The sequence below is a fragment of the Ascaphus truei genome, chromosome 5, assembly GCF_040206685.1.
Source record: "Ascaphus truei isolate aAscTru1 chromosome 5, aAscTru1.hap1, whole genome shotgun sequence".
In the NCBI taxonomy this organism is placed as follows: Eukaryota; Metazoa; Chordata; class Amphibia; order Anura; family Ascaphidae; genus Ascaphus; species Ascaphus truei.
In genome coordinates this window covers 213,490,877-213,562,965 of record NC_134487.1, presented here as the reverse complement: position 1 = coordinate 213,562,965, position 72,089 = coordinate 213,490,877, and positions in this window count along the sequence as shown.

Sequence of the window (72,089 nt, the reverse complement as noted above, 5' to 3'; positions counted from 1 at the left end):
ACAGATGGCTTAATTAGTGGCTCAGTATGACTGAGCCATTAATTGAGGCAGGTGTGCAGAAGTAGTGATATCCTGAAAAACTGGCCTGTTTGCGGCCCTCCAGGACTGGAGTTGTGCAGGCCTGCCATACAGAATTACATCACACAACTGAAATGTATCTTAACCTACAGCCATGTAAAATATGTTTTCTATATATATATATATACACACACAGGTAAAACGAAGACAAGTCAAAAGTCTAAATTGTGGGCAACTATCTGCAGATCTGTGTCAGCATCAGGTGTGTTTAAAAGGACACCTGATACTTGTAAAAAACGCTTCGGCGACATCAAACTCTGACTGAAGAGGAAGATGGCAAATGCTGGCAGACATGCATGTGGGACAGGAGGGGGTCCTCCCGCCTCCTTGAATCTCCATTCCTATGAGGAAAAGATGTATTCTATCATGAATCCACGACTGATTTTTGGGATTGGAGGCAACAGAGATATTGGGCCAGCTCTCTCTCATCCGACACCTGGTGAGTCAGATGCAATTACATCAATCTTTCTCAGGCCTGCACAACTCCAGTCTTCGAGGGCTGCAAACAGGCCAGGTTTTCAGGTTATCACTACTTCAGCACAGCTGGCTCAATTAGTGGCTCAGTATGACAGAGCCACTAATTGAGCCAGCTGTGCAGAAGTAGGGATATCCAGAAAATCTGGCCTGTTTGCGGCCCTCGAGGACTGGAGTTATGCAGGCCTGCTTTAAGTCATCAATAGTGTTCAATGCAAGAACTTATACATACATTAAACTACAATCATCTGTTTTGATGATTTGATCATGTAATGTCAACATTACACCTCACTGTTGATTGTAGGAAAAGCATGCTTGTTATTTAACTGATGCACGGATAATTTACATAGAATCACAATATGTGCATTCACTATGTCTATACAGGCAAATAAAGAGTAGCACATAATAACTTAGCCATTATGTTGATTGTAACGTATTGTAATGTATTATATAGTTATTGCTGAGGACACAGAATCAGATGTGTCACCAACAGAACATGAAAATGTTAGAAGTGAGGATGATGAGATGGTACTGGATACACCACATATTGATGCCCCAGAACATGAAGATTCAGGCCCAGATTTCCGTTCACTACAGGAGACAACACATGATACAGATGAAGACCATGACCAGATACCAGCGGTACAGGGAGACCAGGTTGCTTCGGAGAGATTGGCGGGTTTAACAAATCTAGAATCCATTTATTTCAAACACCAACAAGATCACACAGACCGACAGTCTAAAATAAATGAAAACATCTATAATCACATGAAAAACATGACTGCAGTAATGACCCAACAGCAGGAGACTCTACAAAATATGGCCAATAGCCTAACTATCATAGCGACATTTATGGCGCAGGTTGTGGCACATGTGCAGACACAGCATCCGCAAGACCCACTGGCACAATCTGAGACACTATCTCAGAGGCAAAAAGACCCACATCCAGAGCTACCATCAGAGCCAGAAGCAGAGCTACCATCAGAGCCAGAAAGAGAGCCAGAAAGAGAGCCACAGCCACAGCAGGATCCGATGCCACAGGCTATTCACCTGGCACAAATCATGGCACTTGCACTGACACAGCCGCAGCAACATCAACTGGCATTGGCACTGTCCCAAGCTTTGGGACTGGCCCAACCTCAGGCACTGGCCCAACCTCGCCCACTGGCCCAACCTCACCCACTGGCCAAACCTCAGCCACTGGCCCAACCTCAGCCACTGGCCCAAGCTTGGGGACAGGCCCAACCTCAGCCACTGGCACAAGCTTGGGGACAGGCCCAACCTCAGCCACTGGCACAAGCTTGGAAACAGGCCCAACCTCAGCCACTGGCCCAAGCTTGGGGACAGGCCCAACCTCAGCCACTGGCCCAAGCTTGGGGACAGGCACAACCTCAGCCACTGGCCCAAGCTTGGGGACAGGCACAACCTCAGCCACTGGCCCAACCTCAGCCACTGGCCCAACCTCAGCCACTGGCCCAACCTCAGCCACTGGCCCACCCTCAGCCACTGGCCCACCCTCAGCCACTGGCCCACCCTCAGCCACTGGCCCAACCTCAGCCACTGGCCCAACCTCAGCCACTGGCCCAACCTCAGGCACTGGCCCAACCTCAGCCACTGGCCCAACCTCAGGCACTGGCCCAACCTCAGCCCCTGGCCCAACCACCAACTGTTCAAAGAAGGCAACGTGCACATCAACGTGCACCTGTTCCCACATCAAGGCCTACCACACGGTCATCGCAACGAAATAGTCAAAACAAGTAGTCCTTTTCTGTTTTATAATGTTTTTTTGTTTTTTTTGTTTGTGGCATATTACAGTACCGACACACTTTATTCTCGCTCGGCTAGTCCCGCGAATTCGGGTATACCCGGGTGTATTCAGGTTTCAGATCGTTTTCTGCCGGAATGCATTGCGTTATTTTCCCGGCAGGGATTTAAGCATTTTATTCCGGCTGGCTGAAATACTGCAATGCCGTGTAAATACACATGGGGGCGCTTGCGAGCTGTTCTCTTTGAAGCCGTCCCCTATAATGAATTGTAATGCAGTATATATACTGTATATATATATACTGTATAACAACAACCCCTATAAGCCCTAACATACAGTACTGTACACATACAGTACTGTATATGCACATACATAAATGATACTACTGTATGGGCGGTGGGGGCGAGATGTGTTTGCAGCAGAGAGAGATCCGCTGCTCTCTCTCTGCGCAAACATCCGCACATTAAAAATTATTTTAAATACATTTTATTGATAGTGTAGATGTGCAGGGGGTCTCCGGAGCTGAACCGCGTTGGTTTCAGGTCTGGGGACCCCCTGCTCCCCGAGATACAGCCCCCTTTAGGGGGTGCCGGTATCCCTCTGCTTGGTTTAAAGGGCCCGACCACGTGATCGCGGCCTGTAAACCAAGCAGAGCAGAGGGATACCGGCACCCCCTAAAGGGGCCTGTATCTCGGGGAGCAGGGGGTCCCCAGACCTGAAACCAGTGCGGTTCTGCTCTGGAGACCCTCTGCACATGTACAGTATCAATAAAACACATACAGTATACAGTATAAATAAACACTCGTTCTTTACCTTAGCGGCTATGCGCTATGGTAAAGAAGCAGCATTTCTGTATTTTAATAATATTGTACAGTGAGCAGGGGGTTCCCTGAGCCAGAAATTAATGCTCAGGGACCCCCCCTGCTCCTGCTCAATATTATTAAAAATACAGAAATGCTACTGTCAACTATTTTAACAAATCAAGTAAACAAAAATCAATATATACTGTAAGTACCAACCAGAAAACACAATTTAAAACCAAAGCTAACCCTTACAATACCAAGGATTACATCTATCTAATTGTAAACAACCTTATACTTTATACACAGCATTGCAATAAACAAAATACATGATGAACAATACAGTACATTCCCTGTATCTCCCGGCCTTCAGTGTAATCTGTTTAAAGCCCCCTCCCCCCTAATGTTTCTGTTAAACAGATTACACTGAAGGCAGAGAGATGTAAAGGCCTAAAGGCCTAAAGCCCCCTCCCCCCATATGTTTCTGTTAAACAGATTACACTGAAGGGAGAGAGATGTAAAGGCCTAAAGCCCCCTCCCCCCTAATGTTTCTGTTAAACAGATTACACTGAAGGGAGAGAGATTTTACAGAAACACACATTAGGGGGGAGGGGGCTTTAAACAGATTACACTGAAGGCAGAGAGATGTTTCTGTTACCAGTAAATCTCCCTCCCTGCTGTCAGTGCAGTGTATGTAAATGTGGGGAGGGGGGGGACCCAATGTGCATACTGTGAGGTCTAACCACCCTCACCCCCTACCCACATACCGTTACCCCCCCCCCCATCCTGGCCATGGCCCCTCCGCTTCTGCAAAACAGACACAAAAATTAAAACATACAAAGTAATGTCCCGTAACCTCTTAATCACCATAGCGGTTATTAACCGCTACAGTCATGAAGGGGTTAACCCACCCTCACCCACCACTCAGGATGCCTACATACCCTCCCACACTAACCCCCCCCCTGTGAGGCCTAACCACCCAGTCAGTACCTACAAGGGAGGCCTACCCACATACCGTTGGGGAAACACCCCACCCCCAGTACCCACAATAAAAACAGTACAATGACCCACAATAAACAGCATTATATTTATTAAGTATATTACCCACCCCCTGTGCCCCCCCATAAATACAAGATTTATCCTTTTACATACAGGGTTCATAACGCAGTCCCACGCTAGTCCCCGGTGGGCTGGCAGGGCACCTGGACAGACCTACAGTTTACCAGCAGCCCTTTTTACACAGGTTCTGGAGGCCTGCTGGTGGATCCTGCCAGCACCATGGCACCCAGGTGGTCTCCTTGGGTCACCGTGGGCCACAATTGGGTCTCCACGGTAGGCCCAAGGATGTCTGGGAGCCCCGGGTCAAACCCACAGGTGTCTGCGGGGCCTCGGGTGGTTCCCTCGGGGGTCTGGGGAACTCACGGGTGCTCACTACGGGTCCGCGGTGCCCCCACAGAAGTGGGACCACACATCATCATCCCCGCACCTACGGGTCGGCGGTGCCCCCACAGAAGTGGGACCACACATCGTCATCCCCGCAGACTACGGGTCCGCGGTGCCCGCACAGAAGTGGGACCACACATCATCATCCCTGCATGTGTCACCCGTGGAACCACCAGCCTGATACCCTTGGGATAACCGAGGATACCCACAGGTGGTCTCCAGAGGCCCCACGCAAAACCACGGAATCAAACCCTGAATGTAAAAAAAATAAACCTGGCCTATACATTCAATACATACACCCTCCCCCCCAAACTCTACAGTACAATAATGTGCAAAATAACTATTATCCAGATATGGATAATAGATTAATTGCCCAATATTAAAAACATTAACTAGCATATACAAATAAATAAAGTACTACTGACCTCATCAATACGAAGTCTCCGTTGCCAGCAAAATCCTTGTCTTGTCCACAACATACATAGCAAATACAAAGCCAATACATTGCAATTACATTCAGATATCAATTAACCCCTTAAACACCTTATCAGATAATAACCGCAAAGGTGATTAAGGGGTTAAGCCGCACAGGCCCGATACCCACCCTTCACCCATGAATTTGTACTGTGGCTTCATCATGCAACTATATATATATATACTGTATATATATACAGAGAGACAGAGAGAAAGAGAGAGAGAGAGATATATATATACAGTATATATATATATATATATATATATATATATATATATATATATATATATACACACGTTATATACACACCCATGATAAACCAATATACAGTACAAATAAATGTAGAAGGGTTATCAAAAGCACTGTCCTACAACCAAACACTTCTCCATACATACACACTAAATTAAAATCAATTTCCTTTAATATTCATAACTGATCTCTCAATCTAAATCATCACTAAACCTCTGAAAAGCCATTTAAACAACTTACATTCCAATATAAATGATGCCTAAATATCTATGCACCATATACATTCTGCAAATTAATCAACCAAGTAAACAAAACTCAATTAGCAATCATTATTTACATCCCTAAACAATTCACACTAGATCCCGAACAATAAAACCATTAACAAATTCACGCCTAGAGCAGAACAATTAAGCCTTTGAAAAAATATAAGTACCGACAAAAATACAACCTTTACAAACCAAGCCTATCCATGACCTTCCTCAAACACACAATACAATACCAAGGAATACATCTATCTAATTTTAAAATACTTTAAACTCACAATAAAGCATACTGTAGCAGCATACACAAAATAATTTAAAACACATCTAATCCAGCTTTTAAAACAACATCATTTCTTACCCTGTACTGTACTGTATGTATATATCTCTCTAGACATATATACATACATACATACAGTGGCAAGAAATGATATACCACAAAAAAAAAAAATACACATGTTAAAAAAACCTTTTGAAAAAATTAACAAGTTAAATAAAATACATTTCTTTACTGTAGTTCACTTACCATTACTTGCCCCCACCGACTCCCGTTGCGCAGCTTACTCACGAACCAATCCACGATCAGGAACCCATAAAATAATAAACCAGAAAATAATAAACATTAAACTAAAAATCCAAATCAATCCACGGGTCTTCTATCTGTAATCCATCTTCATCTGTGTTCTTCTTTCTTCTATCTCCTTCCAGCGGGGCAGGGCGGGGTCTTCTCCCCGTCTGCGGCCACGCCCTGGTCTTCTTTCTTTCCCGGAGGTCCTTCCTCCGCGGCGTCTGGCTTCAAAATGAGACAACATAGGCTTTTAAAGGCCTATGACGTCACATTTTGCGTCATGGTTCCCACGGTCCTGATTGGACCGTGAAAACCATGTGTTTTGGCCGACAAAAAAAAAATGATGACGTCACTTAAAGGGAATGAAAGCACAGCCAATCAGAATGGCTTTGCTTCAATTGCCTTTAATATGACGTCATGAAAAGGCACATGGCCGCCCTCACATGGTATGGTAGCCAATCAGAGCGTGGGAACTCCATCCCTACTCTGATTGGCTACCATACCATGTGAGGGCGGCCATGTGCCTTTTCATGACGTCATCTTAAAGGCAATTGAAGCAAAGCCATTCTGATTGGCTGTGCTTTCATTCCCTTTAAGTGACGTCATCATTTTTTTTTGTCTGCCAAAACACATGGTTTTCACGGTCCAATCAGGACCGTGGGAACCATGACGCAAAATGTGACGTCATAGGCCTTTAAAAGCCTATGTCGTCTCATTTTGAAGCCAGACGCCGCGGAGGAAGGACCCCCGGGAAAGAAAGAAGACCAGGGCGTGGCCGCAGATGGGGAGAAGACCCCGCCCCGCCCCGCTGGAAGGAGATAGAAGAAAGAAGAACACAGATGAAGATGGATTACAGATAGAAGACCCGTGGATTGGTTTGGATTTTTAGTTTAATTTTTATTATTTTCTGGTTTATTATTTTATGGGTTCCTGATCGTGGATTGGTTCGTGAGTAAGCTGCGCAACGGGAGTCGGTGGGGGCAAGTAATGGTAAGTGAACTACAGTAAAGAAATGTATTTTATTTAACTTGTTAATTTTTTCAAAAGGTTTTTTAACAAACATGTGTATTTTTTTTTTTGTGGTATATCATTTCTTGCCACTGTATGTATGTATGTATATATGTCTAGAGAGATATATACATACAGTACAGTACAGGGTAAGAAATGATGTTGTTTTAAAAGCTGGATTAGATGTGTTTTAAATTATTTTGTGTATGCTGCTACAGTATGCTTTATTGTGAGTTTAAAGTATTTTAAAATTAGATAGATGTATTCCTTGGTATTGTATTGTGTGTTTGAGGAAGGTCAGGGATAGGCTTGGTTTGTAAAGGTTGTATTTTTGTCGGTACTTATATTTTTTCAAAGGCTTAATTGTTCTGCTCTAGGCGTGAATTTGTTAATGGTTTTATTGTTCGGGATCTAGTGTGAATTGTTTAGGGATGTAAATAATGATTGCTAATTGAGTTTTGTTTACTTGCAGAATGTATATGGTGCATAGATATTTAGGCATCATTTATATTGGAATGTAAGTTGTTTAATGGCTTTTCAGAGGTTTAGTGATGATTTAGATTGAGAGATCAGTTATGAATATTAAAGGAAATTGATTTTAATTTAGTGTGTATGTATGGAGAAGTGTTTGGTTGTAGGACAGTGCTTTTGATAACCCTTCTACATTTATTTGTACTGTATATTGGTTTATCATGGGTGTGTATATAACGTGTATATATATATATATATATATATATATATATATATATATATACTGTATATATCTCTCTCTCTTTCTCTCTGTCTCTCTGTATATATATACAGTATATATATATATATAGTTGCATGATGAAGCCACAGTACAAATTTATGGGTGAGGGTGGGTATCGGGCCTGTGTGGCTTAACCCCTTAATCACCTTTGCGGTTATTATCTGATAAGGTGTTTAAGGGGTTAATTGATATCTGAATGTAATTGCAATGTATTGGCTTTTGATTTTTGTTTACTTGGTTGTAGGGCAGTATGCTTTTGATAACTCTTCTACATTTATTTGTACTGTATATTGGTTTATCATGGGTGTGTATATAACGTGTGTATATATATATATATATATATATATATATATATATATATATATATATATATATATATATACTGTATATCTCTCTCTCTCTCTCTCTCTCTCTCTCTCTCTTTCTCTCTGTCTCTCTGTATATATATACAGTATATATATATAGTTGCATGATGAAGCCACAGTACAAATTCATGGGTGAAGGGTGGGTATCGGGCCTGTGTGGCTTAACCCCTTAATCACCTTTGCGGTTATTATCTGATAAGGTGTTTAAGGGGTTAATTGATATCTGAATGTAATTGCAATGTATTGGCTTTGTATTTGCTATGTATGTTGTGGACAAGACAAGGATTTTGCTGGCAACGGAGACTTCGTATTGATGAGGTCAGTAGTACTTTATTTATTTGTATATGCTAGTTATTGTTTTTAATATTGGGCAATTAATCTATTATCCATATCTGGATAATAGTTATTTTGCACATTATTGTACTGTAGGTGTTGGGGGGGAGGGTGTATGTATTGAATGTATAGGCAAGGTTTATTTTTTTTACATTCAGGGTTTGATTCCGTGGTTTTGCGTGGGGCCTCTGGAGACCACCTGTGGGTATCCTCGGGTATCCCAAGGGTATCAGGCTGGTGGTTCCATGGGTGACACATGCGGGGATGATGATGTGTGGTTCCACTTCTGTGGGGGCACCGCGGACCCGTAGTCTGCGGGGATGACGATGTGTGGTCCCACTTCTGTGGGGGCACCGCCGACCCGTAGGTGCGGGGATGATGATGTGTGGTCCCACTTCTGTGGGGGCACCGCGGACCCGTAGTGAGCACCCGTGAGTTCCCCAGACCCCCGAGGGAACCACCCGTGGCCCCGCAGACACCTGTGGGTTTGACCCGGGGCTCCCAGACATCCTTGGACCTACCGTGGAGACCCAATTGTGGCTCACGGTGACCCAAGGAGACCACCTGGGTGCCATGGTGCTGGCAGGATCCACCAGCAGGCCTCCAGAACCTGTGTAAAAAGGGCTGCTGGTAAACTGTAGGTCTGTCCAGGTGCCCTGCCAGCCCACCGGGGACTAGCGTGGGACTGCGTTATGAACCCTGTATGTAAAAGGATAAATCTTGTATTTATGGGGGGGCACAGGGGGTGGGTAATGTATTTAATAAATATAATGCTGTTTATTGTGGGTCATTGTACTGTTTTTATTGTGGGTACTGGGGGTGGGGTGTTTCCCCAACGGTATGTGGGTAGGCCTCCCTTGTGGGTACTGACTGGGTGGTTAGGCCTCACGGGGGGGGGGTTAGTGTGGGAGGGTATGTAGGCATCCCGAGTGGTGGGTGAGGGTGGGTTAACCCCTTCATGACTGTAGCGGTTAATAACCGCTATGGTGATTAAGGGGTTAGGGGACATTATTTTGTATGTTTTAATTTTTGTGTCTGTTTTGCAGAAGCGGAGGGGCCATGGCCAGGATGGGGGGGGGGTAACGGTATGTGGGTAGGGGGTGAGGGTGGTTAGACCTCACAGTATGCACATTGGGTCCCCCCCCCCCTCCCCACATTTACATACACTGCACTGACAGCAGGGAGGGAGATTTACTGGTAACAGAAATATCTCTCTGCCTTCAGTGTAATCTGTTTAAAGCCCCCTCCCCCCTAATGTGTGTTTCTGTAAAATCTCTCTCCCTTCAATGTAATCTGTTTAACAGAAACATTAGGGGGAGGGGGCTTTAGGCCTTTAGGCCTTTACATCACTCTGCCTTCAGTGTAATCTGTTTAACAGAAACATTAGGGGGGAGGGGGCTTTAAACAGATTACACTGAAGGCAGGGAGATACAGGGAATGTACTGTATTGTTCATCATGTATTTTGTTTATTGCAATGCTGTGTATAAAGTATAAGGTTTTTTACAATTAGATAGATGTAATCCTTGGTATTGTAAGGGTTAGCTTTGGTTTTAAATTGTGTTTTCTGGTTGGTACTTACAGTATATATTGATTTTTGTTTACTTGATTGGTTAAAATAGTTGACTTGTTTGGAAGTGTTTGTATTTACTGGTAGAGTAGCTTGCAATTATATTGTTAACATTCATTTGCAGAATGTATATGGTGCATAGATTTTATGCATCATTTATACAATGTAAATGCAATGTACTGTGTGGATTGGAATGTTATGTTTTATATTGTAAAATCAGTTAGGATTATTAAATGGATTATTATTATTGTCTGTATAGAGAAGCGTTATTTGTAGGACTGTATGATTTTGATAACCATTCTACATGTATTTGTATATTGGTTCATCATCTGTGTGTATATATACTGTATACTGTATATATCTATATATATATATATATATATATATAGATGTATACAGTGTATATATACACCGTATATACTGTATATGTATAGGGATTGTTATTATATATATATACTGTATATATATCCAGTATATATATCCAGTATATATTTATTTCTCTTCATGTATTTATTTAGATTTATTTATTAATTGTGGGGCTGCTGTGCGTGTTTTTTTTTTATTGGGGGTGAGGGGGGTGTTTGGCCCTTGGTGTGAGTTTAGGACTTGCAGCAGCAGCACAATTAATAAATAAATCTAAATAAATAAATAAATAAATGAATATAAATAAATACATTTAAAATACATTTTTATTGATAGTGTAGATGTGCAGAGGGTCTCCAGAGCAGAACCACACTGGTTTCAGGTCTGGGGACCCCCTGCTCCCCGAGATACAGGCCCCTTTAGGGGGTGCCGGTATCCCTCTGCTCTGCTTGGTTTACAGGCCGCGATCACGTGGTCGGGCCCTTTAAACCAAGCAGAGGGATACCGGCACCCCCTAAAGGGGGCTGTATCTCGGGGAGCAGGGGGTCCCCAGACCTGAAACCAACGCGGTTCATCTCCGGAGACCCCCTGCACATCTACACTATCAATACAAATGTATTTCAAATGTATTTATTGTCATTTATTTATTTAGATTTGTTTATTTATGTTTTGGCGGCTGCTGTGTGTGTGTATTTTTTTTATTGTGGGTAGCGGGGTGGGTGAATGGGGTATTAGCCCCAACGGTGCTTGTTTAGGGCTTGCGGGGGGGTAGCGTGAGGGCTTAACCCCTTCATGACCATAGCGGTATTAACTGCTACGGTCGTGAAGGGGTTAAGTGCACCCGCAACCCCCCCGCAAGTCCCAAACTCACACCAAGGGACAAATACCCCCCTCACCCATCCCCACTACGCACAATAAAGCGGGCACGGTGGGTTAACCCCTTCATTGCCTTAGCGGCTATCCGCTATGGTAATGAAGCAGCATTTCTGTATTTTTAATAATATTGAGCAGGAGCAGGGGGGGTCCCTGAGCATTAATTTCTGGCTCAGGGAACCCCCTGCTCACTGTACAATATTATTAAAATACAGAAATGCTGCTTCTTTACCATAGCGCATAGCCGCTAAGGTAAAGAACGAGTGTTTATTTATACTGTATACTGTATGTGTTGTATTGATACTGTACATGTGCAGAGGGTCTCCAGAGCAGAACCGCACTGGTTTCAGGTCTGGGGACCCCCTGCTCCCCGAGATACAGGCCCCTTTAGGGGGTGCCGGTATCCCTCTGCTCTGCTTGGTTTACAGGCCGCGATCACGTGGTCGGGCCCTTTAAACCAAGCAGAGGGATACCGGCACCCCCTAAAGGGGGCTGTATCTCGGGGAGCAGGGGGTCCCCAGGCCTGAAACCAACGCGGTTTAGCGCCGGAGACCCCCTGCACATCTACACTATCAATAAAAATGTATTTCAAATAATTTTTAATGTGCCGATGTTTGCGCAGAGAGAGAGCAGCGGATCTCTCTCTGCTGCAAACACATCTTGCCCCCGCCACCCATACAGTAGTATCATTTATGTATGTGCATATACAGTACTATATGTGTACAGTACTGTATGTTAGGGCTTATAGGGGTTGTTGTTATACAGTATATATATATATATATACTGTGTATATACAGTACTGTATATATATATACTGCATTACAATTCATGAATTTATGCCATCTGGTGGACACGCGAAGCATTGCAGCCTATTAAATCCTGATCATTATCATTTAACAGATCAGGCCCACGTCAGCCAGTACATTAAAGTGCCCTTTTAATCATTTTTTTGTCCTGGGTTCTTCCTGCTCCGTTTGTGCTGGTGCGCTTTTTGGTCTCCCTTTTCCCCGTCAGCCAGGCATGAACCGTGGCTGGGAAGGCAAACGCAACGGGGCTTGTCAGAGGTGAGGAGCGGCGCATTCCAGGTATCTGCCAGGTACAAACTGGGCATTTGCTCGAATAAAGTGTGTCGATGCTGTAAATGCTTTCCATTCACTAATGTTCCTGAAACATGCTGAACAATCTGCAATAATCAAGTGTGTATAATACCATATTTCATGTGCATACATGTGAACTACACATCATATGAATTTTCATTTGTGAATAATCTATATGATGCTAACATCACTAATAGATATAGTTATTTAGTATTAACAGTGTAAAATAGTCACTCATTTTTGCACACTTTCACATGTTGTTTGCAAACAAGATTCGTTCACTTTTGCTAATTTTTTTTAATGCGTTTTGCCACTGAATCATGTATAATACGCAAGGCAGCCAATATAATTCTACTGGCCACCTGTATGTGGGAGAATAATACGTGGACACTTCTTCCTTTGTATAATGACCTTGGACAATGTTCTGCACAGAATGAAACTTTTGATACTTTGTAAGAAGAATTATGTAAGTGATAGTTTCGGCTAGTGTATGACATTGAGATGTGTTCTTACAAAAGGCCTCCGTTGTCTTACGCTAATCTAATATATAGTGCTATTCAAAACAGGATCCAGAAAGAAGCTACTGTCTCACATATATATGAATATATAACGGATACCCACCCTTATTATCAATTTCATCCAAAACCTAAAGTATGGAGGAATTCGATACGCCGCACTTTATCAACCAATCCTTCTTTTATTCGAAACCCACCGTCTCTCGGAAACAGGGGTGGCTGTTGGTCAGTTTATGAATCCGGTATGCGTATGTCTGTGAATGCAAATATCAGAAGACAGACAATTGTCGGCCACAACTACCAGGATATAGGTGGCCGCTGCGGTGACTTTAATGTTCTGCCAAATTGCTATTCTTTTCAACCGGAGTTGCCCAACCAATACCAGCAACCTAACGGAGCAAGTTATTACGAAAACATGCATAATACAGAGTTTGCACCACCACCTGAAATGGCACAAATATACCATCTGTATCCGCCTCAGTACATTCAACAGCATTCCAACTGGTATGGAGTCAGCTACAGCCCTACCCAGCTGAACACATGGAACAAGGAATTGATTGACTGCAGCGGAAACCTCGCAAACACCCCTTCTATGCCTGTGCCGAATCTGACTGCAATATAATGCAGGTAACTAACTGTAGTCCTTTCTAAAATCTGTGAATTGCTTATTCCCGAATGACACGCATATGCGTTCCATTCAGGGCGCATGCGCGTACCATACGGGAAAACTATTTTTTTTAAAAATACATTAAAGTGTTTCTTTTACCTTTTTCGCCTTCTGATTTTCTAAACATATCACGGTGTGAAGATCACAATATGCCGGAACAAATTTCCAAAACAAGGTAAGCTTTACTGAATGATATACGTGACAAACGTTAGAAAGTGCTGTGCAATGGCGGGTGAAATAACAGATATTCATGCGCAGCCCTTAAATGTAAGGCCACTACGGGTCCGCCCCCTTTGTGTAAAAAGAATCCATTAGCACCATTTAATGTATGTTATGTGCATAATTGCACGACATAGATTACAAATGTGTATTTAGCATATCTCAACATTATAATGTTTGATCCTGCTTTAACACTTCTTTAAATATCATTAAAGGCAGCAGTTTAGTCGCCAACTTTTCTACTTATGCAGAATAGTTATTATTGTTTAGCATTCTGTATATAACATTTTTTGTGATAGCATGTGGCAAAACTGAAGCTTGTGTAATACATGCATTTGTGCCATGTTACGTGTCTTTGTCTAACAAAACCAACATACATTATATAGATCTCTCTATCATAAAAAAAAGAAACAAAACGTTTTTTTATTAAGGTGTACTGTACTATCACGTCATGATTCACGTGTAATACAGTTACAGTAGAAAAACACATGTTTAGATGAATCATTAATGTTTAATTTAAGCTGTACATTGCTGTAATTAATATTACATATCTATTTCTTTCACAGATGTGAACATCTCCGTTCCAGACAGACAGAAGATAATGTGAATGGATGTATCCAAACACTGACCAACTGCAACCTTTTATTTCATGTCTAAAACCAGCACATGGGCACTGATGCTATGACACAAATGAAAGTGCACATGAAAATGTATTTAGAAATAAAATAATCTTCCATGATATTAGATTATGTGAAATAATATAGAAATGTTTGCTTTTTCTAAATCTTTTAAATATGTGTAAACATTACAATAAAAATAATTAATACATTTAGTGTTATTGCAACATTTTTGTCAATGTCATGCTGATGACACTTTCACATGACTCTACTACAATATTTGTAATCTGTCGTGTTAAGGAATACACATTTATGGAGACTGTCACTTTAATGTATAGCTTAAATTACAATCTACACTACTGTCAAAACACACAACAATAAACAGCAAATCCTTACCCTAGGGGCTATCTGCTATGGTAATGAAGCTGCATTAATGTACATTTTAATAACAGTGTGCGAGAGCAGGGGGTCACGTGAGCTTCAACGCATTGATTTCTGCCTCAGAGACCCCCTGCTTCCCGAGTTACAGGCCCCGGTATGGGGCATCGAAGGCCAGTGTCGCCGACATCTTTATAGCGTCCAAGACGCGACGTGGGCTCTATAAAGATGGCGGCGACACTGGGCTCCGATGCCCCAAACCGGGGCCTGTAACTGTGGAAGCAGGGGGTCCCTGAGGCAGAAATCAATGCGGTTCAGCTCAGGGGACCCCCGGCTCCCGCACACTAGTAATACAAATACATCAAAGCAGCTTAATAACCATAAGGGTTATTAACCACTACAGTCATTAAGGGGTTAACCCCCCCTCACCCACCATTCTGGTGGCCTACATACCCTCCCACACTAACCCCCACCCCATGAGGCCTAACCACCCTCACCCACTACCCACAAGGGAGGCCTACCCACATACACTTGGGGCCAATACCCCACCCCCCACCCCCAGTACCCACAATAAAAACAATTCACAGCCCCACATTAAACATCATTCTATTTATTAAATACATTACCCACCCCCTGTGCCCCCCCATAAATACATGGTTTATCCTTTTACAAACAGGGTTCATAACACAGCCCCACGCGAGACCCCGGCGGGCTGGCGGGGCACCTGACAGACCTACAGGGTACCAGCAGCTCATTTCAAACAGGTTCTGGAGGCCTGTTGGTGGGTCCCGCCAAGCGCCATGGCCCCCAGATGGTCTCCTTGGGTCACCGTGGGCCACAATTGGGTCCCCACGGTAGGCCCGCGGATGTCTGGGAGCCCCGGGTCAGACCCACAGGTGTCTGCGGGGCCTCGGGTGGTTCCCACGGGGGTCTGTGGAACTCATGAGTGCTCAATATGGGTCCGCAGTGCCCCCACAGAAGTGGGACCACCGCTTCATTCCCGCACCTATGGGTCCGCGGTGCCCTCATGGATGTGGGACCACCGCTTCATCCCCGCAGACTACGGGTCCGAGGTGCCCCCACAGATGTGAGGCCACCGCTTCATCCCTGCAGGTGTCACCTGTGGAACCACCAGCCTGATACCCATGAGATACCCGAGGAGACCGCAGGTGGTCTCCAGAGGTCTCACGCAGAACCACGGAACAAACCCTGAATGTAAAAAAAATAAACCTGGCCTATACATTCAATACTTACATCCCCCCCCCCCCACCCCAACACCTACAGTACAATAATGTGCAAAATAACTATTATCCAGATTGGGATAATAGATTATTTGCCCATTATTAAACACATTAACTAGCATATTCAAATAAATAAAGTACTACTAACCTCATCAATAAGAAGCCCCTGTCACCAGCAACATCCTGGTCTTTCGTTGCCCACAAAATACATAGCCAATACAAAGCCAATATATTGCAATTACATTCAGATATCAATAAACTCCTTAAACACCTTATCGGATAATAACCGCACAGGTAATTAAGGGGTTAAGCCACCCTGGCCCGATACCCACCCTTCACCCATTCATTTGTACAGTGGCTTCATCATGCAACTATATATATATATATATATATATATATATATATATATATATATATATACATACACACACATACATGATGAACCAATATACAAATAAATGTAGAAGGGTTATCAAAAACATGCTGTACTACAAATAACACTTCTCCATACAGACACACTACAATAAAATCCATTTCCTTTAATAATCCTATCTGATCTTACAATCAAAATCCTCAAATGCCAATCAAAAACCTCAAATGACAATCAAAACATTGCATTTACATTGTATATATGATGCATACAATCTATGCACCATATACATTCTGCAAATGAATGTTAACAATAACATTCAAAACAAAATACTAATACCTCCAAACAAGTATACAATTTAAACCAATCCAGTAAACATAAATCAATTAGCATTCATTAATGACATCCCTAAACAATTTACATTCCATCCCTAACAATTACACAATTAACTAATTCAAGCGTTGAACAGAACAATTTATCCTGTGAAAAAATATAAGTACCAACAATAATACAATATAGAAAAGCAAGCCTGACCCTGACCTAAAGTACACCATACAATAGCAACAATTACATCTATCTAATTATAAAATACATTACACACACATTTATGCATAGCAGCATATCACAAAGCCTTTTCAACACAGCAATCCAAGCATTTCCTATCAAACCAATTCTTACCCTGTATGTATATATCGATCTAGACATACATACATACATACAGTGGCAAGAAAAATTTCCCCTCCAAAAAAATACACATGTCAAAAATCTAAAAAACATATGAACAAGTTAAATAAAATACCTTTCGTTTGTTCACTTACCATTACTTGACCCAATCACCGACTCCCGTTGAACAGATTACTTTCGAACCAATCCTCGCACAGGAACCCATAAAATAATAAACCATCACATCATAATCATTAAAATCAAATTCCAAAACAATCCAGGGGTCTTCTATTTGTAATCCATCTTCATCTGTATACTTGTTTCTTGTATCTTCTTCCGCTCTCTTCTTCGGCCACGCCCTGGTGTTCTTTCTTCTTCCGGAGCTGTTCTTTCTTTTTCCGGAGGTCCTTCCTCCTCGGCGTCTGGCTTCAAAATGAGGCGACATAGCCTTTTATAGGCCTATGACGTCACATTTGGGTCAAATGTTTCCCACGCTCCTGATTGGGCCGTGAAAAACATGTGATTTTGCCGAAAAATATCAATTAAAATGACGTCATTTAAAGGCAATGAAAGCACAGCCAATCAAAATGTCTGTGCTTCAATTGCCTTTAAGATGACGTCATGAAAAGAAAGATGTCCGGCGACACATGGTACGGTAGCCAATCAGAGCGTGGGAACTCTATCCCAACTCTGATTGGCTCTAGTAGACCAGGTACAAGGAGGCTTGGGGAGAACGGATGTGACATGATGTAAGCCTGTCACATGTTACTAGAGCCAATCAGAGTTGGGATGAAGTTCCTACGCTGTGATTGGCTACCGTACCATGTGTCGCCGGACATCTTTCTTTTCATGACGTCATCTTAAAGGCAATTGAAGCACAGACATTCTGATTGGCTGTGCTTTCATTGCCTTTAAATGACGTCATTTTAATTGATACTTTTCGGCCAAATCACATGTTTCTCACGGCCCAATCAGGAGCGTGGGAAACATTTGACCCAAATGTGACGTCATAGGCCTTTAAAAGGCTATGTCGCCTCATTTTTAAGCCAGTCGCAGAGGACGAATGACCTCCCCTCCTAAGAAGAAAAGAAGTGCGTGGCGGAAGAACACGGAAGAAGACGGAAAATGACGGAAAAGACCCCAAAGAAGAAAAGAAGACCCCAAGACACACGGGAACGATTAGAAATAGAAGAAAGAAGACACACACGTGGATTGTAAGGGTTTATTCTTTAACGGTTACCTGTGGATTGGTTCCAGTGATTCCGTGTCGCATGGATTTATGTGAGTGGGCATCTAATGGTAAGTCAACAAAATAAACATGTTTTTTGTGTCAATTTTACAGGTGTTTTTTATTTTGGATTCTTGTCTTGTCTTTTTTCAGTAGCATTTTATGGCTGTGAATGTATATATGTATATACATACATTCACGGACACTGAATGGGTGTATTGTATGTGATTTTCGAATGTAAATGCCTTGTTTTTTAATGCTCTATTATTGCCCCTGTATGTAATGTATATCTATCTATATGGATAGACATACAGGGCTAATAATTGATTTGTTAGCAAATGTTTAGGTTATTTACATGTATGGCTAATGTATTTTTCCGCTTCTTTTTGACATTGTTGTGAAGAATGTAATTTGTATTTAATTACAGGTTATTTGTAATGGCTTTTTTATGGTACTTACATTGGAATAATTGTGGTTACTTTAAATGAGAATTCTTTTGTCAATGGTTTGGCTTTAGGAATTGAATAGGGAATTGTATAATTGATTTGTATTGTATTGTAATTGGTTTAGGAAATTGATTAATTGATTGATGGTCATTGTATTGATGTTTCTTATTTTGGATTTAATTTTCATGATGGCATTTGTGCTTAGGAGACATTGGTCATAGTTTATTTTATTGTGACATATATTTAGCATTATGTTACATGATGCACAGATTAATTGCATCATGTACTGCTGCGACACACTTTATTCGAGCAAATACCCAGTATGTACCTGGCAGATACCTGGAATGCGCCGCTCCTCACCTCAGACAAGCCCCGTTGCGTTTGCCTTCCCAGCCATGGTTCATGCCTGGCTGACGGGCGGCTGATCTGTTAAATGATAATGATTAGGATTTAATAGGCTGCAATGCTTCGCGTGTCTACCAGATGGCATAAATTCATGAATTGTAATGCAGTATATATATATATATAATGTGCAGTATTGCAGCCAGCGGGAATAAAATGCTTCAATCCCTGCCTGGAAAATAACGCAATGCACTCGGGCAGAAAACAGTCACAAACCTCAATACACCCGAGTATACCCGAATTCGTGGGACTAGCCGAGCTCGAATAAAGTGTGTCGCCAGTGTAGACACTCAATGCAATTGTGTAACATTTTAGATACATTTGTGTAGCTGGTGGTTTGTTGCTTTATATTTACAATCAATGCTGGATTTATTGTAACATGCAATGTTGTGTTTTGAAGATTAAAAATGAATGTTTTGATTAATGCATGTTTTATGTGTTTAATAAAGGCCAAATAATCTATTATCCATATCTGGATAATAGTTATTTATCACATTATTGTACTGTATGTGTTGGGGGGAGGTGTATTGGCCCCAAGGGTATGTGGGTAGGTCTCCTTTGTGGGTAGTGAGTGAGGGTGGTAAGGCCTCACGGGGTGGGGGGTTAGTGTGGGAGGGTATGTAGGCCTCCCGAATGGTGGGTGAGGGTGTGTTAACCCCTTAATGACTGTAGAAGTTAATAACTGCTACGGTGATTAAGGGGTTAGGGGACATTACATTGTATGTTTTTATTCTTGTGTATGTCCTGCAGCATCGGAGGGGGCATGGCCAGGATGAAGATGAGGATGAAGACGGCCTTCATCGTGGATGCCTGTAAAAGGTAAGTGTAATATGTTTTGACTGTATTTATTGCATGTTATATGTATTTAAAATGGGCAAATGCATTATTATCCATATGTGGATAATAGTAATTTTGCACATTACTGTATTGTATGTGTTAGGGGGGTGTATTTATTTATAAATATTGTTTATTATTTTTGGAGGCGCAACATTGGTACTGCAGGCCCGCGGGTACCTCAGGACTCCTTCGGGGACCCCCGCTTGGTGAGCCGGGGACACCCGGACCCCCGCGGGGTCAGCCGGGGACACCCGCCGGCCTGTTGTATAGGTGTTGCGCATGCAAAAAGGTAAACAAAGATTTTTTTCTAAGTCCTGCTTTTTTATCACCAGCCTTTAGCTGGTGAGCTTTATTCAGCGCAACTTTCACGTACGATCAGTTTGCGTTGCTTAGTGAATCCCGCTGAAGGGCAGGATTCAGCGCAAACAGCTGATCGTATGATCAAAGTTGAACTTTGAAAATTTTTCTAGAAAAAGCCCGTTTTAGAGCGCAAAGTGCCCGTTTGTGCGGCTTAGTGCATAGCGCTCGGCGTAACTTCACGTTCTAAAAGCACTTTGCGCTCTTAAAACGACTTATCACTGCTTAGTGCATAGCCCCCTATGTTTCCTGTCTTAATCAGGGACACAAGATCCTACGCTGTGACGGAGACATCACAATATACACAAATACAAATACAAAACATAATATCCAAACTGCATTAACAAATATATATACATACATTTAACATATCGCCATATGCATAAATTCATACAAATAGCATGATCATATAAGACTGTATTTTCTACATACACACAAATATATAATATAATATCCAGTGTATTATACATACATATATATGCAACATATGCTTTTATGCATAAATTCATACAATAGTGCCCCCAAAACATATACATTATATTTTTGGTAGCAAATATTAAAGAATCACAGACTGAAAAGACAAAATATCCCTTTAGTACATTTATCATTTTTAAGAAGATTATTCACTTATAACTCTATATTCTATGCCCTCATATCCAGAAGGCATAATTCATCACTAGAATAGATATAGAAGAGAACGATGTGATGCATCAAAATTGGTTAGAAATCCTCCACAATATGTGCAAATATATATTTTCATCCAGTATTATTTGCACATACAGTATTGTGGAGGATTTCTAACCAATTTTGATGCATCACATCGTTCTCTTCTATAAATGTTCCTACAGTGATTGCTCATTGGACTGATTCCTGTTTATACTCTGAATGACACACTCCATACAGGTCATTCAATTATTGGTTACTGCATAAGTGGTGGTGCATGCATTGTTTCCCTTATCTATACACAATAGAAAGGGAATTACACAATTTAATGGAACCTATATAGGAACTCATTATATTAAAAGCTTACAAACTAAAAAAATAAATAAAAAAATTCTCCTATATACATACCTACTTAAGGTTTTTCCATTTTATTTGTAACTATGGACATAGAAGAAACTGAACAGGTTGACCCTGAGGATCCCACAAATTACATCTCTGGTTACTTTGATAACACACTTAGGCTTAAAAAAGCCAAAAAAGTTTTTGATCACCAAACAACTTTGGATTGTGAGGATCCATCAGATTTAGAAGACCATTTCCAGAAACTTCAAAAATGAATGATCAATGATACCAGAATATGGTGGGATATGATTTCACTGGAAATTTATTTGCTTGTTAAGAGGATTCCAAGAGGATTAAGAGTTAAAAAATCCCCCACGTTTGGGTTTGTAAGCCCACAATTTGAAAATGATTGGAAGAGCATTCTTAATGACTGTTTGTTCAAGTTGATGGAATTAATTGTCAAATTAAAAGCAAAAGAAAAATTGGTTCTCGAAAAAGAAATTAAGGACTTGCAAACATACCTGACTAAATTTTGCCGAATGAAAGGGTTTAAAGAATTAGATAAAAATCTGGAAAAAAGTATTAAGGATTTAGAAAAATCCATAATGGATAAAAAACAACAAAATTTTGAAAGGGACAAATTAGACTATGATCGCCATCAAGTTTATTCGTGGGAAAGAACAACACCCAACAAACGAAATAATAAAGATACACGTCCCTATCATTCAACACCAGATAATAAATCCAATAAATACAGAAAATCTATTCTAAAACCAAGAAGTCTTTCTAATACTGCATGTAGTGGAGATTCTGACACAGCAGACACAGATAATATGGCACACACAGTCTCATTTGTTAATACACATGAGGAAGATAATTCCCATTCAGATGTGGATGCCCCTAAAGTACAACGCCCCTTTTGGGAGAGGAAATATAAAGAGCGAGATTCAGAATATAGACCCCAACAAGGACATTCCACTGAGTCCTCTAGACCATCTGAGGTGTCAAAAAACCCAAAAGGACGAGACGGGGGACAAAAACAACACAATCCAAAAGGAGCACCAACAAAGAGAAAGAAAAACTTTTAAAACAAGAATGTGGCGTGATAAATATTTCCAATGTGGTACTCTCAGATGACGAACTATCACTACTCAACAAGGGCCTGGGGTATGTCCCTGACACTGACTTCAATTTATTTCAAACTGTTGTGGACCTAAATAAATTCATCAGGAAGTGTACTCTCAAAAAATTCTATCATGAGAAGAATAATCAGGAAGCTGTTGATAATGCTGTAATTAATGATGATGAGTGTATTTCTTCCAATGTCAATTATGATATTAACATTAATTCTACATAAAGGATTTTCATTTACCACTAAATATGATCTCAAATATAAAGATAATTTATCTGTAAATGAGAGACAAGCACTTAGAGATTTACAAACCAACAAATCACTGGTAATAAAAAAAGCTGATAAGGGGGGGGTGGTGGTGGTGCAGCATAGGGATGATTATCTCAAGGAGGCCTTGCGCCAACTTGGGGATCTGACTTCCTATGCTGCACTGCCCTCTGACCCCACTTTCAAATTTCAAAGAGATCTAAAACATCTACTGGATGTGGGCTCTATGTTAAAAGTATTAGATGAGAATGATGTTGATTTCCTGTTTAATTCCATGCCTACCACGCCCTTGTTTCACCATCTCCCAAAGATTCATAAGACGTTGGTGTCCCCTCCAGGGAGACCAATTGTCTCCAGTATTGATTCTTTGGGGGATGGTGTCTCAAGGTACGTGGACTTCTTCCTTCAGCCCCTTGTTCAACAATTGCCTTCATACATCCGCGACAGTAGTGATTTATTAACCACTCAGGACCGAGTTGTATGGAACCAAAATATGGTGTGGGTGACACTAGATGTCACGTCGTTATATACCATCATTTCCCATGAACATGGCTTGACAGCTGCACGTCACTTTCTCAATCAATCGGATTTAGCACAAGCACAAGTCACTTTTCTTTTGGACGCTATTCACTTTCTTCTCACTCACAACTTTTTTCTTTTTGATGGGGTTCATTATCTCCAGAGACGTGGAACGGCTATGGGCACGAGTTTTGCCCCATCATACGCCAACCTCTTTATGGGGTGGTGGGAGTCGTTCCACGTCTTTGGAGATAAGAACAAATTTAGGGAGCACATTATATATTATAGACGTTTCATTGATGATCTCCTGTTTATTTGGGAAGGAGACATCACCACACTTTTGGACTTTATTTCTGCACTTAATGATAATGAGTTTAATCTCTCTTTCACTTATTCTTATCACTTTCAACACATTTGTTATTTAGATTTATGTTTATATATTGACACATCACTTTCAATACAGACCACATTATACCGCAAACCGAATTCACGCAACACCTTCTTAAAACCTAGTAGTTGCCACCCTCAAGCCACGTTCATGGGGATACCGAAAAGCCAATTCATCAGAACCCGCCGCAATTGTTCCAATGATGACGAATTCAAAGTAAAATCAAATGAGTTATATGTTCGTTTTCTACAAAGAGGATATAAAAAAACTGATCTAGATAGAATACTTAATGAGGTGTTTAAAATGGACAGGAAAAGTCTCCTTAGGCAAACAACTATCAAAAACCCTAGATCTGACTATAGTCCATCTTTTATAACACCATTCAGTAAACAAGCACAATCCATTAAGGCTATTTTCAAAAAACATTGGAATATTCTGTCACTAGACACGGTGTTAAAACCATATGTGTCGCTAGGTCCAAACATCATATTCAAAAGGGCTAAAACAATAGCAAATACACTATCACCTAGCTTATTTACAACAAAGGAAGATGTAAAATCTCCACTACCTAAGGGAATGTATGCATGCACTAATTGCAAGGCATGCATCTCTATGAACCAAAACAAAACTTTTACATCCACAGTTACTAGAATGACTTATAACGTCCCATGTTTCATTAATTGCAACTCTACACACATAGTATATTTACTAAAATACGGTTGCGGACGTCAATATGTCGGGAGGACAACTAGAAAACTAAAGATCAGAGTTCTAGAACACCTCCGACTGATCCGCATTAAAGACCAAAATCACCCAGTACCTAAACATGTGTCGAATTGTCCTTTTGGCAACATAAATTTACTCTCGGTCCAAGGTATAGAACACATCCCTGTTCCCCTAAGAGGTGGAGACAGGGTAAAGATGTTAGACAGACGTGAATCCTACTGGATTTTTACTCTTAGAACCAGAGAACCTTTTGGCATGAATATTGATTGGGATATAAGTCATTTTTTAAATTAACTTGTAAATATTCATTATAAGTTTATTCATTAATAAATGATGAGTTCAATTCATTTTTTATACACACATTTATTTAGGCACTAATATTATAGACTAATATGATTGTATTATATAATTAATTAATAAATGTTTACCTTATTAGTTTCATTACACTTTACTATTATCTTGTTTCCCAATCTCTATTCATGCTCTCTTAACATCATATATATGTAATTAAAGACATTATATTTCATGATATATGGTGTTTATTCAAACGGGTGCTAATATGATAGCATTTAATCAGTAATTATCACCACCAGTTGAAGGGTCATTTCATAACAATTACTAGTATACAGAATACTTGAGTTATGCTGATTGTACTGATCAGATAAGATTTAATCTTTATCAATTTCCATCAATATTTAGATGTATATTTAAATAGGTTTATTACATTAATTTTTGTATCACTTGTTTTGTATTGTGAATATGTTCTTTTCACGAATAACAAATTCATTATCACTACCTGCACAGTTACATGCCAGGATATAACATAGATTCTGGCAGGGGTTATAAGTTATACCTAATACATATTGAAAGTATAGACACTTATCCCTCAGAATATTGTGTAAATTATAGACATCTTCTGTGCAGGATTGCTGCTAGTTCAGTATCCTAGTGTGTTTTTAACTAGTTTTTTATTGTGTGTTTATTTTTGTGTTAATAAAGTTTGTTTTAAGAAAAAAAAGAAAAAAAATGAAAGAAAGAGACAGTCAGCTAGTATTAGCATACCACCTGACTTGCCGAGCCAATGGCTGTGCACGCCACGTCACCGCGACCCTTTGCGACGCGGGATGATGACGTCACACCCAGCAGCGCGGGACAGAGTCTAGGTGAGTATAAATCATGCTGCATTATATGTATTTGTCACCTTGATAAAGTGCCTTGTGCATGAAACGCGTAGGTGCGTTCGTGTAGTCCTATTTTTGCTGCACCACCCTGCAATAAACCTGACCTGTTGCAAGATTGGAGTGTTCATCTGTATTATTCTTTCCGGTCTCATGCTGAGTTGGAATTCGTGGCTGTGCTTCACATCAACATCTCTCTTATCACTAGAATAGAATTAGAATATTTGTTTTAAAAATTAACGCAATTTCATATCAAATATAAAATTTCCTTATTTCAGAATCCTACCACATCTCAGGTCTCAGGATAGAGTTCCCATGCATTGATAATGGATCCTTCAATTGAGAATGTCCTTTTATTAAATTAATTTATGTATATGGTGATATGTTAAATGTCTGTATGTTAATGCACTTTGGAGAAGGATTTAGGAGTGCTTGTAGACAGCAGGCTTAGCAATAGTGTCCAATGTCATGCAGTAGCTGCAAAGGCAGACAAGATCTTATCTTGGATGGAAGGGAAGGGAAGGGAAGGGAAGTAAACATAATGATGCCCCTTTACAAAGCATTAGTAAGACCACACCTTGAATATGGAGTACAAATTGGGGCACCAATCCTAAGAAAAGACATTATAGAACTAGAGCGAGTGCAGAGAAGAGCCACCAAATTAATAAAGGGGATGGACATTCTAACTTATGAGGAGAGGCTAGCTAAATTAGATTTATTTACATAAGAAAAGAGGTGTCTAAGAGGGAATATGATAACTATATACAAATATATTTAGGGACAATACGATGAGCTTTCAAAAGAACTATTCATCCCACGGGCAGTACAAAGGACTCGGGGCCATCCCTTAAGGTTGGAGGAAAGGAAATTTCACCAGCAACAAAGGAAAGGGTTCTTTACAGTTAGGGCAGTTAAAATGTGGAATTCATTACCCATGGAGACTGAAATGGCAGATACAATAGATTTGTTCAAAAAAAGGTTGGACATCTTTTTAGATGGGAAAGGTATACAGGGATATACCAAATAAGTATACATGGGAAGGATGTTGATCCAGGGATTAATCCGATTGCCAATTCTTGGAGTCAGGAAGGAACAAATTTTTCCCCTTAATGGGGTTTTTTGTTTCCCTTCCTCTGGATCAATAAGTAAGAATAGTTATAGGATAAAGTATCTGTTGTCTAAATTTAGCATAGGTTGAACTTGATGGACCTATGTCTTTTTTCAACCTCATCTACTATGTAACTATGTAACTTTGGATATTATGTTATACATCTATATATCAGCCAAAGTAGCTGATTGGGCCATTTTTGGCTGAATCTCCCCATTGAATGTAATGCGAATTTTGGCCTAAAATGGCCCAATTGGCTGTTTGAGCTGATATGGAATTAACCCTTAAATGGTTCAGTGGTTTAATTATCAGGGGCTGAATTGCAAAGCAGATTTTAGAGAATCTAAAGCTTGCCACCTATGAGTTCCCTGCTTTTAGATCACTCTCTAACCAAATAGGCAAACTATGGATAATTGCACAATTAAGCAAGTGATTAGGAGGAAAAGTGGAAGCAGAGGTAATTTGCACATTGTTTTACTATATGAGCAAGTGGAGTCGTACACTTAAATAGGGTACTTGTTGTTTTAACTAAATAAAAGGTGGTGGTTTTTCAATTCCTTTGAGGCAAAAAAGATAAGCAAACGGTTGCTACCCCCAGAAGAGTGCCTCACACTAAAAAGAGAGGCAAAAAAATTCAGAAGATGTGTGACCAGGGAGGCGCGAGTATCCCCCCCTACCCCTTTACACTAATTACACGGTAATGACCGAATGATGAGAAGGACAACGTTTTTGAGATATAAAGGCCGCGGCTTTGTTTATTTACAATGACAACTGGAGATAGCTACTGTCCCGGTCCACGCCAGAAGTGCTCGGTGCTGGTAACGCAACGGGGGGGGGGGGGGGGGCACCCGGAAGTATGTCTTGGTTACCTGCCCCCTCGCTTCAACCCACTTTACCAGCCCCAAGCCCCTTCCGGCAGGACGAGCACCAACCACCCCCCCCCCAACTGCCGCCACCGACGGGCCTATTTAATTCCGTGGACCGCACTGCCGCCAAATCGTTACCCCCTGTGTGGATAACGATGATGTCTGGTGCCCTCCTGTCCCTGGCCCGTGAACTAAGCAGTCGGAACAGCTGTTCCCATCGCATCCCTCTCACCCCCCACCATGTTACCTCAGCCTGCTCTGTGCCCAACCACAGATTTCCCCCGTACGGTCGTGAGAATGCCCTTTTACCAGCAATACTCCGTCTAAAATCCTCGTCGTAAATCCACCAGCGAATGCCTGTGACCAGTTGGTAAAAGTGTGCGGGAACAAGCATTTTTCAACGTCCTCCTTCCAAACCTCCCCTTTCTTGTCTGATTTAGCTATTGCCTCGTTATACCCCGGAAGTAGAGACAGTATGTCAACGTAATCTCCCACCCAAATAGTTTCTTTGACCTCTGGTGATAAATGTGACCCCAGTGATCGCGAAACTGCAGTGTACGAGTCTCCGTATGCCGCATCCGGCAACCGTTTTGATGTTGCCCCAGTCCCCGCCCCTGTGGTTTCAGCCCCACTCCCCCCTTGCCCCAACAATATGTTTGTGGCTGAACCCACTCCTACTACGCCAACTGCCACCGCCTGGCCCTTTCCTTGTTCGTGCACGTGGCCTCGGAACCACCTTGCGTGCTTTCACGCCCGCTCGCCCCAGCTTCCCGCTGCCGTTGAAACCACCCCTCCTCGTGCTTATGTGCCTCTGCGAGGAGCTGCATGGTACTGGTCTGTAGGGCCATCCCTGCTAATGTTGTATGTGTACTGGTAGCTTAGCGTATATCCTTGCCTTAATGCGCTATCTTGTTAAACGCTATGTCTGCTTCTGGCCCTAGCGCGACCTCTCGCCTGACCAATCTGTCCGATAAAGCTGGGGTCCTCTGACTTGTTGCCAGACCGCTTTTTACAGCTGCAATAAGATAAAATGCAAGTTAATGAATGTCTTGACTGCCATGACCCATCCCCCCCAATTTTTTTTTTTTTAATATATCGGCATGCCGGTTTGCCATTTTCGGCCAGGCCGTAGATGATGCCCACTGCCGTCCCTGCATTCCCTTCATTAACCTGTGCAGTATTTCCCCGTGCAGCGTCTCCTTCCTACGTCTGCACTGTGCCCTGAGTTCTTCTTGTGTTACACCTTGATACCCGTTCCTAACTAAATAATTGTGTCCCTGCGCCTAATGCGTTGCCACCGCTGACCCGCGCTACCACCGTATTGGCCTATGTGTGCCCCATACCCGGTTGGGACCCTTGTCCCACACTTTTATTTATTTTTTGGCGGCCATATCCCTAAGCCCTGGGAAACTCCCAGGGTTGTTCCAATCTTCCAAAGTGGGAACAACGGGTACGGCCTCAAACTACGGGCCAAACTATCTTTCTCCCCATACTATACAAAGTCATGGGAAATTATGGCCGCTCCCAAATGAGCGTTCGCTGCACCAAGCCAGATTTCCCTGACCCATTCCCCTCTGGCTCTCGTCACAAACACTCCACGGTGAGTACCCTGCTAAGACATTGTCATGAATTCGATGTGACATGTAACAACTCACTGGCGCAATATTCCTAGCCTTTTTCAAGGCTTCTGATAATGCTGATCCGCTATCCTGCTTAACCCGCTCTCGAGCTCTGGGATAGGGAAGCCTGTTTTAAATTGGTTTCATTCTTACCCATCAGGTAGACCCCAACAAATGTTCATCCCATGCTCTAACTCCACCCCTCAGATGCCCCCTGTGGTGACCCGCAAGACTATGTTCTGGGGCCCCATTTCTACTTAGCGATCTTCCAGCTTGTAAAGGAAGCCTCAACGAACATGCCTGCAACTAACCCAATTTTATGAGTGACTCGCTCCCCGACCACGGACACCTACTGCCGTCTGACTGTGAGACTTGACAATTGTCTTTCCCAGCAGACTGACTATAACAATGGTAATTGTGACCAAGGCTAAATGTTAAAAGCTTACCAAGACTGAGCTCCAGATCAGACCACCGCTAAACCACCCTAACTCCTGTTTGTAGTTCCAATACTTGGGCGTATGGTTTGATTCCCATTCAACCTTCGGGATCCCCATTGCTACCCAGCCAACCAGAACCTATGCCAACCAAGTGTACTTTATAGGAACGATTCCTCTCCAACTCTGTTGATCAGAACGTGCATCGCACCGCGGATGCCAATGCCAAATTATCGACTATGGGAACATAATAAACGGCTCACCATAAGCCGAGTGGAGTGGGAGGGGCGGTCACATGGTGCACCTATTCGTATACATATCTGGATTCCAATGCCGAAATAGCTGCCTTGTTAATGTAACTTCCCCTTCTTAAACCCAAACACCCGTGCCTAGGGTGTCTAGGGACAGTATGTTCTTCCGGCTCTAATCCCCCCAATCATTTTATTCAGGTATCCCCCAATCAGTTTATTCAGGTATCCCTCTATCCTAGTAACAATCCCCCACCAACAGCACCAACTCCTACACTCCAAGAAAGTAACTTTAGGCACTGTTAAGGATTGGACTCGCTGTGCGAACCATTATTCTATATTAAGACTTCAGTCGTAATCTGCTTGTTCGTACGCCATTAACCACTGTGAAGTAATACATGGATTTTAACTATCTTGTGAGATTTATAAATACCTATTGTAACTACATATATAGTATTTATAAATATAATGCCAGTGCCACTCTGCTTCCGGCTCAAACGCTATGAGGCCAAACACCTGTGCCTAGGTCTTACCCAATTCTTTACCTACCCAAAGGAATAGGCACAGTTAAGGATTGGACTCACTGTGAGAACCATTCCTCTATTCCCTCCTAGCAGTTAAGACTTCAGCCGTAATATGCTTGCTAGTACGCCCTTAACCACTGTGAAGTAATACATGGATTTTAACAAATCTTGTGAGCTTTATAAATACATATTGTAAATACATATATACTATTCATAAATATAATGCCAGTACCACTCCGCTTCCGGCTCAAACATTATGAGGTCATACCCAATTCTTGATATACTCAAAGGAACCTTGCCCTCCGTGGAGGAGGGGTGTTGCTTGAGCCAAATGCTAGACAGGAAGTAGACTTCGGTATAATAGGATAAGTCGCCGCCCCCTTTTGAGGTGGAGGAGTTCCTTGACCCATGTGATGGAGAGGAAGTGGCTTCAGTATAACGAGGATGTCATACCCCTTTGGTATGATGACCCCTTTCTCCCTTTTAAAATTACACTCTTGCTGTCCAAGACTCAATGAGGAAGAATACCAGTCCACTATCCCCCTTAATGGTTGCCCCACCATAACGCAACGCAAGGCCAAGCATGCGTACTGCCTTGTTAACTGTAATTACTCATTCCCCCGGTGTGCCTTATACTGCCCAATGAACATCTACTACCTCACGCAGTTCCAGACTGATTTCGGATGCATACCAATACATCCTACCCTCTAAATTGTTGCCACACCTTACCGCAACCCAAGGCCAAGCATTTGCCCGCATTGCTAACTGTAGCTCCCCATACCCCTTGGTGCCTTGCCCGGCGAATAAATGTGTAAGCCGTACCACCGTTTCCAACCAAAGTTACCCACTCTCCCGTGTATAAAACCCCGTCGTACTATAAACCTGTACGCTATGCCACCTGTTGCCGTAAATGTCTCCCACTGCATACATGCACCAAAACCCCCTACCACATGGTGCACCCAAGCTAATCACCGCCTATGTGCCCAACACCCGTGGGCCACGTGGTGCCGCAATCGTAACAACCAACAGCGTGCACATGCGCCATATTGCGCTCTTCCCTGCCTAAACGACAACATTCCATAGTGTAGTGACCATGACCGCCTGTGAACCCGTATGCCCTGCCGCGTGTTGCAATAAAGTTCAGCACCGACTACATACACTGCCCCCCTAACGTATGGCCCCCTGGTGCCACCCATGGAACACATGCCTCGCCCCGTAACTCATGGGCTACCTGTGCAGCCGTAATGAACACCCACCCAGAATGGCCCCATTGTACATGATCCCCCAACCCAATATGTGTGCTTTGTACCACATGGTGCAACTTGCACCAACAACTGTAACTAAATAAATACCTGCATATATACACATGCACATATATACGTACACAACCATCCCACCCCGTGCAAAATGTACTATACACTGCAAGCATACCACCCGCTATGCAGCTGTACCCGTACTAATCCGTCACAAATTAAGCTATACAACTGTCCACATGCCGCTGTGTACCAAATCTGCTGTAAACATACCCCCGATGCCAATTAAAGCTACCCTATAAAAATTGTATGTTTTTTTTTTTAATACAGTATTGTTTTTACCAAACAGTTCTACTGCCCGACATCCAGCAGTGGGCAACCATGTGCATATCTGTGTTAAATGCAACTTTAATTTGGCTTTTCTGTAGATCAGTTTAATTTCACATAACATTTTTAGGAACAACACTCCGAGTAGACTACCCCATTCTTACTAATATCCCCTGCATGCTCTCTGATGTGGTGGGAGGGAGGCGAAGAGTAGCAGCGTGCCCTCCACCATGTGATGAAACAACGGACCCGCTCCTACCCCTGATCCCCCCACCTGCCGTGAGGCTCGTTCCGCTTGGAGCCCCCGAAGCGTGCCCGGGAACCCCTGCACCAGACCGGGCAGGGAAGGCAGGGCCTCCCCCGCAACCACCTTGTGCGCAGCTATACCCCGACACATGTGCACCCCCATTTACAACCAAACCCGCGTGGGATAAGGTTAAGCTTGCGCCAGGGCCCGGCCTTCTAGCGTGCCTGCCGCAGAGGTACCGCTTGCGCGCACTCCATCTCCGGCTGACAGGAAGGGTAAGCGGCGCCGCGCGGGGGCTCTGCACATCCACTCCCAATCTCCCCCTGGCGCCTTATCTCCCACCCACCCCGTGCCTAGCGGGCCCGCCCGGCAGGAGTTCCTAACCGGGGGTATGTGGGGGGAGCACCCGGGAAGACCCCACACCCGGGGAAGACCAGGCCCGGCCCACCAACCCCAACAAAATTAACCTGCTAGACCCACGGGAGAAGAGGCCAGCAAACCCCAACCGCTGCCGCCGTGACCCGCCCCCACGAGCATATCACACCGACCTCCTCCTGCCTGGCCAATTCCCATGCACCCACTCCCCCTGGTGCTGGGGCCACGCGGGAGACCCGCACAGGACGATTCCCCTGCCCACATGTTCCGGGGAGAACCGGCCCGGCGCAACAACCCTGCAAACTCCCCATTCTGTGCCGCAAACAGTGTGGCCGCATCCCGTGCTTGCCCCATGCAGGAGTCCCGTACATCTCCTGCCCGCCTGCCAACTGCTCCATGCTGCACTCCGGCCGCAGATGGAGGACGGGGGCGGCTGGACCGACGGCTTAACTCTGACCCCCTTCCCCGGCGGCATAACTTTGTCCACCCCCAGGGTGGAGCCGCGTGGGGGAACTGCACAGATCGCTCCATGCTGCGTGCCGCAGATGGAGGATGGGGTCAGCCAGCCGCACTATGGAGTCCCTCTCCTCCCTGCATCCCGCCTCCCAGGAAATTACCCCCCTTTTGGGGCCTTACCTTACCGTAAAAAATAAAGTTGTCTTCCAGCGCGTGGTCTTATTGCTCTTTTCTTCCTTATGTAGAAAAAAGACAACAACAAAAAACACCACACACAAGTGGTATAATAGGCGTCGACACTCAGTATCTTAATCTATAGAGAAGTAGAGAACTTGACACTTGCCTGTGTATTTGTTCCCGTAGTGCATACTCCTCTATTTTCCTTCTGCTGTTACTTTAAAAAGTGGAGAGAGGCATACAGTAGCATAATACTGTTTATTACAAAAATAAGGGAGGTGAGATAAAAATACACTTACAAACGACCAACCACATGGATTCTGGTGGTTTCTATTGCTGCAAGTGTCCATTAAAAACTTCCTTGCTGGAGCTGCTTTTCAGTCACTTTTTCTCAACTCCTGACTGGTCTGTCTGGGTCCACGGGGATGGGAGGCTTTCTCAGACTCGTGCACAGTCTGTTGTGCCTCTCCGTGTGCAGAGCTCCCTGCTGTTTGTCAGTGTTGGTTAGCTGATCCACAGACTCCACAGGTATGGTGGCTCCAAAAGACCAAAAAGGGGATGTCAACATGTGTATTTTTATCTCACCTCCCTTATTTTTGTAATAAACAGTATTATGCTATGCCTCTCTCCACTTTTTAAGGTAACAGCAGAAGGAAAATAGAGGAGTATGCACTACGGGAACAAATACACAGGCAAGTGTCAAGTTCTCTACTTCTCTATAGATTAAGATACTGAGTGTCGACGCCTATTATACCACTTGTGTGTGATGTTTTTTGTTGTCTTTTTTCTAGATAAGGAAGAAAAGAGCAATAAGACCACGCGCTGGAGGACAACTTTATTTTCTACCAATCTTATATAAGGAGGAGTTTGAATTACCTCCTGGGACACCAGCTGCGGGACTTTATTTATTGCACCTCATTAATAGGACTAGCGCCACTTTTATTTTTTCTTTACCTTACCGTAACTTGCAGGAGAGCAGAGGGACGTCTGATTCTGTTGTGAGCCAGGAGCAAGTGGCCAATCCTTGCTCCTGGCCGCAGGTATAACCCCTCTTCTGGCCCCTCCCCCGGCTTGCCCCTGGCCACTCCTGTGGCCCACCTGGTTCAGGAAGGCCGCGCCCCCCGGTCACTGGCTGTGCCGCCCAATTGGGCTGGCCCGCTCTATTCCCACAATGTACTCACGTCTTATTGAGCTTTATTGAAAGAATTGGATTTGACTTTGAATACAGTCAGGCTCGTATTTGTTGTCTTGAAAGAAGAGAGTGTAATACCAAAATAGTAACTAAAACTTGCAAACTGCTGCTGAAATGTAAGTAATATGCACTATTTCGTCATTTCATTTACTTCTATATCTCATAAAGATTTTTTGCTTGCCACTGCAAACCAATTGGCCTGAATTTCAGTAACAAAAGCTGTTTACTGTCTGAATCAAATGGCTCCATCAAGAACCATAAGAGCTATATAAATATATTGAGCCATAAATATATTGAAATATATGTTCAGTAAAATATTTGAATGGATTATTTTATCTGCAAATGTGTTAGATTGCAAAAAACAATCCCCAATTAAATCTATTTTAAAATATGACGGGAATTGATGTGGCATTTGGTAACATTTAACACAACAATTAAGAATATAACTGAAATATTTGCATTCTTTTCGATAATTTTCAAGTTAATTCATAATATTCCTGTGTGGTCAATAAAATACCAACTTTTCATTTTATTATACACAAATGGTGTTTAAAAATAATACAATTGGAAAAAAAGCAATTGTTACGGGAGCTAGCATGAATTTGAAACAATATCGGCCATTTGTGTATTATGAAAATCAGAACCGGCATGAACAGCAATAACCAGTTCACCCCTTAAGTGTTTATATATAAGCTATCCATTTTTACAATAATCTATATGCATGACTCACTTTCAGAACTGGTGAAATGTTTTATATGCATAGCAATTACATTTTCTAACATGCTCATGAGACGTATAAGTAATTCTATTAAAAGACAGAATACAGAGATAAATTATACACAAGCAGTGAGGATAATAGTGGTAAAAAAAATCACAAAGGTTTCTCAAATCTAAGGGTTAGTTAGTCATTTAGGAAAGTATAACTGTGTTAAAATATGAGTGCATCTTAATGGTCCAGTAGACAGATGCAGTGGCAAAACTAACATTTTTGGGTCCCCTGCAAAAATGTTTAAATGCCCCCCTAACAAAAATCGCAAAATAAATTTAATGTTCCCACTGGGCCCCCCGTGTCAGTAGCCTTTGCAAGCCCTCGTCTCTCTTACACTCCCTCACCTCCCATACAACTCCTCACACTCTCAGCCCATCTTTTTCTCTCCCACTTTTCACACTCACCCTCTCATCCTCTCTTCCACTCACTGTGTCCCCCTCTTTCTTCCTCTGTCTCTCACTCCACCTCTCACTCTTCCCCCCTCTCTCCCTCTCACTCTCACTCTCCCCCTCTCTCCTCAATATCTCTCTAACTCTTCCTCCTGCTCTTACATCCCCCCTCTCTCACTCAATCCCCCCTCACATTCATTCCCCACACAGACACAATCCACCCAACACTCAATTCACCCTCACACACAATCCCTCCTTCTCCTCATCTCCCCATTTTCACACTCAACCCCCCCTTCTAACACAATTACCCCCACATACACTCAATTTCCTACCCCTTTCCTACCCCCACACTCAATCCTACCTCCCTCATCCACCCACGCTCAATTCTCCCAATCCAACACTCAATTTTACACATGCATGGTCACATGCACGTATGCAAGCACGTTGGGGGTGCATAGGCCTGCCTGGAAGTTGGTGCTAACTGGGGAAACAGGCATATTTAGAGCCCTGCAGCAATCGGAGACCCCAGCACCAGCAGTAGATATGGAAGTTGGGCCCGACCTCTGGCTGCCACCAGGCCCAACTTCTCCCCTCCCTCCCACATTGCATGGCTTAGCGAGATGGTGGTTACGCCACTGAACAGAAGTCACACATCTTTAATAATTTCATATTACTTGACTTAGAATTATAGTAAGAAAATAAATGTTGTGGCACTCGTGTGGTCTTCAAAAGAAGTTTAATTTATCGTTTAGAGATTGATCTCTGATGCCACTACTTTTATTTTCTGGATTGTTGGCAGTTGATGTTTGAATATGTAGCCAGGTCCCCTTTGGCTCCCCGGTTCACCTGTGATAAGGCAGAGAGGCAGGAAGGCTCTCTAGAGGTCGCGCAGGCGCAGTTAAGCATAGCGGCGACCATTATAGCTTTGCACAGGCGCAGAAAGGATAGCGCACGCGGTCCCAATGCTACAGAGGTCCTGAGTGGACTACAATTCCCAGCAGCCTCTGGGGATTGCCCTTTCACCCACATCATGTGCAGCCAGCAAGCAAATAGGGTTTTGCAGCTTCTCCTGTGGAGGAAGGCTACAATGTTGCGAGGACCACGTTTGGCAGTTGGAGCTGGGAGCAGGAAGAGGGAGGAAGTGTGTAAGGAGCAAGGCTCTTACACTAGGCCAGGTTATCCCCAGGTCCCAGTTAGGTCCCACTCCCCACTAGGTTAGTGGGTAAGTTCTTAGGGAAGGCCCCTTAGATAGGGACCCTGCCCTTAGGTGTGTGTAAGTCTAGTCAGTGGCACAGCTGCCGTGCTGTGGGCTCTGACTAGAATATACAGTGTGGCTTTGCAGTGCAGCCACAGCAGTTATTTGGCTGTGTCAGTGAGAGGCCCCTCATAGGAAGAAGGGGGGTTACTTTCTAGTTGTTCAGTGTGTGTTATATCACCAGTGCCAGTTGCATGTGGTGAGCTGCCACAGTCTGGAATCAGACAGAAGCTACAGGGAGAGTTCTTCTGAGTGCAGGGACTAGGGTAGAGGTATACCCCAGGGCCCAGTTAGTCCCCTATGACACCAGAGGAAGCTGTATGGTATAGGGTCTGCCTTAGGACAGGGACTCCTTCACCATATTTAGAGAGCAAGAGGATTTCTGTCTGACAGTACCTAACTGTCAGTACAGCATGTACAGTATCAGAGACTGTGATAAAGGATCATCCCGGCTGGAGATTCCCTTCCTTGTGGAGTCATCGTATGCATCCATTCCTGCAGAGACCAGCGCAGCACGCCGTGGGTTCACTGTGCGGTGTTGCTGAGTTCCAAGGATTTTCCTGACCAGGACTGGTCAGGGAGGTAGTATACATTAAGTGCACCACCGGGCCCCCACACAGGGAAGCGCTATCCCTCACACTCACACTTTCTTTACTGTTGTGGACACTCAAGAGACTGAGGGGAATGTGATGATGGACATGTGGGTGAGGGGATGGAATGCTTTCAGAGTGATACACTGTTATTGATATATTGTTTTGATGTTTTGCAAAGAGAGTGTTATTGAAGTTACAGTTCATGTTCAGTAAATACTGTTTATTCACACGGTGTGTATTTACTGTATGTGGGTTCTGGTGAGGGCACACTCCCACCCTGTTGGGATCCCTCATTAGTGGAGGCGCTGCACCGAGTGTAAGTACATACCCCAGTTCCCCGTGGCGGAAGCTCAGCTCTCCTGGTTGCCAAACAGGTACTGCACCACACTGAGAAGTAGTCAGATACACCTACCCACCCCAATCTCACTTAGGGTGGGGGTATGAGGGCTACATTTGGAGGAGCTGCTGAGATCCAGACCTGGAGTGCCCGAATTCAGTATAAATTATGTTGTTCTCATTATCATTGCCATCCTGCCAAGAAGTGTACGAATTGGCATTAAAGGGGCAAGTACCGCCCTCACAAACCCTTGCTGTAGGACCAGTTCATGCTGACACTCCCTCCTTTGATATTTGCTTAATATTGGGTCAGAACCCAGGCTTATGGGGTGCAAAAGTCTTGGGCCACTGCGTGGATGCAGACGGAGTGTGGTGCTCAGTGTTGGTGAGGGCCGAACAAGATTTAATAAGAGAAGGAGGCCCATCCAAAATATTGCTCCATGGAACCCTTACTAAGGTATGGTGTCCTGTTATCTACCCTGAAATGCCAGGAAAAACAGAGGCCACACCAGAAGGTTACCCCCCTATCTATGCAGAGCATCATAGTGTAATTGATGAGACTGTGATTAAAATGGAGGCTCCCTCAAGCAGTGAATCACACCTAAGATGGTGGTTCCCGCCAAGTCAGGTGAGCACCAGGACTGTGCAAGAAATTGTTGCAGAGTATTGTCCGGGTTGGGCACGAAAACCAGAGCCCCGCCCCTGTGCTGTGAGTGGCTCAGCGCAGAGTCAGAATCACTCCTTGAAAGAAGGTGCTCCTCCTCTAGAGTCCACCAGGGGGAGCCAGCACAGTGAGTCTCAATCAGTAACTGCTGTCTCCACTGAGGAAAGTACAGGATGCAGTGAACCACATCCGCAGTTGTATGGTGTTTGGTCAGCAGAAGGACTGTATGTAACGTTTCTTTTGTGCCCGTGCTTACAGAAAGACCTTAAACTCTCCGGTGGTATGAACTTTGATCCCTATCAGTGACCAAGAGGGGTTCAGGTAGTGAAAATTGAAGGAAAAAGGTACGTCAGGTGTCTATGCCCCAAGTGTGACTTTCCAGATGGCGAATTGAGCTGGGGACCCAAGTGTGCCTGCTGCGAGGCACAGTTCCTAAAACCAGTGCTGCTGTGTGCTACGGAACCCGCAGAGGAAGATGCGGCTAACCAACCTATCTCAACTACGGAGGGCCCGTGCGCCCTAACCGCGGTTCCAGATTCGGTTCTAATGCTGGAACCACAGATGGAACCACTGATGGCAAGTGAAGCCGAGGACAAAGAGCCGTTTGCCTCGCCTGCTGTGGGCCTGTGTGCCCTACTACGGCCAGTCCGGCCTAAGATGATGGTACCGTCGGTCCTAGGCTTGGGATCAGTACCTAACGACGACAAGGGTGAGTTGACTGCCCCAGGGGTGTCGGGTGTGAGCTTCCAGGTGACCGCAGAGCACGGTTGCTCCTTAAGTCTGGCCACCAGGGCGATTGGCTCCACTCGGCACCGCGTCCTGGCAGAGGTGTACCCCTTAGAAGACCGCTGTTCAGTGGTGCGAGTGGACCAGTACCCACCGCCTATCGTCCAGGTGAAGAGGAAAGTCAGCAGCCAACCAGCCATGGTGATGCGCCAGCCGGCGGACCACCCACGTGAAGCTGAAGCATCTGCTGCGGACCCTGCTGTGGGCCCGCTGCACATCGACATCCCTCGGCAGCAAGCGCTGGTGCGGCCGGAGCCGCGGAAGAGTCCCACAGCCGTGGCGACTCCCAGTGTGTCGGAGGAAGAGGAACCCATCGCAAGCCAGCGGAGTGGTGAGGAACCTCCTTACTCCCCACAGGTCCAATGGAGGTGGCCGTGGAAAAGGCCCTAACTAAAGCTCATGCTGAGCAGCAGAACGTCGCTGGACATCCATGTGCCTGAGGTGAGACTGCTCATGACCTGACGGTGGGCCCATGTGTCACCCTAACTGAATGGAGTGTGAGTCCGTGCGTTCCAACCCACATGGTCCCAGGACTGGGATCCACCGCTCCCGAGTTTCCAGAAAGTGAGTGGACTGCCCCAGAAGTGCCGGGGACAGGTCCCAAGACAGCTGAGGTGGGAACTGACAGCATCCCCGAGTACCTGTTGGCCACCGTGAATCCCCGCAGTGGTAAGGTATCAACCCTTTACCCCCTGCAGGATTTAACAAAGACTTTGAGTAAGGAGACATTGCTAATCGCTTGCTTCCCAATGGAAGCCTCCAAAGTGCTTAGGGACAAGGACTGTGTTGTGAGTGATTCAGTGAAAATTGCCTCCTTTAAGCACAAAAAGGAGCACTCCATTCACCATGTGGTGGACCGCGGAAAAGGTCAAGATCTCCTGGCCTACTACAACCATGCCGCAGATGGCCGGGTAAAGGTCTGACCAAGAGACACTGTGCTATTCCTTCCACCAGGGGGAGGAAGCAGTATGGAACCAGTGACTGTTGCACCTGACAATGAGTTTGCGGAGGCTCACGTAAGTCAAAATGAGGTACCCCCACATTATCAGTTAGGGGCACCCCACAATTGGTCTCAGCAAACAGCAATCACTCAGCTGGCCTCGGGTATAACGGTTATGCTTAAGTTATGCACTGTTTATGGTAAAGCACCTGTGATAAGGTGTATATACTATGCCCTGCATTTTTATTATATAAATCTGTGCTGTGTGACGCTCTCCTCCAAGTGGGGACGTTGGTATTTCCACCAGGGGGAGAATGTAGCCAGGTCCCCTTTGGCTCCCCGGTTCACCTGTGATAAGGCAGAGAGGCAGTAAGGCTCTCTAGTGGTTGCGCAGGCACAGTTAAGCATAGCGGCGACCATTACAGCTTTGCACAGGCGCAGTAAGGATAGCGCACGCGGTCCCAATGCTACAGAGGTCCTGAGTGGACTACAATTCCCAGCAACCTCTCGGAATTGCCCTTTCACCCACATCACGTGCAGCCAGCCAGCAAATAGGGTTTTGCAGCTTCTCCTGTGGAGGAAAGCTACAATGTTGCGAGGACCACGTTTGGCAGTTGGAGCTGGGAGCAGGAAGGGGGAGGAAGTGTGTAAGGAGCAAGGCTCTTACACTAGGCCAGGTTACCCCCAGGTCCCAGGTAGGTCCCACTTCCCACTAGGTTAGTGGGTAAGTTCTTAGGGAAGGCCCCTTAGATAGGGACCCTGCCCTTAGGTGTGTGTAAGTCTAGTCAGTCTGGGATCAGACAGAAGCTACAGGGAGAGTTCTTCTGCATGCAGGGACTAGGGTAGAGGTATACCCCAGGGCCCAGTTAGTCCCCTATGACATCAGAGGAAGCAGTATGGTATAGGGTCGGCCTTAGGACACCATATTTAGAGAGCAAAAGGATTTCTGTCTGACAGTACCTGACTGTCAGTACAGCGTGTATCAGAGACTGTGATAAAGGATCATCCCAGCTGGAGATTCCCTTCCCTGAGGAGTCAGCATGTGCATCCATTCCTGCAGAGACCAGCGCAGCACGCCGTGGGTTCACTGTGCGGTGTTGCTGAGTTCCAAGGATTTTCCTGACCAGGATTGGTCAGGGAGGTAGTATACATTAAGTGCACCACCGGACCCCCACACAGGGAAGCGCTATCCTTCACACTCACACTTTCTTTACTGTTGTGGACACTCAAGAGACTGAGGGGAATGTGATGATGGACATGTGGGTGAGGGGATGGGATGCATTCAGAGTGATGCACTGTTATTGATATATTGTTTTGATGTTATGCAAAGATGGTGTTATTGAAGTTACAGTTCATGTTCAGTAAATACTGTTTATTCACACGGTGTGTATTTACTGTATGTGGGTTCTGGTGAGGGCACACACCCACCCCGTTGTGATCCCTCATCAGTGGAGGCGCTGCACCAAGTGTAAGTACATACCCCAGGTTCCCCGTGGCGAAAGCTCAGCTCTCCTGGTTGCCAAACAGGTACCGCACCACACTGAGAAGTAGTCAGATACACCTACCCACCCCAATCTCACTTAAAGTGGGGGTATGAGGGCTACAAATACATTACTGCTGTTGCTGAGCACTGGTGGCAGTTATACTGGGTACCTGTTACGGGTGCTCAATACAAACTGGACTGAACCGCGAGGCCGAGGTGGGGATATAGAAACACAGACCTGAAGCCGCGAAGTTGCATTGGGAATGCAGATGCGTAGTTGTGGGTAACCGGGTCAGGATTGGAGAGGGGAGAATAGTAGGGTCACGTAGCCGTGGTCGAGGGTAGTAGAAGTTAGCGTAGTAAGTATCCGAGTGAAGTCAAGGGTAGGAGATAGGAGGGTAATAGGTTAATCCGTGACAAGGGTCCAGGAGAAATGCAAGGAAAGATAAAGCACAGCAAGGCAAGGCAGGACAAGGGATAACTGAGTGCTGGCAACCAGCACAACATCACACGGTACAAACTGTTATGCTCAGCCAAATTGCAGAGGCAAAGACTGAGCATATAAAGGGCGAATCAGCCAATTGGTTAACTGCTGGTCAGCAGAGGCTGAAGCGAAACCAGAGTGTTGATTCATTGGTGTGCAGAGTGCACACAGCAGGAGCTAATGAGGAAAGCCTGCAGCAAGTCAGAATCAAACTCTGGAGCGGAGCTTGCGCCCGATCCTCACAGTACCATGAGTGCACCATTTTCTGAACATTAGCATTATAGTAAAACAGAAAATAATACAGATTTTAAATACCCCCTTGAAGATCATAGGAAATATAATGAGCAGCCTATGTCTAACTGTGACTCCATCAAAGGAACCATGCAAAAAAATAATAATCCTAAGGTGGTGTGTACCCACATGCACTTTTGGTGAATCTTCCATTGAAACATTGTGGACTGTAGACTGTACAAGATACCAAGTATAATTTTACATTGGGGTTATAGTAATGACATCATGGATACACACATTTCTAAGGTTGCGAGCTTTGATAGGGAACAACTCCTCGCCCCCAGTTTTAACACAAACAAATCCTGGATTCTCACTCTAATTCATTTTTAAGAATCTAGCCACGGATTTCAGATTCAATATGAAATCTGGGTTCGGGTTCTTAAATATCTGTTCAGATTTTACTCAATGGAGTATTTGGGGCCTATGCACTAAGCTCCGTTAATTAGCGCTGAAATGGGTTACATCGCTCGGCCGCAAAAGGCTGAATCCATAAGCTCTATTCACTAAGGCTGTTTGGTGCGTTTACGGCCTGCCTTGCCCAAAAGGGCCATATCGCGCGATCACCTTCTTCCCCCCCCTGATTTCGTGCTTAAAGTTAGATAGCACGATAAGTATTATAAATAAAGCAGCCTGTAAGAACTGCATGGAGACGCTGCGTCTCAATGCACGGCTCTTACAGGCGATCGTGCTGTCCAAATATGATTTTTAATACTAGTGTACATGAGCAGGGGGTCTCCTGAGCTGAACCGCATTGGGGTGCCGGTATCCCCTGCAAAATTTAAATGTCCCGGTCACGTGGCGTGGGAGCTTTAAAAGTGCAGGGGATACCGGCACCCCATAAAGGGGCCTGTGTCTCCTGAAGTAGGGGGTCCTCGGACCTGAAACCAATGCGATTCAGCTCAGGAGACCCCCTGCTCATGTACACTAGTATTAAAAATCATATTTGGACAGCACGAACGCCTGTAAGAGCCGTGCATTGAGACGCAGCACTACACTACACTAGTATTAAAACACACATAACAATAAATAATAATTCATTACCGTAGCGGATAGCCGCTATGGTAATGAAGCTGCATTAATGTACATTTTAATAATAGTGTGCGGGAGCAGGGGGTCCCCTGAGCTGAACCGCATTGATTAATGGCTCAGGGACCCCCTGCTTACCGAGTTACAGGCCCCATTATGGGGCATCAGTGCCAGTGTCGGCGCCATCTTTATAGTGTAAAAGACGCGACGTGGGCTCAATAAAGATGGCGTCGACATTGGCATCCGATGCCCCTTACTGGGGCCTGTAACTCGAGAAGCAGGGGGTCCCTGAGCCACAAATCAATGCGGTTCAGCTCAGGGGACCCCCTGCTCCCGCACACTATTAATAAAAATACATTAAAGCAGCTTCATTACCTTAGCGGCTATCTGCTAAGGCAATGAAGGGTTTAAGGCATAATAGCATGTTTATTGGGGACAATTGCTCCCAATAAACATTGCTATATACAACACACATCCCCCCCGCCCCCTAACACATATACACTACAGTAATGGGCAAAATTACTATTATCCACATATGGATAATAATGCATTTGCCCATTAAATATACACTATCACTATAAATACATTTTGTACTCACCCTTGTCCGGCACCCACGATGAAGGCCATCCTCATCGTCCTCACCTTCCATACACTGGGGTGCTGAGAAATATACACAATAAGAAAAAGTGCCAAACTAAGGGTCACCCTACCCCCTTAATGACCTTAGCGGTTATTAACCGCTACAGTCATTAAGGGGTTAAGCCACCCTGACCCGATACCCACCCTTCACCTATTTATTTGTACAGTGGCTTCATCATGTATATATATATATATATATATATATATATATATATATATATATATATATATACAGTGTTCGACAAACCTATACATTTGCACGCCACGGGCGAGTGGATTTAACATCGTGGCGAGCTCCTATTGGCCCAAGCAGCACACGTGTGGTACTAGGTGGCGAGTAGATTTTTTTGTTTGGCGAGTCGATTTTTTGGTGATTTGTCAACCACTGTATATATATATATTTTTTTTTTTTTATAATATAATTTGAGCAAATGCCAGCAACCAACCTCACACTGATGATACCCATCAAGGTTGAAACATGTCTGTGAGTGGGTTTACTGGCTTTGCATCTCCCAAGCCCTTGCTTAAAAGCTGTGTCTAAAGCAGCATGCATTGGCTAAGGGTTGCTCATGTAATGTGAGCTTGAAACAAAAGGTGGCACTGTGTGCTCATTTGCATGTCATTTCCCAGAATCCCTTGCTGCAGTGGAAGTGCTGTGTGCTGGGTGATAATGGTGAAAGACAGGGTTGCGGACCTGTCTAAGACAGGCAAATGAATATACAGGAATATTTACAGTTGCTTTATGCTTTACTGTGGAGGGTTTTTGTCACTTTTTTTACCCACCATAACCTTAATAAGTGTGGTGATTACTGACTCTTATCTCATTTGAGCAAATGCCAGCAACCAACCTCACACTGATGATACCCATCAAGGTTTAAACATGTCTGTGAGTGGGTTTACTGGCTTTGCATCTCCCAAGCTCTTGCTTAAAAGCTGTGTCAAAAGAAGCATGCATTGGCTAAGGGTTGCTCATGTAATGTGAGCTTGAGATAAAAGGTGGCACTGTGTGCTCATTTGTATGTCATTTCCCAGAATCCCTTGCTGCAGTGGAAGTGCTGTGTGCTGGGTGATAATGGTGAAAGGAGACAAAAGATGCTCCTAAAAAGATCCCCCTTTACTGCACAGCAAAACCGAAAATATTACACAGGTATAGTAACCCTCTAGAGTAATGGTATAGGCTATAAGGGTACAATTAAGTAACCGCTCCCAACACTTTGGAGGACAATTACCACTAAAATGACTAATGGCAAAAAAATAATAAATGATTTATTAATATTCAAGAATCGACGCAGTAACGCACACTCAAAATATCATAAAAACTATTAAAACATAAATCACGGGTGATGCAGGTTAAGGGGGTATAATTGAAGGGTAAGTTCCCAAATAATGGTTAATGTCCCCTTACCAGTCCCAGGTGGTAGTGTGAGAAACAATATGAATACAAGTGATAATCACTAAAAATTGCTAGAATCTCTTGTCTCAGTGTAGGGTGTGGTGGAGGTTGCACTGATCAGTATGTGCTGTGAATGGTATGCTCGGTATTAATAGTGAGTATCACACTGACAGCATGTTATAATGCATACAGAATAGTGGATGCAGATAAAGGTGCAACTAGCATATATCACATCACCTATGAAGGTACTAGGTCGCACGATCAGTGTATCAGTATCTGTGTATCAGGATTCACAGCAGATCAATAGTACACAATGTACCACAGTGTATGAATGAACCGCGGCATATGCATCAAAATTAGAACCTTTCAGAGATAATATAATTTTTTATCGTCGCTTTATTGACGACTTATTGTTTATTTGGAATGCGGACACAGACACCTTACACGATTTCTTTGAATATCTTGAAGCAAACACATACAATCTGAAATTCACACATTCATACAGTGACTCACAGATTGATTATTTAGATCTTCATTTGTACATAGATGTTGGACAACAAATTCAGACCAGCATCTATAGAAAAACGAATTCCAAAAACTCACTGCTCAGATCGAACAGCGCCCATCCGAGACCACTTATAAAGGCCATACCCAAAGGGCAATTTTTAAGATTAAGGAGGTTATGCTCTACAAATGAGTCCTTTATGGCACAGGCTGATGAACTCAAGCAAAGGTTCAGAGATCGTGGTTATGGAGAGAGGGACCTGGAGAGTGCCTATGAATATGCCTTACAAGCAGACCGGGAGTACCTGATAAAAAAGAGAAACCCCAAAAAATCTTCTTACAATAACGACACAAAACAGGGCCCACTCTTCATAACTACCTTCTCCAAACAATCAGAGCAGATACGGTATATTCTGCAAAAACATTGGGGAGTCCTCAAATTAGACTCAGAATTAGACCCCTATACCACACAAAAACCAAGAATGGTTTTCAAAAAAGCTAAGACCATTGGGAACTATGTATCCCCTAGTTTGTTTAGCTCTAGAAATAAAAACACCACACGCCTACCAAAAGGATTCTTTAAATGTGGCCAATGCAACCTTTGCAGATATGCGGAACCTCTTAAGTCTCTGAAGGATATCCATACCAGTCATGTTTATAGGATTGAATCATTTATGACATGTAATACCAACTTCGTAATTTATCTGTTGAAATGTGCGTGCGGCAGTGGCTACATAGGTAGGACTATTAGGGCATTGAAGGTGAGAATCACAGAGCATATACGCAGTATTAAAAACCAGGACGAACGTTTCCCTGTAGCGCGCCATTTTAATACATGTCCATCAGGATCTATTAAAACGCTCACATACAGCGCCATTGAGAACATATCAATACACCCTAGAGGGGGACACAGGGAGGCTTCCCTGAACCGCAGGGAAATATTCTGGATTTATGCCCTTGGGACTTTGGCACCCGGGGGCATGAATCAGGATTGGGAGTTGAAACACTTCCTCAACTATAAACAGCCAAGATAATATGCACCCTTGATGCATGTAGTGACCTATGTAGTTTTGATCTGCCCTATACACAAAGATCTGTAATAGAGGTATTGCATTCTTAATGGACCAAATTAACATTTAATATAGACATCAATCACCCTGGAGGGCCTTTTAGTCCATATTAAGGTTCTTCTTTATATGTCACACATATTCCAGTTTTTTATGCATAGCCTGCTTTCTCTGCCCATTTATTATGTAAAATATAACTCCAGCTATTTATCAAACAAGTTATGTGGGGTTAATATCAGTCTCCCCATTGAGTGTAATATATGAATATTCACAGACATGAATATATATGTTTCCACATAGAATACATTAAGGACAAATGATTTATGATTTATATTCTATGCCAAATGAATTGTTATTGTTATTGAAAATGTGTATATGGTTAAATAATGACAACACATTGTCCTTCATCTGACTCTATGAACTACCGTTGCAGTTCCAAGATTCGCTTTATAATGTTTAATAATGTGTAATTGTTTCTGTTTGTTATGTGTGTTTTTATGGTCGCTAGGCATGGTTCATCATGCGTATTTTATTCATATCTGTTTCCCTCCCCAAGTCTTTCCATCTTCTTTGCCATCCCCCCCTCTCCTTCCCCCCTCCCCCCCTCCCCCCTCCCCCCTCCCTCCCCTCCCCCCCACCGCTGATTCTTCAGTTCATATAGCCATGTACTTATTCCCATACACGATCGAGATGGGAAGTTCACTGCTATTTGTTATTGTTTTGGGGTTGCCCTAGCAACGTCGCGGCTGGTGTTGCAGGAGGGGGTGTACGTGCGGCTGCTTCGTATGCGCATCATTCCCCTGCTAGAAACACACCCGCGGCATCTTGCTCTCCATTGGCTATGAGCACCAACCAATGAGGGTGCATCTCGGCGATTTTCGCGCCAAATTCACGCAGCGCGATGACGCAGATGGGCGGGGCTTACTCCTTAAGACTGGGGAGAAGAACGGCGCGAGTCAGCTCTATGATTAAGGACTATGTTAGTCCGAAACGCGTCAGAGTGTGTCCCCCATACCATGATTTGTTAATAAAAACTTATTTTTAACCCACACTTTGCTGGTCTCCTACTCTACTCAGCTGTGCACCGCTGGAATCCCAGGATTTCTACCACTATCTTCTATATGGAGCGTGATGCATGCAACTCATGAAGCTGACACCAGTGAGTATTGTACCTCTCTCTCAATTGGAGAATTGATGACCGGTAACAGTGCTGCAGCACAAGGGTCCTGTACGGCGCAGTCCTACACATCCATGGTATGTTAACCCTTGCTTTTTCAATTTGACAGATGGACTATCTTATTGATTAGTGTCTGTTGTTATGCTGCATCAAGCTAGCACTGGGTCCAAGATCTCACTGTGTTCTTGCATCATAATTATGATATCATATTACTCATACTATTGAATGTTCAGAATTGGATTGAGCACTGTTATTGGGACGCATGCCCCAAAACCACAGATATTTTTCTTATTGTGTATATTTTTCAGCACCCCAGTGTATGGACGGGGAGGAAGATGCGGATGGCCTTCATCGTGGGTGCCGGACAAGGGTGAGTACAAAATGTATTTATTGTGATTAATGTATATTTAATAGGCAAATGCATTACTATCCATATGTGGATAATAGTAATTGTGCCCATTACTGTAGTGTATGTGTTAGGGGACGGGGGTATTTTTTTAGAGTATTGTTTATTTTTTGGGGGCACACCATTGGTACCGCAGGCCCGCGGACGCCCGCGGACGCCCGCGGGGACCCCGGACACCCCTGCGGGGACCTCCCGACACCCGCGGACCCACGGGGACCCCTGTAGTCCCTCGGGGATCACACAGGCACCCCTGTGGGCCTGTTGTATGGATGGTGTGCCTGCAAAAAGGTAAACAAAGACATTTTTTCTAAGTCCAGCTTATTTTGCGCCTGCCCATAGGTGGCGCGTTTGTTTGGCGTGTTTTTTAAGGCCGATTCACTTAGCGCTGCTTAGTGAATCTCTAGTACTGGCAAAAAGCAGCGCAATAGCCTGATCGTGCACATTTTGCACCGAGAGCTGAAAAAAGCCCTTTTAAGACCTTTTAAGCGCAGTTATCACTGCTTAGTGAATCTCACTGCAGACTTATCGGTCTTAAAGCCACTTAGTGGAGCTTAGTGAATCGGCCCCTTTGTATTCATCCGCTCAGCTTTTTTTAGTAACCAATCAAAAGAACGATTTGGTCAAACAATCCACGGAATTGTGAGAAACTAATATCTTTTAAAATGAACACATTTTACACTGGTAACTCATTTACCTCCTTGGTGCTCCTGCGGAAAATATATATGTGCAAAAGTTTATGTCCAATTAAGAAAAGGATCAGTAAACACAAATACAAGATCAGGAAAATCATCAAGGATTTAAGAGAGGACCCTAATGATTCACTTCTGAGAAGCCAGACATATTATGTGCCAGCTTAAGTTTCAGGTTATTGAGTCGGTAGGGCCACTTTGGAGGGGTGGAGACAGGAACACCCTACTACTACAAAAGGAATGTAAATAGATTCACACTTTACACTTCCTAACACCAAGAGGGAGGAATGAGGTTATTGATTTCAGATGTTTTTGTAAATACACAATCTTTGTACAATTTCAGAGTAATTCTTTTGGGTTTTACGTTACATTTGCAATGCTATCTGTTGTTTGGGGAGTAACATAAGGAGGTTAGCTTTATTCTGAATATGGTATTAACTATGTTTTGACTGTATAATTATGCATTATTTAATCCATCTGGCAGTATGGAAATAATTGTTAACAAAACCATAATTTTTTAATATCCCCTTATTTTCTGTTATGTAGTAAATTGGTTACACTGTTTGATTTTACATTGGGGTTCCTTTATCATTTTTAGAGGTAGATCCACGGAAAGACATCATTTTTGCACTAATAATGATCACTCCCAAAATCAGGAACAGACTATTTTTCTTTGTCTTTCTTTCTCATGCAAGAAAAACGACCGTTAGCAAAATGACCATCGTAATGTTACCAGTATGAACAGGGATTATTGTAGTGCTGAGATGCGTTAAACAGTACAATGCACATTGGTAAAAGTCTTAAGAGTGTACATCAGTTTGCGACACGTTGCGCATTTGCGTGACCTAACAAAATGCCCATGAGCATGTTTCAATTTAAAATTTTGAAACACATTTCAAACTGAAAAACTCAATATTAGCTAAACAGATTTTCTGTTGAGATGACTGAGTGGGCTTCCACCTCTTCTGCTAGGACTGCTCCTGTTTCTTAGGCTGGTAGGATCAGAAGCCTCAGATTTACAGACAATCAGCTTAAGATCTTAATAAATGAAGTGGTTGATAACCACTCCAAACTTTTAGGGTCTCTCTGCCCCAGTATCACGTAGAAGAAGCAGATGTAGGGGCCATTCTCCAGCACATTAATGCCCTGGGGAATATTGTTAAATTTGTGGACATACTTAAGAAGGGCTGGGCAAGAGAAAGGTCAAGAAGAAGCTGGCTGACCATGCTGCCCAAGCAAAGTAGACAGGAGGGGGACCACCTGTTCTCTTGCATTTGACCCCTATAGAGCAGCGGCTAAGCTCGGTTATTGTTACCTCACCGGTAGTGGGACTTCCATGCCTTGTGAACACGGATAATGAGGTGAAAACTGGTAAGTGAAAATATAGTACATATATGATACACTAGATATCAATCTCAGGTCTAAATGTAACTTTAGACACAACCTTGAACACCAGAACAAAGATTACTGTCTTATTTGCAGTGCACTCACACATACAGGTGGAGTACTTAGCTAAATAACATGTGACATGCTTACATGTGGGCTCTCATAAGATTAGAAAACACTACAGGCCATACCTTCCGCATAGCAGTAAGGGATCAAACTGTATAAAGTAATCCTTTGCCTATTTGAGGACCATATAACTGCTCACTTATCACAAAAACACAAGTTTAATTAACACTGAAAGAGTCTCAGTATCTCAAAGAGCTTCTGTAAAACCTGATTAATCTTCTTATGAAAGGTATCTAAACAACCACCGTATCCAGCAATTATCTCCTAAGATTCACCATCAACAACCGGCTACTTGTTTTAAGGTTTACTGAAGAATCTTGTTGTTCTTCCTTCTGCTAATGATCACCTCATGCATTAGCTATTAACTTGTGTCCTTCAAATCATCCTGTATACATGCATTTCAGACTTCTGATGTTAGCCATTGCAAACATGTTAGATATAGTCACTTTTAAAGTATTTAATATAACTTTGTGCTCAGGACATACTTGAAAATGAAAGGTCACTCTAAGGGGCCTATTCTAGTAGCCCTTAAAAAAATCACTGGTCCGGTTATGCCGCGATTTGTGTAGTTATCACAAATTTCAGAAAGCTCCGAATACCTGTGATAGCAAAATGACCAAAACTGGCGAGTAGCTAGCGATGTGATGTTTGCCTCTCTCAAAAAGGTTCACTCTGCGATCTGCAGGGATCTGGCCTGAGCATATCTTGCCAGCAATTGCAAGATTTAAAAATAATAATAATACTAGTGTACTTACGTGAGCAGGGGGTCTCTGGGGCAGAACCGCGTTGATTTGAGGTCCGGTGACCCCCTGCTTCCCGAGATATAGGCCACATTATGGGGTGCCAGTATCTCCTATGCATTTAAATGTCTTGCGTCATGTGACCGTGGGATTTAAATGCATAGAAGATACCGATACCCATAACGAGGCCTGTATCTCGGGAAGCAGCGGGTCCCCCCCCAGACCTCAAATCAACGCGGTTCTGCTTTGGAGATCCCCTGCTCACGTACACTAGTATTACATTTTGAACTAAAACAGCTTCATTACCTTAGCAGCTAGCCACTAAGGGAAGGAAGGGGTTCAACCTCAATAGCCTGTTTATTGGGGGCAGAGGGGGGGAGGGTGAAGGGGTTGTAGCCCCAGGGTGGGTGGTTAGGCCTGCCAGGAAGGTTACAGGAGGAGTTAACCCCCTCACTACCATAGTGGTGGGAACCGCTATGGTAATGAAGGGGTTAACCAGTCCAGCTATCCCCCTAGGCCTAGAGACCCACCCTTGGGGCAACTACACCCTTAACCCAATCCCTCTACTCCATGAAACAAAAATAAACACAACAACCTTACTACCCACCTCCTCTAACCCCAACAACTCCCCACCCCCCAACACATACAGTACAGTAATGGGCAAAATTAATATTACCCAGTTATGGATAAATAGTGCATTTGCTCAATCTAAAAGCAAACATTAGCCAGCCAGCATAAATAAAGTAAATTAATCTTTCTACTTACCCCTGCCATTATGAAGGGTGCCCTCGTAAGCATACTCCAGGTCCATGTCCTCTGTTGCCAGCAAGAGTATATGAAAAAATACAATCTAGTGGCCCACCTTAATCATTTTATCGATTAATAACCACTATAGTAATTAAGTGGGTAATGCACCCTCCCCTGCTACCCACTGGGAGTCCTAACCACCCACCCAGGGGCCACTATACCCACCTTATACCCATTGATTGACAGTGGTACATCATACCCATATAATTTGGACATGATTAACCACTATAGTAGTCAATGGCCAACCTATTTAAACAATCAAGCACAACAATACACAACAATTAAAGAAATAATCAAGCACCTAAACACCACAACAATAATAGAACTAAAAAGCCTCAACCACACATCAATTAAATTATTCTAACACCAAAACCAGTAAAGAATTAAAATTATGTTATACTAAGATAATAGAATACAATTAAAGAAACACCTAACCAACAAAACAAATTAAGAAATAAAACCGCTACCCAATCCATGAATGTACTGAAAACAAGCCATCCAAATACCAAACAATTTAGTGAAAACAATAAACAGAAATAGAAAAAATAACAATCAATTGTAAACAAGCATTTGCCAAAAAATGCATTGCCTATCACTGTATTTATCTGTACCTAAAGGGACACATATTAATACATTAGCAGTCAATGGGCAATGAAGAACATACAAATAAATAAATACAATCAAACCACCTGAAAAAAAGAGATTTACATACTTTCAATATTTATCTTACCTTTAGAAGTCTTCACCCTCCGAACGCCGGTGTATCAGGAAGCCCTCGACCCACGATGTCATCACCCGTAATCCGTCTCCATCCACCTTGAAGAACAGCATCAGGTACCAAAATCTTCATTCTTCCATCTTCTTTCTCCTTCTTCTATCTTCATCTGTCATTATTTTCTTCTTTTCTTTAATCCTCTATCTTTTTATTTTCAATCCAAAACCCCATGGTAAATCCAAAACGAATGTTGCCACGTCGAGATCTTGGACTTTAAACTCTCAGAGATGCCAAGGTTTTAGAGTGGGTGGAGTACCAGAGTTACACTCAAGTACCCACGTCCTGACATGAATAAGGGCTATCTGACAACGGGGGGTTCAAAATGCTAAGTGGCAGAGGTGACAGGTTGGCGCATACCACTTAGCAGAATTGAAATCAGAGTACCAGCTTCAGAGTACCGGCAAATCTGTGATAGGCTGGTAGAAATATTCCCACGTGCTGATTGGCTATAGCGTTTTGTGAATGGGACTGAAAATCCTATAAGAAACCTAGCAGCCAATTAGGTCGTAGATGTAACGCGTAGCTCACCACAAATGAAGCATGACCGCGGTGCTGAGGTAGGGAATTGGTTAACGCTGACCCACAGCCACGCGGGAGCGCCTAGGATGTAGAGTAGTCGTTCAAGCAGGTCAGGATTACAGATTGGAGAATAATCAAAGTACTTGCCAGGTTCAGGAGTGGAGAGTTGTGGATCGTCAGAGTGCATAGCCAAGTTCAGGATTGGAGAATATCGGATCATTGGAGTACTTAGCCAAGGTCAGGAGTGGAGACTGGAGAATGGTAGTTCATTGGCGGATCAGGAGAGGAGAGGTGCGGAATCCAAGATACAAGCAGGGTCAGGCAACAAGAAGTTAATCAGCAAGGCAAGGCAAGGTCACAGGAACTGAAATGCAGCAAGGCACGGCATCACACTAGGTTATGCTCAACAAAGAATGAATGCAACAGGAAGGTATATATAGGAGGAGCCTCCAATAACTAGCCAGGGTGGAACCAGGAAGAGTGTCTCAATAGGCTGCTGGTGCACGGAGACGTGCCCTAGAATACAGCCTGATTGGAGATGGGGGCGGAACCGATCGCGCGGTGACCCGTGCGTGTCACGGAGGTCAGAGTGCGGAGCCTGCGTCAAGTGTCACTCCCACGTCGGGCCTGGGTCTCCCTAGAGAGAATGGGGGTGGAGCCGATCACGTGTAGACCCACACGAAACGGAGGTCAGGGGCGGAACCCGAGGTGCCCGTCACTCCCACGTCAGTCCTGTCCATCACCGGAGTGGGGGCGGGACTTGGAGTGCGCGTCAGCTGGGAGGCTGCACGAACGCACCCATCGTGCGACAGAGTGGGGGCCGGAGACAGGATCCACAGATGGGGAGTTGGATCGCGCAAGATACGCGCGCGCACATAGTTGGGACCACGAGAGCACACATCCTGAGTGTCCATCACGGGAGGCTTGTTGAGGTGAGAAGACAGTCTGTGACCACCAGGATGAGTAGAGTAGAGTAGAGTAGAGATTCTAAACGCCAAGACTGAAGTGGCAGATTTGAACTGACCAAAAGATGCTCTGAGAGAAATAGATGCGAGCCAGCATCAGAAATCTCAAGACAAGAAATTCACACTTTTCAAGGGCCAAGTTCTGAAAAGAGACATAGCGGTCGTGGCTGGAAATACAAGCCGAAAAGAGTACCTGGACGTTTGGTACTCGCTCCCGGTCAAGGGATTTCAGCACCTCCACAGTGGAAAGAGCTGTGGTGTCAGGAACTGCATACCGAATTGAGCCAAGACTTTTGCGGGTACATCCCGGTTATTGAAAGGACTTGTAAAGACTTTGTTTTCTGAGCTATTTCTACTAGGAAAGATTAGTTTTGTAGCCCAGGCACCCAGTAAGTTTGTTTTCTTCTGCATATTGTAATTCATTGCGTGTATGTCTGTTTCTAAGGAATAAATGCAACTTATTTTACTCCTTGGTTTTGCTCAGTGATATGATCCCGGTATAAAGGTGTAAATTACCTGGTCTCTCATGACAGGCTTATATTTACTGGTGGCCACAGTGGGATCATTGAGCCAATGTTTTAAAATCCTGCAGGATCTTATAACATAGAGGGAGACTCGACAATTGCGAGCTCCCATACTGAGTGGTAACGTACATACGTTTTACAAAGCAGAGAAAGCACAGGTTCTCATTGTCACTTAGTTTAGTGCCCTCAGGCGAACATGGACAGATGTTCGGGTCGGTACTGATCGTGGTACCAAGCGAAAATTCTCACCCGATGTGAGAGCTATGGGTTACCGACGGATGGTCGGTACTTCCTAAATACATTTTTCAGCCAATTCTTTCGACATCTTGTACAAAATTCTGTCTGCTCAATCACGCGTTCCTGAGGGTCTGGAGGTGCCGGTGGGATGCGGAAAATCTCTTTGACAAAGACATCAGCCAGGGTAGCAGAATTAGGAAGGCCTTTGAGGGGTATGAAATGTGATTGCTTCGAAAAACGATCAACCACAATGAGTATCGTGTTCATGCCGCTAGAAACAGAGCTCAACGCTGAAATCCACTGAAAGATGGGTCCATGGACAGTCAGGAAGAGGCAAGGGATGAAGCAGTCCTGAAGGCTTGTTACGAGAGGATTTAATGCGGGCACAGACGGAATAGGATCTGATGAACTCATCAACATCCTTGAGTATGCTAGGCCACCAAAAGGTGCATTTGGGTTGTCTGTATGCTCCCCCACAATTCCGCAAAAAACATTCTTGAGTGGGGTCATTCCTCTAAATCGGCCGGTCATCCAGGTACGAAATTAACTTTGGACCAAAAGGTACACACTGACATTTTTCGTAAGGAGCATTCACGTAATATTTGATTGCATGCAAATAGCAGTCATAATCAAATGTTATTCAAAGGCATACCCTTTTGGCAATACATCCGACTATGGGGTTCATGCAGTAAGCAGCGAAAAAATGCATTCACCAGTTTAGCAATTAGCCATGTTTTTGGCGAGTTAAACTGTCTGTATGCTGTAACGGGCGAATCCCTGGCGAATGAATTAGCCACCACCATTTGATGAAATGGCTAGTAACTGGTGGCGGGACGGCTGCCTGGCGAGAAACTGCCGAGAAGCCGTCCCCTGCAGTGTTGTGTTTGCAGCCGAGAGAGATCCGCTGCTCTCTCGGCGCAAACATCAGCATAATTAAAATTATTTTTAAAACAACTTTTATTCATAGTGTACATGTGCAGGGGGTCTCCGGAGCTGAACCGCATTGATTTCAGGTCGGGGGACCCCCTGCTCCCCGAGATACAGACCCCTTTATGAGGTGCCGGTATCCCTCTGCATTTAAAGGTCCTGATCACGTGACCGCGGCATATAAACAAAGCAGAGGGATACCGGCACCCCATAAAGGGGCCAGTATCTCGGGGAGCAGGGTGTCCCCGGACCTAAAACAAAAACGTTTCTGCTCCGAAGACCCTCTGCACATCTACACTATGAATAAAACACACACATCAATAAAGACTCATTCCTTACCTTACAGGGTATCTGCTACGGTAGCGAAGCAGCATGAATATTTATTTAATAATACTGTACAGTGAGCAGGGGGTCCCCCGAGCTGAACCGCATCACTTTGTGGACCAGGGACCCCCTGCTTCCCGAGTTACAGGCCCCGGTATGTGTGATCGGATGGGCAGTGTAGCCGCCATATTTATAGCGTCCTATACGCTACGTGCCCGCAACAAACATGGCGTCCACACTGTAACCGATGCCCCAAACCGGGGCCTGTAACTCGGGAAGCAGGGGGTCTCTGAGCCACAAATAAATGCGGTTCAGCTCAGGGGGCCCCCTGCTCCCGCACAATATTATTAAAATACATTAATGTTGCTTCATTATCATAGCGCATAGCCGCTAAGGTAATGAAGGGGTTAACGCATAATAGCATTTTTATTGGGGACAAATGCCCCCAATAAACATAGCAGCAATTCACAACATACAATACAGTAATGGGCAACATTACTATTATCCACAAATGGATAATAGTGCAGTTGTCTATTTAAAATACATACACAACAATAAAGACATTAAATATATACACTGGCGACACACTTTATTCGAGCACGGCTAGTCCCGCGAATTCGGGTATACTCGGGTGTATTCAGGTTTCTGATATTTTTCAGCCAGAGTGCATTGCGTTATTTTCCGGCAGGAATTTAAGCTTTTTATTCCGGCTGGTTACAATACTGCAATGCCGTCAAAATACACATGGTGGCGCTTGCGAGCTATTCTCTGTGAAGCCGTCCCCTATAATGAATTGTAATGCAGTATATATATATATATATATATATATATATATATATATATATATATATATATACTGTATAACAACAACCCCTGTAAGCCCTAACATACAGTACTGTACTGTACTGTATATGCACATACATAAATGATACTACAGTACTGTATGGGCGGCGGGGGCGAGATGTGTTTGCAGCAGAGAGAGATCCGCTGCTCTCTCTCTGCGCAAACATCCACACATTAAAAATTATTTGAAATACATTTTTATTGATAGTGTAGATGTGCAGGGGGTCTCCGGAGCTGAACCGCGGTGGTTTTAGGTCTGGGGACCCCGTGCCCCCCGAGATACAGGCCCCTTTAGGGGGTGCCGGTATCCAGCTCTGCGTTAAAAGCCCCGATCACGTGACCGCGGCCTGTAAACCAAGCAGAGCAGAGGGATACCGGCACCCCCTAAAGGGGCCTGTATCTCGGGGGGCACGGGGTCCCCAGACCTGAAACCTGTGCGCTTCTGCTCTGGAGACCCCCTGCACATGTACACTATCAATAAAACACATACAATATACAGTATAAATAAACACTCGTTCTTTACCTTAGCGTCTATGCGCTATGGTAAAGAAGCATCATTTCTGTATTTTAATAATATTGTACAGTGAGCAGGGGGTTCCCTGAGCCAGAAATTAATGCTCAGGGAACCCCCCTGCTCCTGATCAATATTATTAAAAATACGGAAAATGCTGCGTCATTACCATAGCGGATAGCCGCTAAGGCAATGAAGGGGTTAACCCACCGTGCCCGCTTTATTGTGTGTAGTGGGGATGGGTGAGGGGGGTATTTGGCCCTTGGTGTGAGTTTAGGACTTGCGGGAGGGGGGGGGGGTTGCGGGTGCACTTAACCCCTTCACGATCGTAGCAGTTAATACCGCTACGGTCATGAAGGGGTTAAGCCCTCCCGCTACCCCACCCCCCCCCCCCCCCCCGCAAGCCCTCCCCAACCATCGTTGGGGCGAATACCCCATTCACCCACCCTCCCGCTACCCACAATAAAAAAATACACACACACAGCAGCCGCCAAAAAATAAATAAATAAATGACAATAAATACATTGGAAATACATTTTTATTGATAGTGTAGATGTGCAGGGGGTCTCCGGAGCTGAACCGCGGTGGTTTTAGGTCTGGGGACCCCGTGCCCCCCGAGATACAGGCCCCTTTAGGGGGTGCCGGTAGCCCTCTGCTTGGTTTAAAGGTCCCGATCACGTGATCGCGGCCTGTAAACCAAGCAGAGCAGAGGGATACCGGCACCCCCTAAAGGGGCCTGTATCTCGGGGGGCACGGGGTCCCCAGACCTAAAACCTGTGCGCTTCAGCTCCGGAGACCCCCTGCACATGTACACTATCAATAAAAATGTATTTCAAATGTATTTATTGTCATTTATTTATTTATTTATTTATATTTATTTATTAATTGTGCTGCTGCTGCTGCAAGTCGTAAACTCACACCAAGGGCCAAACACCCCCCTCACCCCCAATAAAAAAAATTCACGCACAGCAGCCCCACAATTAATAAATAAATCTAAATAAATAAATAAATAAAATCTATGTAAAACCCCCTCCCCCTATTCTCGCTTTTAAAACGCCCTGCCTTCTCTCTAATCTATGTAAAAAAAACCTCCCCCTATCCCCCTATCCCCCTATTGTGTGTGTGCGTTAAGCTTCCCTGCAAGCTATGTAAAAAAAACCTCCCCCTATTGTGTGTGTGTTTCAATCTGGCTGGCCTGTGTTTCTGAGTGCTGAGTGCTCTGCGTTTAACCAAGCAGAGCAGAGGGATACCGGCACCCCCTAAAGGGGCCTGTATCTCGGGGGGCACGGGGTCCCCAGACCTAAAACCTGTGCGCTTCAGCTCCGGAGACCCCCTGCACATGTACACTATCAATAAAAATGTATTTCAAATGTATTTATTGTCATTTATTTATTTATTTATTTATATTTATTTATTAATTGTGCTGCTGCTGCTGCAAGTCGTAAACTCACACCAAGGGCCAAACACCCCCCTCACCCCCAATAAAAAAAAATCACGCACAGCAGCCCCACAATTAATAAATAAATCTAAATAAATAAATAAATAAAATCTATGTAAAACCCCCTCCCCCTATTCTCGCTTTTAAAACGCCCTGCCTTCTCTCTAATCTATGTAAAAAAAACCTCCCCCTATCCCCCTATCCCCCTATTGTGTGTGTGCGTTAAGCTTCCCTGCAAGCTATGTAAAAAAAACCTCCCCCTATTGTGTGTGTGTTTCAATCTGGCTGGCCTGTGTTTCTGAGTGCTGAGTGCTCTGCGTTTAACCAAGCAGAGCAGAGGGATACCGGCACCCCCTAAAGGGGCCTGTATCTCGGGGGGCACGGGGTCCCCAGACCTAAAACCACCGCGGTTCAGCTCCGGAGACCCCCTGCACATGTACACTATCAATAAAAATGTATTTCAAATGTATTTATTGTCATTTATTTATTTATTTATTTATATTTATTTATTAATTGTGCTGCTGCTGCTGCAAGTCGTAAACTCACACCAAGGGCCAAACACCCCCCTCAACCCCAAATAAAAAAAATTCACGCACAGCAGCCCCACAATTAATAAATAAATCTAAATAAATAAATAAATAAATAAAGACATGAAGAGAAATAAATACTGTATATACTGTACAGTATATACACTGTATACATATATATATATATATATATATATATATATATATACAGTATACATATATACACTGTGTATATATACTGTATATATATATATATATATATATATATATATATATATATATATATATATATATATATATATATATATATACATACTGTATGTGAGTGAAAAGAGAAAAAAGTAACCCGTATGGGAGCACTCAGGTATGCAATTGATATATTTGTTTATTTATTTGACACAGTGCAAAAAGGGATGAATAAACAGTACATGATTTAAAAACACTTAAAAAAGAGGCATGGACCCTTAAACACTAATGAACAGCACTAGGGAACGACACACACTGTCAACCCTAAACATGAAAAGGATAGTGACTCAAAAAACACTAGGGAGAATCAAAGTGAATCACAATACAGTAGGTTACTGGGTTTAAAGGCACCTACAGTATACAACGCTAAGGATAATGCACACTACAATACCAAAAAGTATTTTAACCAAGCAAGTAAACCAAAATCAATATATACTGTAAGTAACAACCAGAAAAGACAATTTAAAACCAAACTAACCCTTACAATACCAAGGATTACATCTATCTAATTGTAAAAAACCTTATACAGTACATTATACACAGCATTGTTTAAAAACCCCTTCCCCCCTAATGTTTGTGTTAAGCAGATTACACTGAAGGGAGAGAGATATAAAGGCCTAAAGCCCCTTCCCCCCCTAATGTTTCTGTTAAGTAGATTACACTGAAGGGAGAGAGATATAAAGGCCTAAAGCCTTACCTGCATTGGTAAACCCTCCCTGCATTGGTAAACCCTCCCTGCATTGATGTCGTGTAGTGTACAGTACAGTATGTAAATGTGGGGAGGAGGGGGGCCCAATGTGCATAATGTACTGTGAGGTCTAACCACCCTCACCCCCTACCCACATACTGTACCGTTACCCCCCCCCCCCCCCCCATCCTGGCCATGGCCCCTCACGCACAGCAGCTCCACAATTAATAAATAAATCTAAATAAATACAGTACATGAAGAGAAATAAATATATACTTTATATATAAATGTGAGTTTATAACTAAAATAAAGAATATTATTTCTAGGGGCCCTAGAACAGAAGTTCCCACGCCAATTTCGCGCTCATTGCTCTTTTTTTTGCTCTTTTTTTACAATGTTGCTGGTCTTGCGGCTTTGCAGTATGCAAGCAAAAAGCGCAGTGTACTGTATGAAGTCTGGGTGAGCGCTTTCCACATTTGATGCCTACGGCACCTTCCCATTTCTACACACTTCAATACCTGCACAGTTGGTAGCGCTTTCCATCCCAGCTACCATTCTGGATTTTCACCTCTCACAGGCCATTCTTGCCCGAGTCTGTCCTATCAGACAGGGGCATTAACCTGTATCCACACCACCTGGACAATTTCTCTCTGTCAGAGACTTGTGCTATTTATTTTATATATTTTTGTGTAATTATTCATGCAAATTTATGCTCATTTCATATGTGGTTTTCAACATAAAGTGGCTGCTGGGCCTGATCCTAACTCATACAGTATACAGTAGCGCTTCCCTGTTTGTTTGTTTATTGCAAGCAAAAAGCAGTTTGTAGTACTGAGTGTGAGATAAATTACTGTACTGTATTTATCAGTGTTGATCAAAGAGAGTTGATCAGAAGGATTCCCCTTATATACAGTACGTAGAATTAATAAAATTGTATTATTTTCCGATATCCGCAGTGATTCTGGTCAACCTGACAGATTTTTAGTAATACAGTATACTGCAAGACCATGTGTTGTCTACCCTTTACTACAGTATACTGTACTGTATGAATGACAATAGAGTGCTGTATACTTTATAAGGGGAATCCTTCTGATCAACTCTCTTTGATCAATACTGATAAATACAGTATCATATTTACTGTATACCCCTTTAGCACCTGTCGTTCCATCCTATGCACCCATTTACTGTACAATGGTGATTGCGGTCGTATTCACGTACTTTATGTGAGATAAATTAACCAGTTCTTTTATTGCTGAAGTCGCCACAAAATACTTTTATTTACAAATACAGTACAATACAATGGTGAAACTTTTCAAGTTAACAGCAATTCAAAACATCAACACACAATAATACATACTTTACAGTACTGTACAGTATACTGTACTAGTATATTTGGGCCTTGTCTTTGGGGGTTTATTCATGCAATTATTAGGGTGACCTGGCGTTGGAAATACTGACACAGTACAATCCTACAGCTACACACCCACCCCCTCCCTTAGAGATTTTAATCCCTCCCTGGCCAAGCATCAATCGTCTGGCTAATCCAATCCAAGCCATTGTTTTGTTAATCTGGCCCTGGGCTGTTCAGAACAGCCACTGCTTCTAAATTACTGAAAATATACAGGATAAATATACAGTGATGTGAAATAATCCTTTCTGTGGGTCTGAGAGGGTTGAAAGTCACCAGGTCCTCATACAGTAGAGTACATTCTCGAATACCTTTAGAATAAAAATACAGTATATATAAATATACAGTATAAATATTGCACAGTATACTGTAATGTTAAATAACCCATCCTGTTCTTTTTCCCTTCATACTGTAACAGTATCCTCATTGTGTCTGCGGTACAGTAGTTCATTGAGAGAGGAGAGGTTTTGTGTACATCATTACTGCTGTTTATATACTGTACATTTGACTGCACAAGCAGATTTGACGAACACAAGGCCCCCCCTCCACCCTGGTGCACCCTTTTTCCTGGAACGACAAGAAAACAAAAACTTTGTTTAGTTACTGTACTGTACTGTATGTGCGTACTGTATTATGGTAGACCTACTGTACAGTAGGTGGCTGGTGCAGCTTTCTCTGGAAAGAAAAAATGGAGCAGTTAGTAGGCAGTTACTGTAGTATGTCAAACTAGTCTACTGTACTGTATACTGGAACTACTGTAAACTCTGACTATTGGGAAAGCTAAAATCTGTGCCATACTTACCTGTATCATAGTGTACCTACTGTACAATACTACAGCACTGTACTACTTTCCTGATGCTTGTCCATTGCGCGCGATGACAATGGGCAACACAGTGGCAATATGGTCTATATATTTATTGCATCGTTCCTCGGTGAGTACATCGTTCCAAAAACTCATTATGGCTGTATACAACTCGTCCTTCTTGGAGGGTTTCGCCACTTTACGGATGTGGTCCTTCAGCTGATGCCAGACCATTTCGATCGGATTGAAGTCTGGTGATCTGTGATTGGAAAGAAAGGACAATTAGTTTAAGAGATAGAGTACACAGTAAAAACAGTGGGGAACATATAAATGGGACACGGTCTACTACACTTACTCCGCTGGCGTCTTCACCCAGTTGATGCCGCGCTCAAGGATATGCGCCGTCGACGCGGTGTGCTTGGGATCATTGTCCTGGTAAAAGCGATGACCATTGGGAAAGTCTTGTGTGATGTATCGCACTATCACGGGCACAATGTTGTCTTGGAAGAAATCTTTATTCATGATTCCTATAGCAAGAAAAGAAAAGTGCTCAATAGTACAGTACAGTGCATACGGTAAGGCAACACTAGTCAAGTACAGTGCATTAGGCGGCATTATATTTGAGAAATTGTACCTTCAAAGACGACAATGCATCCCGGTCCACGCCTAGAGATGGCACCCCACACATGCAGCTTCACAGGGTGTTTTGGCCGTGGCTTCAAAGTTATGCGGCCTTTTTTGTGGAACGCAAATCTTGCAAATCTCTCCAGCGACACAGTAGACTCATCAGTGAAGATGCAATCCTGGAAAGTCTCACCGCTGTCGATCCATGCCTGGGCCTGGAGCACTCTTTTGATTTTGTTTGCGTCCCGTATCATGGGGTACGCTCTGTAATGACAATGAATAAAAAATGTTAGCGTCACAGCGCAGTACAGTTTGCAAAACAACATTTTTACTTTACAGTACAGTACCTCCTGTACTGTCCACTACTAACCTCACACGTCCATATTTCCATCCAATTCTGCGTCTCATCTTCTTTATGCTGCTCTCGGATACAGTCAGATTGTGGTTTTCCTGAAGAGTGTTTTTAACCCTTAATGCGCTCCTCTCATCATTCTCCTCACTTATTCTGTCCACCAGAAGAGTAGTCTCCCTACAATGCAAAGAAATTATATTGTGTTATTAATATGCAGCAATATAAAATGTATACTGTATACTGTACATGTAATGTTGTAATATACAGTAAATATAAATATACAAAAAATGTATACTGCTGTACTATAAATATAAATAGACAAAATATACAGTATACAGTACTGTTGTAATATAAATATACTATATAAATATTCCGTTGTCAGATGAATTGCAATATACCAAAAGTGTATACTGCTGCACAAAAAATATAAATTGACCACACATACAGTACACTACAGTATATACTGTTGTAATATAATAAATATACTATATAAATACGGTATACTGTTGTTATATCATAATAAATACACATCATATACTGTATATTCCGTTGTCAGATGAATTGCAATATACCAAAAGTGTATACTGCTGCACAAAAAATATAAATTGACCACACATACAGTACACTACAGTATATACTGTTGTAATATAATAAATATACTATATAAATACGGTATACTGTAGATGTACACTACAGTTTTCTATATTTTTTTTGGTTAAGTTTTATAAATACAGTATACTTACGCATTTGTTACCCTTGGTGCCTTTTTGCGGTCTCTGTTTTTTCCTTGTGCATGATAGCACACAGTGCTTGATGGCACAACGAGGCCAGAAGCAGTTAACCAGCGCTGGATATCTGCAATTCGTTGTCCGCTCGTGTACATCTCCTTCATTCTCATGCTGAGATCCTTTGAAATCTTCTTAACAGGCATTGCTGCGAGTACTGTAGAAAGAAATACAAACACAAGAATGTGTATTCGATGTTTAGTCGATGTGTATTCAATGTGCAGTGAATCCACAAAATGGATGGTGTATTTATATGTTAATGACTCACATAACAGACCACCCACTTTCAACACCTGTACCTGGCCACCATGCATAAAAGGTTGTACACGTTGCATAGCCCACCACTTGCTGATCTTTATCTGAGGCATTGTCCAGATACTGCATTGTGCCTCCCGCTTACATGGAGCAGCCCCGGTTCTATGGAAGAAAGAATCATCTCACCTCTGCTGTGCCTGCCACACTGAAAAAAAGAAAGGCAGTTACCGTTCCCAAGCCAAAGGCAAAGCGACAGGCTAAGGCCAACAAAGAAAACCTTCTGCTGACCCCAAAGGCTAAGGCTTTTAAAACACGTCAGCCTTATTATGTGAAGAAGAAATACGGTACTGTGCTCGGTTCGCAAGACGCATGGCAGCCAACTCACCGAATCCGCAGACCACTTGCTCCCATATGCTTCGACGACTCTGCTGTAGCTGTCCCGGAAATCTTCAGCCCGGCTTCTCCACCCCCATCTTCTCCGGTTCCATCTGAAGATGCTGCTGCCTCTGAAATCAACGGGTCACTGTCTCCTTTGCTCTTGGACGACTCTGCTTCTCTCCCGGAAATCCAGCGGTCACCTTCTCCATCCCTCTTCCACCACGCTGCAGCTTCTCCTGTACCGGGCATCCCCAGGTCACCTCTTCCACTCTCCATCGATGCCGCTTCTCTCCAGGGAACCCCCATCTCATCCTCCGTTGCACCCATCCCCCCAGATCTCCAGATGCCATGCACAAGCAGCTCGTTGGACCGGATCCTGAATGGGCTAAGTGTGGATCTCCCCGGGAATTCTAGTGTGCTGGCAAAGCTAGATCTGCTTCTGGAGTCGGTGCTACATATGGAGCAACGGCTGGATCAACGGATGCTACATATGGAGCAACGGATGGATCAACGGATGGACAAGATAGAGGCAGACATAGCGGGCATACATTATTTGCTCGGTGTTAATGCCCCTGTTTCCCCGATGCTGGAGCAGGGGGGTGACATGGATGTGATGCATGGTACCTTCGACCCCCTTCCATCACCAAGCACACACCCTCCACCAGAAGATACAGTGTACTATGCTATTGAGGAGGACATGACAACCCCATCTAGACCACGCCAGGAGACAACCCGGCGACCACTACCGGAGGAAAGCTTCCTCCCAGACACCCTACCATTGCCCATCGCCTCAAGTACACCCGCTCCCAAAAGACTTCCTACACCCGCTCGCATACAAACAGTGCCCGACATCTCCCTGTGCGATCTGACACCGGCGCTGAGGGAGAAGTATAGGGTGAGGAGTGCTGGTATACCACACAAGTATGCCTTGATCATATTTAAACACCATGTTCCCTACACATTGTACTGCGAGTGGGTGTTCAAAGTGAACTATGATGGGAATCGCCAAAAAAATGCCCTTCCTGCCAATTTAAGGAAAAAGATTGTGGAAGAAATGCAGCGCTATTACCCTGTTACAGATCCTGTAATGAGAGGCGTTAGAGACTGCATTAATGGCGTTTTGCGCCATGCAAGGCATCGGCCATGGCTGGAAAATGGGGAGGACTTTCAGTGAGACCATACTGTAATGTTGTGCTGTACTGTACAGTACATGTTTTACCCTATAGTACCTGCTGTACTTAAACAAAGGATACTGAATGTTGTTGTGTGTTGCACGGTTTTTGTACTGTATTTGTAAATAAAAGTTTTTAGTGGCGACTTCAGCAATAAAAGAACTGGTTACTTTATCTCACACACAGTACTACAGTACAAACTGCTTTTTGCTGCCAGACTGCAAACCCGCAAGACCAGCAACATTGTAACAAAAGAGCAATGAGCGCGCAATTGGCGTGGGAACTTCTGTTCTAAGGCCCCTATAAATAATATTCTTTATTTTATTTATAAACTCACATTTATAAACCCCGTCACCCACCCCCGCTAAACACAATAAAAAATAATCACACACAGCAGCCGCCAAAAAATAAATAAATAAATGACAATAAATACATTGGAAATACATTTTTATTGATAGTGTAGATGTGCAGGGGGTCTCTGGAGCTGAACCGCACAGGTTTTAGGTCTGGGGACCCCGTGCCCCCCGAGATACAGGCCCCTTTAGGGGGTGCCGGTAGCCCTCTGCTTGGTTTAAAGGTCCGATCACGTGACCGCGGCCTGTAAACCAAGCAGAGCAGAGGGATACCGGCACCCCCTAAAGGGGCCTGTATCTCGGGGGGCACGGGGTCCCCAGACCTGAAACCTGTGCGCTTCAGCTCCGGAGAACATCTACACTGTGAATAAAACACACACATCATTAAAGAATCATTCTTTAGCTTAGCGGCTATGCGCTATGGTAAAGAAGCAGCATTTCTGTCTTTTTAATAATATTGTAGAGTGAGCAGGGGGTTCCCTGAGACAGAAATCTAATCTCAGGGGACCCCCTGCTCCTGCACAATATTATTAAAAGTTCAGAAACGAGGCTTCATTAGCATAGCGTATAGCCGCTAAGGTAATGAAGGGGTTAACGCATAATAACCAATAAATACATTCAATACACTACCCACTACCCATGGCAACCTCCGCTGCTGTACAGTAAAACAGAGAAAAAAAATAACACTTTCAAAGTAATGTCCCCTAACCCCTTAATCACCATAGCGGTTATTAACCGCTACAGTCATGAAGGGGTTAACCCGCCCTCACCCACCACTTGGGACGCCTACTGTACATACCCTCCCACTCTAACCCCCCACCCCGTGAGGCCTAACCACCCTCAACCCTCACCCACTAACTACCCACAAGGGAGGCCTACCCACATACCGTTGGGGAAACACCCCACCCCCACCCCAGTACCCACAATAAAAACAGTACAATCACCCACAATAAACAGCATTCTATTTATTAAATACATTACCCACCCCCTGTGCCCCCCCCCCCCCCATAAATACAAGATTTATTCTTTTACATTCAGGGTCCATAACGCAGCCCCACGCTAGTCCCCGGTGGGCTGGCAGGGCACCTGGACAGACCTACAGTTTACCAGCAGCATTCCACAGGTTCTGGAGGCCTGCTGGTGGATCCTGCCAGCACCATGGCGCCCAGGTGGTCTCCTTGGGTCACCGTGAGCCTCAATTGGGTCCACACGGTAGGCCCAAGGATGTCTGGGAGCCCCGGGTCAAACCCACAGGTGTCTGCGGGGCCTCGGGTGGTTCCCATGGGGGTCTGGGGAACTCACGGGTGCTCACTACGGGTCCGCGGTGCCCCCACAGAAGTGGGACCACACATCATCATCCCCGCACCTACGGCTCGGAGGTGCCCCCACAGAAGTGGGACCACACATCGTCATGCCCGCAGACTACGGGTCCGCGGTGCCCCCACAGAAGTGGGACCACACATCATCATCCCCGCATGTGTCACCCGTGGAACCACCAGCCTGCTACCCTTTAGGATACCCGAGGATTCCCCGCGGGTGGTCTCCAGAGGTCCCACGCAAAACCACGGAAGTAACCCTGAATGTAAAAAAAATAAACCTGGCCAATACATTCAATACATACACCCTCCCCCCCAACACCTACAGTACAATAATGTGCAAAATAACTATTATCCAGATATGGATAATAGATTAATTGCCCATTATTAAAAACATTAACTAGCATACTGTATACAAATAAATAAAGTACTACTGACCTCATCAATACGAAGTGTCCGATGCCAGCGCCTTCCTTCTCTTGCCCACACAAAACATAGCCAAAACCAAGCCAATACATTGCAATTACATTCAGATATCAATTAACCCCTTAAACACCTTATCGGATAATAACCGCAAAGGTAATTAAGGGGTTAAGCCACACAGGCACGATACCCACCCTTCACCCATGAATTTGTACTGTGGCTTCATCATGCAACTATATATATATATACTGTATATATATACATACAGAGAGACAGAGAGAAAGAGAGAGAGAGAGATATATACAGTATATATATATACACACGTTATATACACACCCATGATAAACCAAATATACAGTACAAATAAATGTAGAAGGGTTATCAAAACCATACTGTTCTACAACCAAACACTTCTCCATACAGATACTACATTAAAATCAATTTCCTTTAAAAATCCTAACTGATCTCACAATCTACTGTACTGTATATGATCACAAACCAATGAAAAAAAAGTCACATTCCAAAATGCATAAAATCTATGCACCATACTGTATACATTCTGCAAATTAATCAAACGTAAACAAAAATCAGTTAGCAATCATTATTTACACCCCTAAACATTTCACACTCAATCAAGAACAATGAGACCATTAACAGATTCACGCCTAGAGCAGAACAATTAAGCCTTTGAAAAAATATAAGTACCGACAAAAATACAACCTTTACAGTACAGTACAACCAAGGCTATCTATCCCTGACCTTCCTCAAACACACAATACAATACCAAGGAATAATACATCTATCTAATTTTAAAATACTTTAAACTCACAAAATAATTAAAAACACATCTAATCCAGCTTTTAAAACATCATCATTTCTTACCCTGAATGTATACTGTACAGTATATCTCTCTAGACATATATATTGTACATACATACATACAGTGGCAAGAAATGATATACCACAAGCAAAAAAAAAATACACAGGTTAAAAAACCTTTTGAAATAATGAACAAGTTAAATAAAATACATTTCTTTACTGTAGTTCACTTACCATTACTTGCCCCCACCGACTCCCGTTGCCCAGCTTACTCACGAACCAATCCACGATCAGGAACCCATAAAATAATAAACCATTGAAAATAATAAACATTAAACTAAAAATCCAAACCAATCCACGGGTCTTCTACTTGTAATACACCTTCATCTGTATTCTTCTTTCTTCTATCTCCTTCCGGGCGGGGCAGGGCGTGGTCTTCTTTCCATCATCGGCCACGCCCTTGTCTTTTTCCTTCTCCGGAGGTCCTTCCTCCGCGGCGTCTGGCTGCAAAATGAGACGACATAGGCTTTTAAAGGCCTATGACGTCACATTTTGCGTCATGGTTCCCACGGTCCTGATTGGACCGTGAAAACCATGTGTGTTGGCCGATAATAAAAAAATGATGACGTCACTTAAAGGGAATGAAAGCACAGCCAATCAGAATGGCTTTGCTTCAATTGCCTTTAAGATGACGTCATGAAAAGGCACATGGTCGTGCACACATGGTACTAGAGCCAATCAGAGCGTGGGAACTTTATGCCTACTCTGATTGGCTCTGGTATACCATGTGTCAGGGGCTTGGGGGAGAAAGGATGTGACGTCAATGAAAACCTGTCACGTGGTACGGTAGCCAATCAGAGCGTGGGAACTTTATCCTTATTGACGTCACATCCTTTCTCCCCCAAGCCCCTGACACATGGTATACCAGAGCCAATCAGAGCGTGGGAACTTTATCCCTACTCTGATTGGCTCTGGTATACCATGTGTCAGGGGCTTGGGGGAGAAAGGATGTGACGTCAATAAGGATAAAGTTCCCACGCTCTGATTGGCTACCGTACCACGTGACAGGTTTTCATTGACGTCACATCCTTTCTCCCCCAAGCCCCTGACACATGGTATACCAGAGCCAATCAGAGTAGGCATAAAGTTCCCACGCTCTGATTGGCTCTAGTACCATGTGTGCACGACCATGTGCCTTTTCATGACGTCATCTTAAAGGCAATTGAAGCAAAGCCATTCTGATTGGCTGTGCTTTCATTCCCTTTAAGTGACGTCATCATTTTTTTATTATCGGCCAACACACATGGTTTTCACGGTCCAATCAGGACCGTGGGAACCATGACGCAAAATGTGACGTCATAGGCCTTTAAAAGCCTATGTCGTCTCATTTTGCAGCCAGACGCCGCGGAGGAAGGACCTCCGGAGAAGGAAAAAGACAAGGGCGTGGCCGATGATGGAAAGAAGACCACGCCCTGCCCCGCCCGGAAGGAGATAGAAGAAAGAAGAATACAGATGAAGGTGTATTACAAGTAGAAGACCCGTGGATTGGTTTGGATTTTTAGTTTAATGTTTATTATTTTCAATGGTTTATTATTTTATGGGTTCCTGATCGTGGATTGGTTCGTGAGTAAGCTGGGCAACGGGAGTCGGTGGGGGCAAGTAATGGTAAGTGAACTACAGTAAAGAAATGTATTTTATTTAACTTGTTCATTATTTCAAAAGGTTTTTTAACCTGTGTATTTTTTTTTTGCTTGTGGTATATCATTTCTTGCCACTGTATGTATGTATGTACAATATATATGTCTAGAGAGATATACTGTACAGTATACATTCAGGGTAAGAAATGATGATGTTTTAAAAGCTGGATTAGATGTGTTTTTAATTATTTTGTGAGTTTAAAGTATTTTAAAATTAGATAGATGTATTATTCCTTGGTATTGTATTGTGTGTTTGAGGAAGGTCAGGGATAGATAGCCTTGGTTGTACTGTACTGTAAAGGTTGTATTTTTGTCGGTACTTATATTTTTTCAAAGGCTTAATTGTTCTGCTCTAGGCGTGAATCTGTTAATGGTCTCATTGTTCTTGATTGAGTGTGAAATGTTTAGGGGTGTAAATAATGATTGCTAACTGATTTTTGTTTACGTTTGATTAATTTGCAGAATGTATACAGTATGGTGCATAGATTTTATGCATTTTGGAATGTGACTTTTTTTTCATTGGTTTGTGATCATATACAGTACAGTAGATTGTGAGATCAGTTAGGATTTTTAAAGGAAATTGATTTTAATGTAGTATCTGTATGGAGAAGTGTTTGGTTGTAGAACAGTATGGTTTTGATAACCCTTCTACATTTATTTGTACTGTATATTTGGTTTATCATGGGTGTGTATATAACGTGTGTATATATATATACTGTATATATCTCTCTCTCTCTCTTTCTCTCTGTCTCTCTGTATGTATATATATACAGTATATAT